Genomic DNA, 61,411 nt, shown 5'->3' with positions numbered 1-61,411 from the left:
TCTAGCCTCATTAAGATCTGTACAAGCAGAAGGAGCCACTGGCTGACCACAGAGCATCTACCTCAAGTCCAAAGAACACTTCAAACTGATCCTTAGTTAGTGGTCCCTGAACAATGAGCGGTTTCCTAAAGCTGGACCTCCGGGGACCTGCAATTACCACTTTATGCAGCAGCCACGTGGATGGCAAGAGAAAATGAAAGATTTTCAAACATTCTTTTATGCAGTGAGTGAGTGAAAGTCGCTCCGTCGTGTCCGCCTCTTTGTGACCCCATGGACTACACAGTCCATGGAATTCTTCAGGCCAGAATACTGGCGTGGGTAGCCTTTCCTTTTTCCAGGGGATCATCCCAACTCAGGGATGGAACCCAGATCTCCCGTATTGCAGGCGGATTCTTTAACCAGCTGAGCCACAAGGGAATTCCAAGAATACTGGAGTGGGTAGCTTATCCCTTCTCCAGTGGATCTTCCTGACCCAGGAATCAAACCAATGTTTCCTGCATTGCAGGCAGATTCTTTACCAACTGAACTATCAGGGTTTACCCAAGGGTCATGCCAATTAGGGGCTTCCTTGGTGGCTCAGATGGTAAAGCGTCAGCTTGCAGTTGGGGAGACTGGGTTCCATCCCTGGGTCGGGAAGATCCCCTGGAGAAAGGAAGGCTACCCACTCCAGTATTCTGGCCTGGAGAATTCCATGGACGGAGGAGCCTGGCGGGCTACAGACCATGGGGTCACAAAGAGTCGGACACGACTGAGAAACTTCACTGCTACTGCTGCTGCTAAGTCGCCTCAGTCGTGTCCAACTCTGTGCGACCCCATAGACAGCAGCTCACCAGGCTCCCCCATCCCTGGGATTCTCAAGGCAAGAACACTGGAGTGGCTTGCCATTTCCTTCTCCAATGGATGAAAGTGAAAGTGAAGTCGCTCAGTCGTGTCCCACTCTTCGCGACCCCATGAACTGCAGCCTAGCAGGCTCCTCCGTCCATGGGCAAAAGTACTGGAGTGGGGTGCCATCGCCTTGGGGTTCATGCCAATTACGAAGCTCTTTGCATAAATCTGTTCATAAACTACACTGCATTTGAACATTAAGTGAAACTGCATTAAACAGCCCGGGGGGTTCCCCGGTCCCCGACGGCCCTGGGGCAGCCCTTCCCTTCCAGCAGGACCCCTGCTCAGAAGCAGCCCACCGGGCAGCCTTCCCCTCCTCCCTCTCCGTCTCTCCGTCTGCTGCCCCCGCCTCCCCGCCGAGCACAGTCTCTCCCCTTGGATCAAACCGACCGGACGGGCCCCGCGCCCCGCGCCCGGCCGCGGCTCCAGGGCGCCCCCAGCTGAACCCCGACACGGCCCCGGGGCGGGCGGAGCAGGGCCGGGCGGAGGAGGGCGGGCGGGGCCGCGGGGCCTGGAGCCGGGCCGCCCTCCGCTGGCTCCGCCGCAAGGGGCCATGTCGGGGTTCAGCTGGGGCTACGGCGAGCGCGACGGTGAGCCCGGAGGGGGTGGACGGGGTTCCGCGCGCCGGGGGGCTTCTGGGGTCCTTCTTGGAGACAGCGGCGCTCCGCGGAGCCGAGCGCGGGGCCGCGGGGGGCTGAGCGCGGTGCAGACGCGGACAGCGCCGGGGACCGCGGGGGGCTGAGCGCCGTGCAGACGCGGACAGCGCGCGGGGGCGGGGGGGAGGGTGGGGGCGGGCGCTGCGGGAGTCTGGACGCCGTGCAGACGCGGACAGCGCCGGGGGTGACCCCGGTCCACACACCCCGGCCCCCCACTTTCAGACGCGTCCGCTCCCTGGCGTTCGACCAGCCGAGAGCTGCCCCCAGCAGTAACCAGCGACCCGTCAAAGGCTCGCAGTTCACAACAGATCTGACGGCAGACTTCTATGAGCTGAGGACAAGCTTGCTTTTTTGCTCCTTTAAACTCGTTATTCATTTAGGGGAGGCAAATCATGGCCAAGATGTGACAATATACTTAAGAAATTTTAATGACTTGAATCGCAGCACTGAGATTTAAGTCGTCTTCCTGGCCCCAACGCCCCGCAGGTTTCTTAATAGCTGTTACTATTAACTGTTTCCCCGGCAGCCTGCAGGTAGTTGTCTGGAACTGCTGATTTTAGCAAGATTTTAGGTTCTTTTTGAGAAGTGAAGTTATATTTTAAACTACTTTTCCACGCTTTTTCTTTCTCCTTCCACTCATTCTTGCAGAGACTGGCGGTTAGCAACGGATCATTGATATTTTAAAGCGTTGGTCAAAACATGTTTATTGGTGGGAGCAACAGTTAATAATATGTATACTTTTCTTCTTGTATATTCTAAGTTATCAAAAGTAAACTATTTTTTCTTATTTTTATATTAAACTGATTATTTCAAATGGCCATTATGTGCAAAGTGACACCAAGAAAGTCTTACTCTCAATATTAGATCTGTGAATAATAATAGTAATAATACTTTCCTTGGATCAACATGCATATTATTGAGCAGTAGTATACACTTAGTTTTATAGAAAGCTTACTTTCACAAAGAAACAGAAGAGTTTCATTTCTAATTGTAGCATTTTTGAGACTATGATAAACTTGCCAGTTGAAAAATGGCAGCAAGTGAGAGTTTTAATAATGAAAAATATATTTAGGTGGATTTCTCTTTGAGTGAGACTACAATTATAGTCTTACATTTTGCTAATCTTCAATTTATGTTTGGGAAAATTGAAATTTCTTTTAATTTCCCTCTGCTGGAATAATTTTTTCTTGTTATTTAATAGTTGGGTGGCTGCATGCTCAGTCCTGTCCAACTCTTTGCAACTCCAGGGACTGTAGCCCACCAGGCTCCTCTGTCCATGGGATTTTCCAGGCAACAATACTGGAGTGGGTTGCCATTTCCTACTTCAGGGGATCTTCCCTGTTTAATAGTTTCTAGGTGTTAACAATGCCCTCACTATGATTAGGAAGGGAAGGGTATTTTCAATCAATGAATATTGATTACTCTTTAATAGGTTAGAAAATATTGGTTCCAGTGAAGTGCATCTGAAGTTTTAAAAATCCATCTTAGAAATGTGTGAGGGAGATTAAGAGGTACAGAGTTCCAGTTACAAAATAAATGACTCATGAGGATGAGATGTACAGAGTGGGGAATGTGGTGAAACATCATGTCATGTTTTTGTGTGCTGAGAGATGGTAATTAGACTTATGGTGGTCATTTTGAAGTGTATAAAAATATCAAATCGCTATGTTGTGTACTAGGTACTAACATCGTGTTGTAGATAAATTATGCTTCAGAAACAAACAGGCGTATAGAGAAAGAGGCCAGATTTATGGTTGTTACCAGAGTGAGTGGGAGGGGGGAACTGGATGAAGGTGATCACTCCAGTTATAAAATAACTGAGTACTAAGGATTTAATGGACAACATGATACATATAGTTAACATTGCTGTATGTTATGTATAAAAGTTAAGAGAGTGAGTCTTAGTTCTCATCACAATGAAGACATATTTTGTCTGCTCTTTAATTCTGTATCCATATGAGGTGATTGATGTTCACTAAACTCGTGGTAATCATATCATGGGTTATGTATTGTAAGTCAAATTGTTATGCTGTACACCTTAAACTTACATAGTGCTGTATGTCAATAGCATCTCAATAAAACTGGAGGAAAAAATTAAAAATTGAAAGCATAAAAGAAAGATCCTTTGTAGAAAAGCCATTAACAAGGAATTATTTTATATTTCTGCTAAGAATTGTAGGGCTGTTCTCTGCTTTTGACTTCCCAGTGGCTTAGACAGTGAAGAATCCACCTGCAATGCAGGAGACCCAGGTTCCATCCCTGGGTCAGTAAGATCCTCTGGAGAAGGAAATGAAACTCCAGGATTCTTGCCTGGGAGATCCCACGGACAAACAAACCTGTTGGGCCACAGTCCCTGGATTTGCAAAGAGCTGGATACTACTAACACTCCCTGATTTTAAATTCAGTAGCTTTCTGAGGACCACGCCTTTAAGTAGATCAACTTTGGCAAAATCCCATTCATATATTGTTTCCTGACTGGGCAAGTTCTGTTGCTTGTTTTCAGTTTAGACTGGCAAAAGCAGTGAATGCAGAGATTAAAGGAAGCAAACTGGAAATAGTAGCATTGATAAATGGAACATCAGAAGGGGAGGCATCAGAAGGTGCCACCACCTTCACAGACGACTGAGAACTTCTTCCAGGAACCTTTGACAATTTTATTAGTTTGGTTTAGGAAACATGACAGTCATGGAAAACTACACATCTCCAAGGGTCTTCAAAAGTTCCTGAATCAATGAAAGAACTACCATGTATCTCTACACCTGTGTTTAGATGAGTTTCAAAGTTGCACGTTATGGAGAATTTATAAAAGAGGAAGGGGCGTTTTTAAGAGGCAGGGAAATGAACATACCATCGTGTTTAATAGATAATATTGACTGATGCAAAATGATATTATTTTTGTTTTATTTTGGTTTGCCTCTGTTTTAAAAAGTAGTTCTGGCTGTAAAGAACTGGAAATAGAAGCATAAAGGGATTAAGAGTAGAAAGAAACTCTTTCCTAATTAGAAAAATAGTTAACAACATACTATGACACACACGTATATTTGAAGTCTGATTCTCAATAGGTTAATGCATACTTGAGGGCAGTGAAATAGAACATTTTTTTTTTTTCACATTGGAAAAGGACTGGCTTGTTTATAAAAAGAGTGCTAGAAAGGTGAATGACAGTACCTAGTAAATAAGGAAATGTAGTACCTTTCCTCAGATAAGGCGATGGCACCCCACTCCAGTACTCTTGCCTGGAAAATCCATGGACGGAGGAGCCTGGTAGGCTGCAGTCCATGGGGTCGCTAAGAGTGGGACACGACTGGGAGACTTCACTTTCACTTTTTACTTTCATGCATTGGAGAAGGAAATGGCGACCCACTCCAGTGTTGTTGCCTGGAGAATCCCAGGGACAGAGGAGCCTGGTGGGCCGCCGTCTATGGGGTCGCACAGAGTCGGACACGATTGAAGTGACTTAGCAGCAGCAGCAGCACCTTCCTGTAATAAGAAGTAACCAAAGAATTTTGGTTTTCAAGTTGCTTCCAAGTCCAAAGCGTATGATTCATAAGAGAACAACGTCTAAGTTATGTGTGTGGTTCTGTATTTGTGTTCTGACTTTTTATACCTGATGCATGTATGAGGTAAAGAATTTATACTATCTCCTTTGCAAAGAAGATGAATAAGAAGGAACATTTGATTTAGACTGAAGCTGTTGATAACTCTGATATATTTGCACTTCTTGAAATTTCATTCTAAATCTTATCTTTAAAAAAATATTTCGTGTTGTCAGTAGCAAATGCTTAATTCATTGTCACGCTGTGTCATTTTAGTAAGTACTTGAGTTTTAGAAAAATCAAGTAAGTTGCTTAGTGAGCAGGGAAAAGCTTAGTCAGCAGCCTTTTCTACTGGCCTGGTAGAGGTTGTGCGAATTGCAGGCAGAGGAGAGAAGGTGAGAAGAACCTCTAACCTGTAAAGTCTGGAGGCTAGCTTGGAGCTTATTTGAAGTTGCATCTTGCTGTTGATTTTGGTTCACCTCAATTTACCAAACATGCTTAATTTGGGAACTTAATGCAATTTTGACTATAAATGCAGAACTGGGATGACAGTTGTTCCTTGGGTGGGAACTCAAATGTAGTATTGGCAAAACAACCGTGGAAGGACCTTCTGGAATATAGAAAGAGAAATAAATTGTTACTTGACTCTATTGCAGAAAACCAACCATATTATATTTCCTGATATGGTGGAGTCATTTTATATGGATTATACTATGTGAAAAATTTATATATTTCCTTAGTTTGTCTGTTGCACATTATTTACAGGAAATTAAATTGAGGCCTTGGTGATACCCAGGGATACAGTGAATGAAGAGAAGTGGGAAGAACATTTGAAAGAACGACACCCTTTCTTCACTAGACCGCTTTCTCCGCGACGTTAGTTCTTTTAGCTCATGAGCCTGGCCTGTGGCATGGTCACAGTTCGTTCCTGGAGCTGAGACTGAGTCTGGCTGTTTTCAGTGATGAACTGTGCTGTTGTTTTTAGTTTGATAGAAGGCATTTGCAAAGTACTTTATGAAACTTACATACTCTTTTGTCAACAAGGGTGAGTTTAACTCTGAAGATGAATTCAGGCAAACCAAGAGGTTTGCATACTTATAATAAAGTATGCAATAAAGTATGCAATAAAGTATGCAAGACCAAATACTTGATCTTGTAAAATGAAGCAAAACAGTTAGATGTTAAAGTCCTGAAGGTAAAGGTCGTTTTTTACTCATCTGTGTGTTTTCGTCAAAGTCAAGTACAGCATGTGGTACTCAACAAGCCTTTGGTTGAACGAAATAACTTACTGCTTCCTTTTTGCTTGGTCCTGTGTATTGAAGGTCCTGTTCATTGGAATGAATTTTTCCCTATTGCTGATGGGGATCAACAATCTCCGATTGAGATTAAAACCAAAGAAGTGAGATATGATTCTTCCCTCCGACCTCTTGGTATCAAGTACGACGCCAGCTCAGCTAAAATCATCAGTAACAGTGGCCACTCCTTCAACGTTGACTTTGACGACACGGATGACAAATCAGGTTGGCGTTACCTTTTCTTTTTTCTTGCTTGGGGGTGAGGAGTTTGAATGATTGGATGGTGCGTTCTTCTTCTCTTTTAAAAAATTTCTTTATTTTTAATTGAAGGATAATTGCTTTACAGGATTGTGTTGGTTTTTGCCAAACATCAGCATGAATCAGTGGATGGCTCATTCTTATCTTCCACATTTGAAACACTTGTGTGTTCCTTGTTAGTGTTCTGCTAGAACTTGTAATAAAGTTGTGTTTGATTAGTTCACAGGATAAGGTCTTATTTATTCACACTGTGAATAAATAATGGGCCAACCGGAAAAAAAAAACAAAAACTAGTATATTTGTTAACTGAATGAAGTAGAAAAGAGCATTTCCTGAAAACGAACATTTAATCCTCCTTCAAGTATACTTCTTGCCCAAAGAATAGATGATACCAAGTTTAAAAATAGATGAAAGAGAAAATTAGAGAGAATCATATTTTGGAATACCTTTAAAGGTTTCTGATAATTTTTTAATTTTATTTTTAGTCTAACGTTAGGATGATGCTGTATTTATTAATGAAAAATACAGTTAGATTATAAAAATCCTTATTTAGAAGTATTCATGCATTCGTTATTTTGGCCTTGCCACTTGACTTGAGGAATCTTAGTTCCCCAACCAGGGATCACACCCAGGCCCTCTTCAGTGGAAGCCTGGAGTCCTAACTACTGGACTACCGGGGAATCCCCCATTTAGTCATTAAGCTTAGATTTAGATAAGTAATAAGGTCTTCATGTGTTTATATAATGTTACGTTGTTAGCAAAAATGAAACGCCCATTCCATTTCTTCCTCATCTTTCTTAACTTCATAAAAGTGATTCATTTTCATCAGAACATTTTAGTAAATGTGTAAGGGAGGGGAGAAGCAATGTCACTTTTTACATTTATTAAATTGTATTTCAAGCCCTCAACTTTATGAACCCATATTAACAGACATGATTGATGTGGTAGGTACACTATAGTAGTCCAAGGTTTCTAAGTACAAAGTTTATACCCCCTATAGTAGTTTGATACTGTTTATGATATCTCAAGCAAAAAACTGAGGCTATCCATTCCAACTTTTAGAGTAAGAACTGATTAGCTTGTACTTCATCATAAAAACCTTAGTTATGAAAAATTCTTCCTCTAATTTGTGCAGTGATGATCTGGGTCTTCTCACTCCCTCTCTTCCCCTCTCTCTTCCTCTCTCATTTTCCCTCTACCTTGGGTTAATCAGTGGAATCAGTTTGTCTGTTTCCACCTTTGACACTGGGTCTGTGATGGGTAGCGCGTGCCTTCACCCATAAGCGAGGGTCTCACTGCTATCTAATGAGATTACCAGGGTTAATTGGAAATCCCCATAAGGGCCTTTGTATTCCTCTGATCCAGAAGCTGCATAAATATAGGTCATGATTCTCATTCTTTTTTTCTCACGATAAATGAGGGGGATGTTTCATGGTGATTTGAGGGGTTAAATTATTTAAAAGGTGGAGACCACCATAGCTAATACAAGCGATAAAAAACACAGATACTTCTGTAGCAGGTCACTTTAATTTGAATAAAGCAGTTTCCATTTTGTAAAGAAGCAGTTCTTCCCCAAGCTAACTCTGAATCCCACCAGTCACAGAACCACAGGCAGAAAGCTTTCTGCACAGTCCTGGCGGGGCTTCTTTGGTTGGGCTGCTGCACAACCAAGGTTAACCTGGGGGAGCTGCCTTTCAGAATTTTAATGGTCCTATAAAAGGGGGACAGGTGGACACGAAACTCACCCAGGAAGGAATTTCAGAGGAAGAACTCCTATCGGCCATAGTAAGGGAAATAGTAATCAGATGAGGAAAGACAAGAGTGCTCTCACCGGAGCGTCTGGTTTTTCTGAAACCAGACAGCATCCCGTCTCTCTGGGAATCTCACCTGGCTGGTTCCTCCAGTCAGGTCCTGGAACATCCCCGACCTCCTTCCTACAGAACTTCCCACACTGCATTGTGACTGCCAGCTGTTTCTTTCCACTCAGCTAAAATGAGCAACAGCTGTGTCTTACTCATCTACCTAGCATGGCACCTAGCACAGAAAGTAACCAATAAATGTATGTTTCAGTTAAATTGAAGTGAAATGAAGTTGCTCAGTCATGTCCGACTCTTTGTGACTCCGTGGACTATAGCCTACCAGGCTCCTCTGTCCATGGGATTTTCCAGGCAAGAGTACCGGAGTGGTTGCCATTTCCTTCTCCAGGGGATCTTCCCAACCCAGGGGATCAAACCCAGGTCTCCCGCATTGTAGGCAGATGCTTAACCATCTGAGCCACCAGGGAAGTTTCAGTTAAAACCATATTTTTGGGGGATGATTTTTTTGGAGGATATGGAAAATACCGTGATACGGCATTATGCTATATGTAGGCGAAGGTGGTGGGCTTAGTTGCTCAGTTGTGTCCGACTCTTTGTGACCCCATGGACTGTGGCCCGCCAGCTCCGCTGTCCGTGGGGATTCTCCAGGCAAGAAAACTGGAGTGGGTTGCCTTTTTCTTCTCCAGGGGAACTTCCCAACCCAGGGGTTGAACCCAGGTCTTCTTCATTGCAGGCGGATTCTTTACTGTCTGAGCTGCCAGAGAAGCCCTATATAGGCAAAATCTCAATAAAATTATAAACCACCAGCAATCAATTAATATTTACCATTTGATACATAAATAGCTTAAACATTGGTGGATTATTCATTGTTCAAACATTGAATTTTTTATAGGCTGTGATACTAATTTTGAAATTTTAAAAAGTGAAATAGCTCTTAGAATATAGTAAATAACAGCCCTGTCATGACAAAGGGGCTCATGTAACTCAGTGAAGCGGTGAGCTGTGCCGTGCAGGGCCACCTGGGACAGATGGCTCGTAGTGAAGAGTTCTGACAAAACGTGGTCCACTGGAGAAGGGAAGGGCAGCTCATTCTGGCATTCTTGCCACGAGAACCTTATGGACAGTCTGAAAAGGCAAAAAGATAGGACACCGAAGATGAGCCGCCCAGGTTGGGAAGTGTTCAGTATGCTACTGGGAAGAGTGGAGGGCAATTACTAACAGCTCCAGAAAGAATGAGGCGGCTGGCCCAAGGGGAAATGATGCTCAGTCATGGATGTGTCTGGGGGTGAAAGTAAAGTCTGATGCTGTAAAGGATAGTACTGCACTGGAACCTGGAATGTTAGATCTGTGAATCAGGGTAAACTGGAAGTGGTCAGGTAGGAGATGGCAAGAGTGAACATAGATATGTTAGGAATCAGTGAACTGAAATGAATGGGAAATGGAAAACTTAATTCAGATGGCCATTATATCTACTACTGAGGGCAAGAATCCCTTAGAAGAAATGGAGTAGCCATCATAGTCAACAGATGAATCTGAAAAGCAGTACTTGGGTGCAGTCTCAAAAACAACAGAATGATCTCGGTTAACTTCCAAGGCAAACCATTCAGAATCACAGTATCCAAGTCTATGCCCCAGTCACTGATGCTGAAGAAACTGAAGTTGACCAGTTTTATGTAGACTTACAAAACCTTCTAGATCTAACACCAAAAAAGATGTCTTCATCATAGGGGACTGGAATGCAAAAGTAGGAAGTCAAGAGATACCCAGCATAACAGGCAAGTTTGGCCTTGAAGCAGAGCAAAGGCTAACAGTTTTGTCAAGAGAACATGCTGGTCATAGCACATGCCAAATGCCCTTTTCCAACAACACATGAGATGACTCTACGCATGGATATCACCAGATGGTCAACACCAAACTTAGGTTGATTATATTCTTTGCAGCCGAAGATGGAGAAGCTCTATACAGTCAGCAAGAAAAAGAGACCTTGAGCTGACAGTGGCTGAGGTCATGAGCTCCTTATTGCCAAATACGACTTAAGTCGAAGAAAGTAAGGAAAACGACTAGGTCATTCAGGTATGACCTATATCAAGTCCCTTATGATTATACAACGGAGGTGATGGATAGATTCAAGGGATTAGATCTGTTAGAGTGCCTGAAGAACTATGGACAGAGGTTTGTAACATTGTACAGGAGGCAGCGACCAAAACCATCCCAAAGGAAGAGAGATACAAGACGGCCAAGAGGTTGTCTGAGGGGGCTTTACAAAAAGCTGAGGATAGAAGAGAAACAAAAAGCAAGGGGGAAAAGAAAAGATCGACCCAACTGAAGGCAGAGCTCCTGAGAATAGAAAGAGAGATATGAAGGCTTTCTTAAATGAACAACGCAAACAAATAGAGGAAAATGATACAATGGGAAAAATTAGTGATCTCTTAAAAATACCTGGAAACATCAAGGGAACATTTTGTGCAAAGATGGGCACGATAAAGAATAGAAATGGTAAACAGAAGAGATTAAAAAGAGGTGGCAAGAATACACAGAAGAACTATACAAAAAAGTCTTAATGACCCGGATAACCATGATGGTGTGGTCACTCACCTAGAGCAGGACATCCTGAAGTGTGAAGTCAAGTGGGCCTTAGGAAGCATTGCTATGAACAAAGCTAGTGGAGGTGATGGAATTCCAACTGAGCTATTTCAAATCCTAAAGATGATGCTGTGAAAGTGCTGCACTCAATATGTCAGCAAATTTGGAAAACTCAGCAGTGGCCACAGGACTGGAAAAGGTCAGTTTTCATTCCAGTCCGAAAGAAAGGCAATGCCAAAGAATGTTCAAACTACCATACAGTTGCACTTACTTCACATATTAGCAAAGTTATGCTCAAAATCTTTCAAGTTAGGCTTCAGCAGTATGTGAACTGTGAACTTCCAGATGTACAAAAGGATTTAGAAAAGGCAGAGGAACCAGAGATCAAATTGTCAGCATTCATTGGACCATCGAAAAAGCAAGGGAGTTCCAGAAAAACAGCTACTTCTGCTTCATTAACTATGCTAAAGACTTTGACTGTGTGGATCACAACAAACTGTGGAAAATTCTTAAAGAGATGGGAACACCAGACCATCTTGCTTATCTCCTCAGAAACCTGTGTGCAGGTCAAGAAGCAGCGGTTAGAACCAGACATGGAACAACAGACTGGTTCCAAACTGGGAAAGGAGTACGTCAAGGCTGTATATTGTTGCTCTGCTTATTTAACTTATATGCAAAGTGACTCAGTGCTGTGCTAAGTCGCTTCAGTCATGTCCAACTCTTTGCTACAGTATGGACTGTAGCCTGTGAAGCTCTTCTGCCCATGGACAGAGGGTTGCCATGCCCTCCTCCTGGGGATTTTCCTGAACCAGGGATCGAACCCACATCTCCTGTGCTGGCAGGTGGGTTCTTTACCACTAGCACCACCTGGGAAGCCCTATAGGTAAAGCACATCCTGCAAAACGCTGGGCTGGATGAATCACAGCTGGTATTACGATTGATGACTGACGTGAGAAATATCAACAACCTCAGAAACTCAGATGACACCACTCTAGTAGCAGAAAGGGAAGAGGAACTAAAGAGCCTCTTGATGAAGGTGAAAGAGGAAAGTGAAAAAGGAGACTTGAAACTCAAAAAACTAAGATCATGGCATCCAGTCCCATCACCTCATGGAAAATAGAAGGGGGAAAAGTGGAAGCAGTGACAGATTTTGTTTTCTTGGACTCCAAAATCACTGCAGTCAGTGACTGCAACCATGAAATTAAGAGACAGTCGTTCCTTGGGAGGAAAGCTATGACCAACCTAGACAGTATATTAAAAAGCAGAGACATTACTTCCTGACATAAGTCCATCTAGGCAAAGCTATGGTTTTCCAGTGGTCATGTATGGATGTGAGAGTTGGACTATAAAGAAAGCTGAGTGCCGAAGAGTTGATGTTTTTGAACTGTGGTGTTGGAGAAGACTCTTGAGAGTCCCTTGGACTGCAAGGAGATCCAACCAGTCCATCCTAAAGGAGGTCAGTCCTGAATACTCATTGGAGGGACTGATGCTGAAGCTGAAGCTCCAGTACTTTGGCCACCTGATGCGAAGAACTGACTCATTGGAAAAGACCCTGATGCTGGGAAAGATTGAAGGCAGGAGGAGAAAGGGATGACAGAGGATGAGATGGTTGGATGGCATCACCAACTCAATGGACATGAGTTTGAGTATGCTCCAGGAGTTGGTGATGGACAGGGAGGCCTGGTGTGCTGTGATTCATGGGGTTGCAAAGAGTCGGACACGACTGAGCGACTGAACAACAAAGGAACACCAGTCACTTGGTGGATTCAGTGGTTGTAGTTTGATTTTTCAACTCTAAAAATTGTCAGTGTCTCAGTTATAATCCTGTTATCTAGTTCTAGGTAACTGCCCAAAGTCAACCAAGTGTACAGGATCTCAAATTACACATTAAAAAGGAAGAAGAAGCAGGAGCAGTTATGGGGCGTGTGAGCACACCTTAGTCATGCTCTCCCACCCCTTCCCAGCCAAGATACAGAGATGGTGCTGCTCATGTGTTCCTACCCCAAACACAGTTGCTGGCCCACTGTAAGCTCTTAAGGGTTGCTGTATGAATGAGTGAGCGGAGAGTAAGTTGACGTGCATGTGCTCAGAGCAGAGGAAGCCAGACTTGTGAAGACTTCCTGGATCCAGAAAGAATTCAAGCCCCAGCAGCTGGGACCATTCCTGTCTCCTCTCTCTCTCTCTCTCTCTTGCTATAATCCTGGTGGATTTGTGCTCTCTGTTTCCTCTTTTCCTAGATTCCAACCAAAACATAAGCGTGCTGTTCATTTACTTTTACTTCAGGGGGCTGTTCGCCCCACCACGACCAGGCCACGACGTTCATTAGATTGTCCGGGTCCTAAGACTTTGCTCTTTAGCGGTGCCCCGGCTGATTCAGTAGCGTCCTTACGGACTGAAGGTTGTGAAGGAGTGCTTCTCTTTCTTACTTTATAAGGTTCACTGACCCGGGCACTGTCATCCACACTGGTTATCCAGGAGAAGGAGGTCAGTGCTGCCCTCAGGGGAGTTGTATTCTAGCGAGATAGACGGTAAATGCGTTAACAGATAAGTGTTTTGATTAAAAATTTTTTTTTTTAATTTTGTTTTGCCAGCCTTGCTTGTCATTTTGGGCAACTGACTACTGTGTGCTAACAATTTAAAAAAGTTAAGTTCAACTGAATAATGTGTACGTTTCTTGTTGGTCTTTGCAGCATATAGCAAATGACTGATTTCTATCTACTAAGTTATTACAATTTCCCAAACTTTAAAATTAACCCGGCTTTCTTAATCAGTATAGACCTCTTATATGAGTTTTACTTGAAATAGTTTTTTAAAATCTTATTGGAGGCATATATACATGTATAAGTCTTCCCTGGTAGCACAGATGGTAAAGAATCTGTAATGTGGGAGACCTGGGTTTGATCCCTGGGTCTGGAAGATCCCCTGGAGATCATATATATATGATTTGGGTGAAATAATTGCTAATTTTAAAATTTAAGATGGCAACAATACTATATTTATTCATCTAGGTTGAAAAGTAAGATGAATAATTTGACTTCTGCAAACACTAAATCAGCCTCATTAAAAATAATTTTTGTCACCATTATTTATCTTATAGCATTGTTTAGCTGTTTTCTTATAAACCATCTCAACACTTGTGATGAGCCTTGGTATTTGGACTCATTTTTTCCCACTCTGTGTTTCTTCGGTAGAGCACTGCTCCTCGAGCATGGTCTTCGTGATTAGACATTTGCTGACCATAGTCCCAGGTTGGACAATTTAATCGAAACAAAGTCCAGATACATATAGAGTAAGGCGGTCTCCATTGCGTAACTAAGCAGAGTTGTGCTAATCTGGCTTTTAGACCCTGGATTCAGAGCAAGCTTTCAAGAGATCACCCAGTGTTCTTGGACATTCCCTGATAGCGTGTGTGTGATTTTTATATCACTGTCGTTTCCTGAGCCAGCTTGTTTGCATCTTCTTCCAAAGTTAATTCTGCGTTGATCCCTCAGGCTCTCTCATCCGCTTTTTATATGTGAAGGAAAGACTTCATGGTTCGGCTCAGGTCTTATGCAACAGCAAGGGAAAAAGAGACAATAGGAGTGTTGATTTCTTTTTGTTTGAAATGCCGCTACATCCATGCTGTATGGAGCCACTTAGGGAAATGTGCCTTTTAAACTAATTTATCTGTGAATCATCCTTGAAACTGTTTGTCTACATACAAATAAAATATTTTATTCATTCCTTTGTCAAATATTTACCACTCATCTCCCCTGTGATGGTTACCCCGCTGGGTGATGGTGTGGCAGGGACCCCAGCAGACAGCCTCTGTCCTCCTGTCCAGTGGGAGGTGAAACTACAATTTGCTCTTTGTGTCAGAGTAACAGAAGAGTGAGCTCTAGAGTGTGGTGTAAGTGGTTCTCTCTTCCCTTCTGTTTTTCAGATGGCTCGAAACACAACGATCTTTATCTATCTTAAAGAAATCTGGACATAAATGAATCTAAAGGAAGTCCCAACCATTCAGTCTTACAAAAGATTTTATTACATATGCCCCCAATTCGTTTTTCCTTAGGCAGTTTTGGGGATCGTAGAAGTTAAAGAACATTCAGTCCAATCTCCTAATTAAAAATAGTCAAACAATTACAAACATAGACAAGAGCTGAAGCCCATAGACGCACGCTTAAGTGAGTTTTGAAAGATGGCACAGTTTAGTTGCTGCTGCTGCTGCTAAGTCGCTTTAGTCGTGTCCGACTCTGTGCGACCCCATAGACAGCAGCCCACCAGGCTCCCCCGTCCCTGGGATTCTCCAGGCAAGAACACTGGAGTGGGGTGCCATTTCCTTCTCCAATGCATGAAAGTGAAAAGTGAAAGTGAAGTCTCTCAGTTGTATCCGACTCTTGCGACCCCATGGACTGCAGCCCACCAGGCTCCTCCATCCATGGGATTTTCCAGGCAAGAGTACTGGAGTGGGGTGCCATCGCCGTCTCCGATGTATGTGTTAATATACAGTATTTGTCTTTCTCTTTCTGACTCACTTCACTCTGTATAATTGTTTTGTCTTTTATTTATTGTTGTTTGTAGAAAACTTCATGATGCTGCTTAACATCTTTTGCTGCTTATATGAGGTGGCTCATTCTTGATGAGTTTTGAGATATATATGTATATATATTTCTTCTGAAGAGGAGGGTCATTTAAATTAGCTACCGTTTAAGGCTGCACCTCACGGATCCACACTCAAGCCTATTGGTGTTGATGAAAGATTAGTTGTGCTTTTGATGTAATCAGCCTACCCTGCTTTCTTATCCCCACATATCCTTTGAAGATTTGCCCAATAAAGATTAATTGGGAGGAGACAGTTTAGGACTGTTTTCTACTAAGAAGCTTATACTTAAGATATGATTCTGTTGGCATGGTTTTAGAGATCATATGTGTTGAGGCAAAGGACTAAAATATACTCTGCCAAAGTGACAAAGATGTGATGGATTAATTTAAAAGAGTTAATTTTGTTTTGTATTTCATGTTTCTCCAAGAGGATGGGATTCGAGTATAGAAGATGTGTTTACTCTGCCAATTTCTGTAGTGATCGTAACCACAGTGAAAAAGCAGCCACAGCTAACGTGTCTGGCTTGCTGCCTCTCTGCCAGGCAGTGATAAGTGCTTTGCCTCCAGTTTTTGTTCTGTTTTCACAGCAGCATTAGGAGGAGGTATACTCTTCTTGAAGTTATAGACATAAAAGCTGAGGTTTCAAAACTAGAGGATGTGTGCAAGACGACCCAGTAAATAGAGTGTGAGCCCAGGTCTTCTAACACTGAGGCCTGTTCTCAGACTGGAATGCTGGGCTGGTCTACCGAGTTCAAGGTGGGCCTCTTTACACTTCACATTCTTATTTAAAGAGGCTGACAGCCTCCATTTCACAGAGCAATTCTTTACCTCGATGAAGGTAAAGAATTTTTACCTTTACCAGTTTTTCTACTTTCTAACCAGCATGTCTGTTTCCCAGATATTCTGTCTCCCAGGCATCTGATTTCCCAGATATTCTGTAAAAATCTATTGTGGATTCTCTAACCTTTTAAAACACTTGGTTTTATTCCTTGCATACCTAAAAGTTGTATTCTTGTCAGCAAACTGAATGACACATTTATAAAAAAATCCCTTGGAGGACATGGAGATGTTGAATGATCCAGGACGATGCTGTGGCTTGTGGACATTCACATGTTTTTCTTTCCTGCTAACAATTTGAACTGTATTGATGTGTAGTTCTTCGTGGGGGCCCCCTCACTGGAAGCTACAGGTTACGGCAGTTTCACCTTCACTGGGGGTCCACTGATGATCACGGCTCTGAACACGTGGTGGACGGCGTGAGGTACGCTGCAGAGGTGAGTCAGCAGCCCTGTATTCGTGGCCCAGAGTTGTTCCCTTCTGTTTTAGTTTGATTTTTATTTCCTATTGGAATATAGTTAATTCACAATGTCATGCAACTTTCAGGCATACAGCAAAGTGATTCAGTGATGCACGAGCATATATCTGTTCTTTCCCAGATTCTTTTCCCAAGTAGGTTATTGTGCACAGCATTGAGTAGAGTACCTTGTGCTGTACAGTAGGTCCTTATCATTTAAAAATTTGATTGGAGTACGGGAGTACAGTTGTTCCAGGATGCTGTTAGTTTCGGGTGGTTCAGTTATACATATTCACGGAGCTTGTCTATGTGATGGGATTTAAGGGACGCACGAGACAGCTCTCCTTACACCAGATTCGTTTATCTCAGTGGCTGAAATTGCTTTATTGTGTCAGCATGAGAGTTTATCAACATGAGAGCCACAAATTTGCCCCTTCTGAGCCTTAAAGCTTAGGGTTATTTTGCCCGTTTTAGAAATGAATAAACTGCAGACAGATTAAGTGGAAGGAAGGGAAAGAAACATTTGTTTCAGGCCCAACTGTGTACACACATGCAAAGTCCATATTATAGAGTTAATTGTAAATGGCAAAATTCCTTTAGGGACAAAAAGTAAAGTCACAAACTCTCCTGAACTCTACCTTACCTCTACAACCTCAAGTATTAAAATGCAGTCTCTGTTAATTCTTCAAGTCCTTGGTATGAAGTGTTCATTGACTTGTTTTTTTCCATTGGGGAGTTACTTCCTTTCCTTATACCTGATATTCATTAATTATATTCTGCTTTTTCTAATCCTCTGGTTAAAGGATAAAGCATAATATTCTTTAAGTTTTAATTAAATATTCTTCAAGTTTATAGTTAAATATTGCTAACACCTAGTTTTACCATGAGATGAAAGTGAATCATTGTATGATTCAACCAAAGCTACTTAAGTGAAAATATATAATGCATCAAGGAAAGTTATGACCAATCTAGATAGCATATTCAAAAGCAGAGACATTACTTTGCCAACAAAGGTTCGTGTAGTCAAGGCTATGGTTTTTCCTGTGGTCATGTATGGATGTGAGAGTTGGACTGTGAAGAAGGCTGAGCGCCGAAGAATTGATGCTTTTGAACTGTGGTGTTGGAGAAGACTCTTGAGAGTCCCTTGGACTGCAAGGAGATCCAACCAGTCCATTCTGAAGGAGATCAGCCCTTTCTTTGGAGGGAATGATGCTAAAGCTGAAACTCCAGTACTTTGGCCACCTCATGCGAAGAGTTGACTCACTGGAAAAGACTCTGATGCTGAGAGGGATTGGGGGCAAGAGGAGAAGGGGACGACAGAGGATGAGATGGCTGGATGGCATCACTGACTCGATGGACGTGAGTCTGAGTGAACTCTGGGAGTTGGTGATGGACAGGGAGGCCTGGCGTGCTGCGATTCATGGGGTCGCAAAGAGTCGGACACGACTGAGCGACTGATCTGATCTGATCTGATCTGATAATTCGTCTTGTAAGTAGTCTCAGCAAGACAGAGCAATGTTACCAGCCATGTTCAATTTTTCTTCATTTTTTCTCTTAATTACTGAGTTGTGGAGTTGAGGTATGCTTTCATAGCCCTGCTGATGACAGAGATTCAGATTCAGACTTCTTTCCAGTTTTCTTTTCCCACTGGCGTGCACAGCTGCTCTCTGAGACCATCAATCGAAGCTTCCTTTTTGCCTACTAAAGCACTTTTGTTTGAGGCTGAGTGCTTAGGGTATGTGACCTGCCCTGTCCCTGGGCTGGAGGAATAAAATCTACGTTTAAAATGGACAAAAAAAAAGCCTGGAATGTGGAAAGTGGGACTCCTGAATCTGTATGGCGTCTCAGTTTATATCACCTACTGAACAGTTTTCGTGTTTGCTTCCTAGAGTTTTGTGTTCTAAATTTGACATCTTCTTCTAAATCTCAGAAGCTTTGTGGGGATGGAGAGCTGGCTTTGCATCACTGTCGTAATTTTCCTAAGTCAGGCAAGTTGGTCGCATTGCTTTACGGTTAAGCCTTCTAGCCTCCTACACTTGAAAGCACACTCTGAGAGAGGCCGACTGTGAGCTGGCAAGTGGCCTCCTGAAAAGGGCTCTCAGATCCTGCAGTTCACCAGCGGCTCAGAGTCCTGACTTGTAGAGCAAGGACCATCTTGTTAGGTTTTCCTTCTTGACGTGGCTAAAGCTTTGACTGGAATTTCATGCTGTTCTTAGTGTGTATTTCAGGCTGTTTAGTTCATCTGCTCACGCATGCGCTCATTCATTCATTCTTTTGAGATCCTAGCGTGTCCCCAGTCAGGGCCCACTTACCCGCGCTCATCATGAAGGGAGTACTGGGAATGAGGAGGGGTGGTCAGGGAGCACTTCCTCACTGTAGAGGTTTCTAACCGCAGGCCTGAAGGAGGAGCGGGAGTGAGCCAGGCAACGCGGAGAGGGAGCTGCAGAGAATCGTGCGTGAGCACTCGGGGCGGGGAACAGTATCACCGATTATCACACATTTGAGGAACAGAATGGCCGGTGTGGTTGGAGCATGAAGAACAAAGCGGGGTTGTCAGGGCTGAAATCAGGGAGGCCGGAGGGGCCTGATCGTTCGCAGATGAATCGTGTACGGATCGCAAACACTTTCAGTGCAGCGGGAAGCCGCTGACTGTCTTTGAATCAAGAAGTGGTCATCTTTGTGCTTTAAAAATACCAGTTTGAGCTACAGTTTGAAAACGGATTGGGTTGAAGCAGAGGTGGGTCAAGGGAGTCAGTGAGGAGGTTCTGGGGGCAGTTCCAGGTAATAGAAGAGGGTGACCTTGGAGCGTTGGCCGGCGGAAGTGCTGCTTCCTTGGGGTTTGGTGATTGATCAGAGGCGAGAGGGAAGCGGGGGAGGACTCAGTGTTTCTGTCGAGAGACAGGAAGGCTGCTGGAGGGAGGGGCGGTCTGGGTCAGACCTCCGGGTCGGGGGTGTTCAGGGCTGACAGTAAACAAGTAGATAAGTCGTATGCGGTAAGGTCTTTAACAGGAACACCACATGATCTGGTGGAGTGACTGGGTGCTTACAGAGGGCCTCTTTGGGATGACATGTGATCATCTTTGAGGCTGAATGGCCGGAAGAAGCCACCTGGAGGAGATCCAGGGAGATCTTTCTAGTGACTAGGAACAGCCGGTACAAAGGCTCTCAGGCAAACGACGAGGTTGGCATGTTCAAGAAGAGAGACCTTGGCTTCCAGGATTGGAGCGAATGAGAGAAGTTGTAAGTCATGTCCCAGAGAGGCCACCGGGACCACACCGCATCAGGCTTGGGGGCTTAGCAGGCAGTTTGCAGTTTATCTCTGTGTAGCAGGACCAATCAGTGGAGGGTTTCGAGTAGGGCAATGGCATATTCTGGTCTATACTTTATAAACTATAACTAGCTGCTCTGTGGCAAAGAGGTTGGGCAAACGTGGAGGAAGCAGGGAGGCAGACTAGAAGGCTGTGAACGTGTTCACATGCGCAGTGATGGTGACTTGTGCCATGGGGTAGTGGAGGTGAAGAGAGTTAAACAGGTGCGGGATATGTTTGGGAGGTAAAATCCCTGCTACCTGTCCAGGAGAAGGGTGTCCAGACTGAAGGAAAGAAAAGAGAACTCAAGCCAAAAGACTATGGCTTGAGCAGCTGTGAGGATGGTTGTGCTTTTTGCTGAGACGGGAAAGCTCAGGGAGGAGCAGGCTGAGACAGGAATTAACTGCTGGGATGTGTTAATTTGGAGATGCCTCAGGCTTGGCTTCCCAGGTGGCTCAGTGGTAAAGAATCCGCCTGCCAGTGCAGGAGACGTAGGAGACTGAGGTTTGATCCCTGGGTGGGGAAGTTCCCTTGGAGAAGGAAATAGCAAGCCACTCCAGTATTCTTGCCTGGAGAATCCCGTGGATAGAGGAGCCTGGCAGGCTACAGTTCATGGGGTCACAAAGAGTCGGACGTGACTTAGCAGCTAAACAGCGACAACATAGATATTCCAGGCTTGCGTTCAAGTAGGGTGCTGGATACAAACCTGAGTCTAAAGAGGAGGTCAGAGCTGCCCACGGAGGCATTTGGGAGCCGTTTGCATTTGATTTCAGTTCAGAAGTATCCCTTTGTGCTTGGCTATAGAAGTGATTCCAAAGAATTTCCTTAGTTTCTCCAGCTACTTTTGTACCTAACTTCAGGATTATCGTCAAGTTGTATCCTCTTAAGAAATAAAAATATGAAGAAACAAATGAAAGGGAAAACCATTTAAAGCTGTGAGGGAAAGTCGCTCAGTTGGGTCCGACTCTTTGCGACCCCATGAACTATACAGTCCGTGGGATTCTCCAGGCCAGAATACTGGAGTGGGTAGACTTTCCCTTCTCCAGGGGATCTTCCCAACCCAGGGATCGAACCCAGGTGGATTCTTTGCCAGCTAAGTCACAAGGGAAGCCCTTTAAGGCTGTAACCTATATAAAAAGTTTAATTTGGAGCCTAATCTAATGATTTGTGACATTACAGAGATTAAAATAATCTAAATCATGGAAGACTTTATCTCGAGTTGCATATCTATTAATAAAAAAAAGTAGGCTAATAGTCCATTGCATATTTAGAACTTTATCTGATTATAATTTATACCAAATATATGATAAGCAGATTATGTAGTTGATAGTAAAATTATGATTTCAACATTAATGGGGACTTTCATCATCATGAGCTCATTTTATGTATCAGTATGCAATTTAAAAACACTAAAGTTGAATAATGCTGTTATTTAGAAACTGCTTTTCATTAGGGGAGAATCTTATTCCCATTTATACATCGGCTGCAATGACCTTTTGTCATTCAGTTCAAATCACTGTGGCTGTCACTGTTCGGAAATGTGCGTTTGTTATTTGTTTGAGGTTCAGTTCATCTATGAATGCTAGTAAAAGTTGTGTCAGTTCCCCTTAGGTGACACTTGCAGTTAAGAAGGTGTGTGGGAGCGAGAAGGACTCGTTTGAAAGAACAAAAGATTTCTCTTGCTTTAGTTTCCCATAGCACTTCAAACACTTGTTGCTTTTTAACCAGTGGAAAGATGATAGACGGATTCACGTCTCCTCAGCGGCACATTCCTTTTCTAGTCCTCTGGGGTTGTGAACCTCAAGAGGGCTTTTCACATCTGTCTGCCTCTGCTCTCATCTCTTACCAAGTGAACTGCTGTGCTGCCTTGGCGCCGGCTCAAACAGCTCCGGCGTGCCTGCCTGCCGCTCCCTCAGTGTGGCACAGCGCTGGTCGCCTGTGAGCCGATGGACTTTGCTTCATCATCCGATGCTTTGAGGCGCTTTGCGCTTCCCCCGACTACCTCAAGTCAGCGAGGAGCACGGCACGGCGAGAATCCGCGCTTGTGTTTTCTGTCTGGATATTCCAGTCTGCCTTGATGGTTTCTGGGCGGTGCACTATTTTAAGTTGCTATAGTTCACAGTTTAGGAGGATTCTTATTTATCTTACAATCCTCCCATATTAGTTGCCTGTAAGATGGGAAGTTATGGTTAAAAGAACGGATAAAACCATTCCCTTGAGGGTACTAAATCCTCTCTGTAACAGCTAGAAGGGTGATCTGTGCAAGAAACCCTTCACAGGCGTTTGCTCCCTGAGCGCCAGAAGGGCTCCTTTGACGGAGGTCTTACCTGAAGCCATGCTTCAGGGGGGGTCCCTGCTGAGCAGGGCCGAGCTGTGACCGTGGCCGAGTCAGGTGGGTGCCTCGCGGCCCTCTGGCTTCTGCCTCAGTTTGTCCTTCGCTTAGCCAGGAATGAAGATCCTCCAGGAAGGGTTTTCCACCTTGCTGTCACTCTACAACCCTTCACACTTGTTTGTGAGTTGGGGATTCTGCACTGCGCCCCACGGTGGGACACGGAGCACACCTCTGGAGTTTGCAGTCAGCCGCTGCTGCGGTGGAGCTGGAAGTGGGTGAAGCCTGTCTTCTAGAGTGCCAGGCCCTCCACCTGCTTGTCTCCCCAATTTTCCTTTTCCCCTTGTCAGTGGCAGCAGCTGCCTCTCATTTTCTTCCTGAGATGCCTCTGTTTGGAACACCCCGAGGCCTCTTTTTCCTGTTAAAACTTCCTCTCAGCAAAGAATTTGAACATTCATAGAAAGTAGAATATATGTAACTATTGCTGAAAACAATTATAAAGGTGAATTTACATTTTCAAGCCATAAATAGTCTTAAACTTTTAAGACTTAAAACTTTTCATGGACAACTGAGCACTGCCCTTAGTAGCAGGATTGTGCCCGATCACCTTCTTTACAGGGTTGACTTCCCCACCCATCTGTGAGTGTGAGCTTGTGTGCTGGACTCAGCCACCAGCGGGGGTCTGACGGAAGGCTGCACAATTGTAGTTCCATCTGTGGACGTGGGTGTTTTGAACTGTGGTGTTGGAGAAGACTCTTGAGAGTCCCTTGGACTGCAAGGAGATCCAACCAGTCCATCCTAAAGGAGATCAGCCCTGGGTGTTCATTGGAGGGACTGATGCTGAAGCTGAAACTCCAATACTTTGGCCACCTGATGTGAAGAACTGACTCTTTGGAAAAGACCCTGATGCTGGGAAAGATTGAGGGAAGGAGGAGAAGGGGATGACAGAGGATGAGATGGTCGGATGGCCTCATCGACTCGACGGACATGGGTTTGGGTGAACTCCAGGAGTTGGTGATGGACAGGGAGGCCTAGCGTGCTGCAATTCATGGGGTCGCAAAGAGTCGGACATGACTGAGCGACTGGACAGAACTGTGGACGTGGGGGAGCCCCAAGTCTTTTGGAAGCAATGGTTGGAGATTTTGGGGGCTAGAGAGGCTTGGCAGGATGCTCCAGAACCTTCTATGATGTAGACCTCAGCACAGGACACCACAGACCAGCTAAGCGACAGGGTCCTTCCCTTGTGTAGTTTTCAGACCAAAGTAAATAGGAGGATTCTGTCCAAGGTTCTCGTGCATAGGACAGGAAGATATATATAAATGTTTTATTTGCATTTATGTTTTTAAAGGTGTCTAAAAAATAATGTTTGAATTATATCCTGTTCCTCCCTTTCAGCTCCACGTTGTTCACTGGAATTCAGACAAATACCCCAGCTTTGTTGAGGCAGCTCATGAGCCAGATGGACTAGCTGTCTTGGGAATATTTTTACAGGTGAAAAAAATCCATTGATTTCGTTTTGAATAACTAGTCAGTCGTGTTGGATAAAGAGTTTCATTGTGGAGTAGATAGTCTACCACTTTTTATTCAATAATAGTAAACTTGTTCTAGGCTTACTGTTTTCCTTTTGAAGTGAATATTCACATTTTATGTTAGTTTATGGTCCATCTAAGGGCCCAGAACTACCCTAGGAGGGTTGTCTTATGATTCATCTTATTGTCCACGGATCAGTTTTATGTAGCTGCAATAACAATAATATCAGAAGTATTACCTAATAGCAGAAGTGTTACACTGATATCTTGAGAAGGCAATCTTTATGATAGGCTCTTCCTGATTGCTCAATATTCGGAGATACAGCTTAGGGTAAAGTTCAAGTTCCTGATTCTTGAAGCACTAGTTTGACCACTAGTTTATTATGGTTTATTATCCCAAACGCACTGATCGATTTTAAAGATTTCGTTGTGTTTTCCTTTGTCTGGTATTCATATGAGGCTAGACAAGTGTCAGTGTCCTGATACCTGTGCAAGGGCTGGGCGGCTCAACCCCCACTGTGCCAGATTCTTTAGGGTGTGCCCTTTCGTGATGCCAGCAGCTCTGTGTGTGGTATAACTCGTTGCACGGGGGCTGGGGGAAGCCGGGGGCAGAGAGGAGACCAGCGTGCACAGCAGCAGCTCCTTCTTTGGGTCCCCAGGTCTGGCGGTGGCTGTGAAGGCCAAGTGGGGAAAGGCATTATACTTGAACCCTGAATGACCTAAAACCGTCAGGTAATTCAGGACACCCCAAACAAAGGAAAATAAGTACGTATATATTTTCTGAAGGCTTCTCCTCATGATGACATAGTCTGTTGATTCAGAACCTCAAGTCATCTTAAAAGGAAAGTGGGAGATGTTTTCCTCTAATGTTTGATGTCACCAAGAATCAGGGTCTGAACGTCACATCTAGTTAAACAGTGCAGGTGTTATGGAGGAGTTTCCTAAGCAAAGTTTCTCTCGAGAGAACCTGTACCCTAAACGTTCATAAAGCTGGAAGAATATGAAGCCATTACTTCCAGCTTTGGAATCCAAGGTATAGTTCAGCCAAGGAGCCCTGTAATATTATCTTGTAGTTTAGATTTTTCTGGTGTGATACGGCTGGCAGGTGAAAGAGAGCCTCATTATAGAACAATCACTGCTTGTTCTGAGCTGACTTAGGGTTTAAAAAAAATAAAAAATAGGGACTGAAATGGAGTGAGTCAGACAGTAACCATTTCTTTTGCAATTTCATGTTTTCAGATTGGTGAACATAATCCCCAACTGCAAAAGATTACTGACATTTTGGATTCCATTAAAGAAAAGGTAAAGTTAATTACTGTTTACCAGTGACTAATATGTTCCCTGTTTTCTCCTGAATTCTCTTATCTTCTGTTAGACTTTGACGTAGCATATGCCGCTGGCTTGGAAATGGGTTTGAAACATCCTTGACCAATAGAGCGGAAGTAACATTGCCACTTATCTCTTGAAAATTATGACGGGATCTTAAATTATCTAAAACAATAATGTAAATTATTAAAATTTACATTAAATTTTATGTAAATTATCTAAAATTTCTAAAATTATCTAAAACAAATAATGTCAGGCCACTTACATTAAAAAGAAATCCAGTGCTGCTTAAATAAATCTAAGTGAGGTGCTACTTCATCTTCAATTTTTAGAGTAAGGCAGATAGTTTTTTAAAGACCTAACAGCAGATACTAAATCGTTCCGTGAATTACAGAATTCCAGTGAAATAGCATTTCACGGGTATTTATTTTTTTGAGGTCTGTGTAAAGCTTTCCCACTGTCATTTATGAGAATTCTCTTTTCTTCCTCAGGGTAAACAAACTCGGTTTACGAATTTCGACCCGGTATGTCTACTTCCTCCATGCCGGGATTATTGGACATATCCTGGCTCTCTTACGGTCCCACCTCTTCTGGAGAGCGTCACTTGGATCATTTTAAAGCAGCCCATAAACATCAGCTCTCAACAGGTACATCGCTTCCTCCACGTTGACCCTGATTCTCTAGAGGGGCTGAATCGTGTGTGTGTGTGTGTGTGTGTGTGTGTGTGTGTGTGTTTCAAACCCTGCCCTTCATTTCTGCTGTTATGAAGCCTGTGTTTTCCCTTCATTAGTCAGATGAGCGGTTGAACCCATCTCTTCTTTTCTTATTTGACCTTCTATGATTAGATTATTTCTTTCCCATTTCCTAGAAATGTAATGTGCAGACAGGCATGGATGGACGTGACGTGCCCCCCTTGTGGGCTCTGCTCTTTCTTCTCTTGTGTGGTCCGAGGTATTAAAGGTCTGCGATACAAAAGGGAAAATCAGGAGCGAGTCTTCCTTCAAAGGGCGACATTCTCCTTTTTGACCTCGGTGTCTGGACCTGCTCCTCCTGCAGATTTCACGTTCAGAAAGGGAACAGTGAGAACAGCCGTGGGCCCAGCACTCTGCCCTTGCTAGATTGAGGAAATCCATCTGATCTTTTGGCTTTTGTTGACAAAGCTATTGTGAAGCTGGCTGAGGGGCTTTAAAGCATTTGCCTAGAAGCTGTGGGTGGCCGCCTGTGCTCTTCATGGGAACACATTTCCTCTGATCAGGCTCCCGGGGTCGGTGGGCCCAACAGTCTGCAGGTTCAGTGTGTCTTTGATGCTTAAAGACTCCAGATAGAGCTGTGATCCCCCATCGTGGTGGTTTAGTCACTCAGTCGTGAACCACTCTTCGAGACCCCATGGACTGTAGCCTGCGGGTCTCCTCTGTCCCTGGGGTCCTCCAGGCAAGAATACTGGAGTGGATTGCCATGCCCTCCTCCAGAAGAGCACAGAGTCGGACACAACTCTGAGGATCTTCCCGACCCAAGGGTCAAATCTGCATCTTCCGGGGAAGCCCACCATGGGACTGACCAATCTGCTGGGTGATGCTGTTTGCCTAATGGATTTGGTTTTGGTTTTGTTATTGTTTTCTTTTTCGAATTATATGCTGCGAAATCTTGGCAAGAACACAGCCTGGTAATTTTTGCAGCTAATGATGTACTCCCGTTCTGGGCTGGCGCACACACCTAACTGATTCATCTTTCCCCTAAGCAAAGACTAGAGTTGGTTCACCTTTACGAAGGTTGCATCAGGTAACATTTCTCCTTGTGGTGTTGAATCATCCAACTGCTGTTGACCTCGTGTTTAGGATGAAAGCCAGATAATAATCTGGCTCATACTTATTAAAATATTTTATAAAAATCTGGGTAGATAGCCAGAGCTTGACTGACATGGAAATTCCTGTGGGTTTTTTCCATCATAAATTATAACGTGAGTTGCACCATGAGAAAAGTGGCCTTCATGGACTCAGCGGCCTTGTTAATGCAGCTCACTTTTCTCCCCTTCATGCACTAAGTGGTTTGCTTTTACTTTTCTTTATTAAATTTGAACAGGTTAATAGTAAGAGTTAACAAGGTAGTAATAATAAAGGAATCGTGTTTTTTCTCACATTTTAAGAATTAATTTATCCATTAAAACCATTTGGAAAATATATATTTTTAACCCACCTGTGATTTGGAAAAGAAAATATCAAAATATTATTTAGTCATATAAAATACATGCTATGCTATGCTAAGTCACTTCAGTCGTGTCCGACTCTGTGCGACCCCAGTGACTGCAGCCCACCAGGCTCCCCCGTCCCTACCTAATCAAAAATAACACCCTGCAAATGTAGGAATGACTGCCTAGATGTGAATTCACTATTGTATCTCACTTTAATCATTAACATTAATTATTAATGTAGTTCTTATGCAGTTTATAAAATAATAGCTGTATGTTAGAACTTTAGTGTGAGCAATAATTCATTTTGAGGTTCCATTTGTTAAGATTAATTATTAATGTGGTTTTTATGCCGTTAGAGTTTATAAACTAATAGCTGCACTTTAGAGGTTTAGTGTGAGTGATAACTTATTCTGAGGCATTCACTGAAATCTGCTGTGGCAGGAACACTGACAGACATTTTCAGTCAGATTGAAATGATTATTTGAGTAGTAATCACAATTATTATGATGACTATAATAGCTTAGTAATCCAAATTATTATGGTGATTTTAAGATTTAAAGAATGAAGTAAAAGATATTTTAAAAGTTCAGTACCATGTTAACCATGAGAAAAGCATCAGGCAGTGCCCAGTTCTCAAAATATCTGATCAATAATCCTCAAAACTGACAAGGTTGTGAAAAACACAAAAGACTGTCATAATCATGAAATACTCAAGCAGACGAGACAACAAGTATGAATGTATTTCCTGATAGGATCCTGGAACAGAAAATGATATTAGGTAAAAACAGAAGAAATTGAAATAAAGGGTGGATTTCAGTTAATAATATTTGTACTGGTTCACTAATTGTTAAAAATGTACCATAGTAATGCAGAATGTCAATGACAGGGGGCACTTCTGTGTGAATCCTTTAAGAGTGAAAGAAGGGAGAAAAAAACAAACAGGAAACTGAATTGTGGGATGTACAAGAATTATTCTATCTTTGAAGTAATTCGGTAAATCTAAATCGGTTCTAAAATAAAAAAGCAGATTTTAAAATATTCCAACACATGAGAGGGTTGATAAGATTATTTAGTTGCTCAGCTCTTTTGTATAAAGTAAAATGAAGGTCCTTTTTGTGTACACCACTGACTTGAAAGTTACTTTACTAAAGGTAATTTTTAATATCAATTTTAGCGGTCCTTATTTTAGAAGAATCTGGAAAATATTGTTTTTATTTCATTTCCAATTCCACCATATAATGTCACTAGTTGTGAAGATTAAATCCTCTTTTTAGTAAGTTGGTGCCGATTTTTTCAACGTTTTTTTCCTGATTCTATTTCTTGCCAAGTCAGTGTTTGACCTAAAGGGCAAATCAGATGGTTTCCATTTCCTTTTTCTTGATTCAAGTCCATTTTTCTCCCTAGAGTCATTACTGAAATGCTTGATTTAACTGCCAGGCCAGTAAAAAGATACACTGTTTTTGATACTTCTGATAACAGATCTGTCATCCTTTGGAAGGCTGACCTCTCTTGCCACATCTCTGTGGTTTATCCCAGATTATCTAAATTGGCTTCCTCATCTGCTGAAATTTGATGTGCAGAATTTAGTTCTGAGCTCCTTTTTTTGAAAAAAAATGATCTTTGTTGTTTATTATGATATTTGCATCCAGTAAGATTCATACATTTTACTATGCAGGTGGGGATTTTGATTATTGCAACAACTACAACTGCCATCCAAGTATGGAATAGATCCCTTGGCTGAAAAAGTTTGCTTGTGCTCCTTTATATTCCACCTTCTTCCTCACGCATGCCCCAGGCAATGGCTGAGATGTCACAAGAATTTTGTCTTTTTTAGAATTTTATTAAAATGGAATCACATAGTACACAGAGGTAAAGAATCCACGTGCCAGTGCAGGAGATGCGGATTCCATCCCTATGTCAGGAAGATCCTCTGGAGAAGGAAAGGACAACCCACTCCAGTATTCTTGCCTGGAACATCCCATGGACAGAGGAGCCTGGTGGGCTACAGTCCGTGGGGTCTCAAAGAGAGACGTGACAGAGGCTGAGCGTGCTCACACACACACAGTACACGGACTTTTGTGTTGGACTTCATTTCACAGATGGCACCCCACTCCAGTGCTCTTGCCTGGGGATGGACAGAGGAACCTGGCGGGCTACAGTCCACGGGGTCGCAAAGAGTTGGACATGACTGAGCGACTTCACATAATATTTTAAGATATATTGATTTCCCCTTTGTTATTGAGTAATATTTATGGGCCTTCCAGGTGGCGATCGTGGTAAAGAACCAGCCTGCCAAAGCAGGTTAGATAATAAAGAGATGCGGATTTGATCCCTGGGTTGGGAAGATCCCCTGGAGGAGGGCATGGCAGCCCACTCCAGTATTCTTTCCTGGAGAACCCCATGGACAGAGCAGCCTGATGGACCGCAGTCCATGGGGTCACAAAGAGTCAGATAGACTGAAGCAACTTAGCACGCATGCATGCAGTATTTATGGTATGGATACAGCATTCTTTTTTAATCTGTTCACTAACTAATTAGCCATTGGGTTGCTTCCAGTTTGGGACCATGATAAATAGCAACTACCCATATTTAGCTGTTAGGAATAATTGGCATATACACTTCCATGTGGACCCATATTTTCACTTCCTGTGGCGATTTCTAGCACTGGGTTACTGGGTCACGTCTACTTTTATAAGGGACTGCCTTGCTGTTTTCCAACGTGACTCTTCCGTCTTCCATTTGCACCAGCAATGCAAAAGATTTCTAGTTTTTCTACATCCTTGTTACACTTGGTTCTGTAAGTAATTTTAACTTTTAGCCATTCTAGTGGGTATGTATCACGTGTGTGATTTTTGATTTGTATTTATCTGCTGACTAATGATGGTGAGCACTTTTTCATATAATTATTGATTATGCTTATATCTTCTTTTGTGAAATATTTGTTCAGATAATTTGTCCACTTTAAAATTGGACTGTTTGTCTTCTCATTATGGAGTTGCAAGGGTTTTTTTTTTTTAATACAATCTGGATAAAAGCCCTGTTTTCAACATATGCTTTACAAAACTTGTCTTTTTTGCCCCCACCGTGTCTTTTGAAGAGCCAGAGTTAAAGAAAACCTCTTAATCTGGATGAAGTTCATTTTATCAAAATACCTTTTATAGTGTGTGCTTTGGTGTCCTATTTAAGAAATCTTTGCTGAGCTATATGCCACAAAATATTTTTCCTACTTTAAGTAATAGTTTTAGCTCTTACCTTTAAGTCTTGTATTATTTATGAGTCAATTTTTGTGTATGCTATGCTCCATTCTCTTTCCTTTCCTTCTGATATTCTTTTTTACATTGAAGTATAGTTTGCTTACAATATTGTGTCAGTTCCAGGTGTACAGTGTAATTATTTAATATTTGTTTGTGTTCTGTGTGAAGTTACTGTGAAGTGTTGGCTATATTCCCGGTGCTGTACCTTATACCCTTGTAACTTCTTTATTCTGTGCTACCTGATGGTTTGTACATCTGATCACCTTCACCAGTATCACCTCTCCCCCACCCTTCTACCTTCCATAACCACTAGTTTTTCCTCTGTATCTGTAAATTTGTTTCTGTTTTCTTATATTCATTCATTTATTTTGTAGATACAAATATGAGTGTAAACATACAATATTTGTCTTTCTCTGACTTATTTTTCTAAACATGATATTCTCCACGTCTATTCCTATTGCTGTAAATGGCATTTTCATTTTTAATGACCAAGTAATATACTATTGTGTATGTGTGTGTATACACACACACACACACACACACACACACACCATATGTATATATGTACCATATATAATATACCCCACACCTTTATCCATTCATCTCTTGATGGACTTATAGATTGCTTCCATATGTGATATTCTAATTATGCGTACATTTGACCTGTTCAAAACAGATCCTCCAAGACTCTATTAGTTTCAATTTTTTTTTTAAATTTCTGCTCTTCACAATGGATGCCGGGCTGGTTGAAGCACAAGCTGGAATCAAGATTGCCAGGAGAAATATTAATAACCTCAGATATTCAGATGACACCACCCTTATGGCAAAAAGTGAAGAGGAACTAAAGAACCTCTGATGAAACTGAAAGAGGAGAGTGAAAAAGTTGGCTTAAAGCTCAACATTCAGAAAACTAAGATCATGGCATCTGGTCCCATCACTTCATAGGAAATAGATGGGGAAACAGTGGAAACAGTGAGAGACTTTATTTTCTTGGGCCCCAAAATCACTGCAGATGGTGACTGCAGCCATGAAATTAAAAAATGCTTACTCCTTGGAAGGAAAGTTATGACCAACCTAGACAGCATATTCAAAAGCAGAGACATTACTTTGCCAACAAAGATCTGTCTAGTCAAAGCTATGGTTTTTCCAGTAGTCATGTATGGATGTGAGAGCTGGACCATAAAGAAAGCTGAGTACAGAAGAATTGATGCTTTTGAACTGTGGTGTTGGAGAAGACTCTTGAGAATCCCTTGGACCGCAAGGAGATCCAACCAGTCCATCCTAAAGGAAATCAGTCCTGAATATTCATTAGAAGGACTGATGTTGAAGCTGAAACTCCAATACTTTGGCCACCTGATGCGAACAACTGACTCACTAGAAAAGACCCTGATGCTGGGAAAGATTGAAGGCAGGAGGAGAAGGGGAGGACACAGGATGAGATGGATGGATAGCATCACCAACTTCATGGACGTGAGTCTGAGTGAACTCCGGGAGTTGGTGATGGACAGGGAGGCCTGGCATGCTGCAATTCATGGGGTCGCAAAGAGTCGGACACGACTGAGCCACTGAACTGAACTGAACTGAACTGAGTCTGACTTCACTGATTTTTCTTTCTTTGATCATGTTTACATTTTCTTGATTTTTTGTATGTTGAGTAACTTTGTATTGCAACCTAGATGTTACGAACATTAAGTTGTGGAGATTCTGGATCTGTTGTTTTTCTCTGATGACTACTGTTTCCTTTGGATTCAGTTCAGTTCAGTCACTCAGTCGTGTCCGACTCTTTGCGACCCCATGAATCACAGCACGCCAGGCCTCCCTGTCCATCACCAAATCCCAGAGTTCACTCAGACTCACGTCCATCGAGTCAGTGATGCCATCCAGCCATCTCATCCTCTGTCGTCCCCTTCTGTTCTTGCCCCCAATCCCTCCCAGCATCAGAGTCTTTTCCAATGAGTCAACTCTTCACATGAGGTGGCCAAAGTACTGGTGTTTCAGCTTTAGCATCATCCCTTCCAAAGAAATCTCAGGGCTGATCTCCTTCAGAATGGACTGGTTGGATCTCCTTGCAGTCCAAGGGACTCTTAAGAGTCTTCTCCAACACCACAGTTCAAAAGCATCAATTCTTTGGCACTCAGACTTCTTCACAGTCCAACTCTCACATTCCATACATGACCACAGGAAAAACCATAGCCTTGACTAGATGGACCTTTGTTGGCAAAGTAATGTCTCTGCTTTTGAATATGCTATCTAGGTTGGTCATAACTTTCCTTCCAAGGAGTAAGCGTCTTTTAATTTCATGGCTGCAGTCACCATCTGCAGTGATTTTGGAGCCCCAAAAAATAAAGTCTGACACTGTTTCCACTGTTTCCCCATCTATTTGCCATGAAGTGATGGGACTGGATGACATGATCTTCGTTTTCTGAATGTTGAGCTTTAAGCCAACTTTTTCACTCTCCTCTTTCACTTTCATCAAGAGGTTTTTGAGTTCCTCTTCACTTTCTGCCATAAGGGTGGTGTCATCTGCATATCTGAGGTTATTGATATTTGTCCTGGCAATCTTGATTCCAGCTTGTGTTTCTTCCAGTCCAGCGTTTCTCATGATGTACTCTGCATAGAAGTTAAATAAACAGGGTGACAATATACAGCCTTGATGAACTCCTTTTCCTATTTGGAACCAGTCTGTTGTTCCATGTCCAGTTCTAACTGTTGCTTCCTGACCTGCATACAGATTTCTCAAGAGGCAGATCAGGTGGTCTGGTGTTCCCATCTCTTGAAGAATTTGCCACAGTTTATTGTGATCCACACAGTCAAAGGCTTTGGCATAGTCAATAAAGCAGAAATAGATGCTTTTCAGGAACTCTCTTGCTTTTTCCATGATCCAGCAGATGTTGGCAATTTGGTCTCTGGTTTCTCTGCCTTTTCTAAAACCAGCTTGAACATCAGGAAGTTCACAGTTCACATACTGCTGAAGTCTGGCTTGGAGAATTTTGAGCATTACTTGACTAGCATGTGAGATGAGTGCAATTGTGTGGTAGTTTGAGCATTCTTTGGCATTGCCTTTCTTTGGGATTGAAATGAATACTGACCTTTTCCAGTCCTGGGGCCACTGCTGAGTTTTCCATATTTGCTGGCATATTGAGTGCAGCACTTTCACAGCATCATCTTTCAGGATTTGGAATTGCTCAACTGGAATTCCATCAGCCAAGAAGGAATGCAAAAACCATGTGGGTATCTTTGCACCTGTGGTTCTCAAAGTTTGGCGTATGCAAGAATCACCTGACAGGGCTTCCCTGGTGGCTCAGTGAAGAATCCGCCCACCAGCACAGGAGACACGGGCTCAGCCCTGATCCGGGAAGATCCCACATGCCTCGGAGCAGCTAAGTCCCTTTACCGCGACTACTGAGCCTGCGCTCTAGGGCCTGTGAGCTGCAACTGCGGAGCCTGCGCTCTAGGGCCTGCGAGCTGCAACTGTGGAGCCCGCGTGCCCCAGAGCCCTGCCCTGCCATGAGAGAGGCTGTGCAAAGAGAGGCCTGTGCACCGTAAGTGGAGAGCAGCCCGCTGGCCACTGCAATAGAGAAAGGGTCACAGCAACGAAGACCCAGCGCAGCCAAAACCAGATACATAAATAAAGTTATTTATATACGTAAAGAGTCACCTGAGAAAGCCATGTGGGTCCTTGAGCCTTATTAGAAAACTGATTTAGCGGTCTGAGATGAGGTCCGGGAATCTAAAGTTTTAAGAATAACCCCAAAGTCTTTTCATTCGGATTCTCTGGGTCCCCCTCCCCACCCTCTTCACAAGACTGCCTTAGACTGGGACCTGTGTGTGGAATAACAGGAGACGATTTAGAGAGATGATTTGGAACCAGGGGCCAAGAGGCTTAGCAGCCGTGCTCACAAGTTTGTTTTGGGGCCTGAATAAAGTTCAAAATGTCATATATGTTAGAGATATATTTTGAAATGTTTCTACCTGAAATGATAGTTGAAATTGGCTTCAAAATAATACAATGTGGGCAGGATTCAGAGATGGAGAGAGAGAGTGGGTGAGAGTCTGGATGAAGCAGAATCGGCCATGTGTTGATGACTGCTAAAGCTGGGTGATGGTTTATTATGTTGCCCTGTCCACCTTTGCGTATGTCCGAAAGTTTCCATAATAAAAAGTAAACAAGAAGAGATCAGAATAAAATGGTGAAAAAACACAAAAAAAACAAGAAAAGCACTTAGAGATGCAGAGTAGTGCTGTGCTTAGCGCATGTCTTATTTACCAGATGGTTCATTTGTAAGTTCCTCACCTTTAGAATAGGATAATAGTATATTATTGATAGGGTTGTTCAGGGGATTAAATGCAATCTGTAATGTGAAACACTTAGCATAGTACCTGGCCCATCATATTTTATAAGAGAGCTTATTTTTATTATTACTCAACTTTGGCAGGCAATGGACAGCTATTAAAAACATTTGAGCCCGAGAGTGACTAATCAAAACTGTTTCCAAAGCATTAGAAAAGCTGTTTCTGGTTACTGGGGTTACTACAGAAGAAATGTAAGCTTTCGGTATTAGAGCCCAAGAAAACAGTAAGACTGGTCAGACCTTCCTCAGCCTTCCGACTGAGCTGTGGAGGTTCTTGCAGGAGCTGTGAAGACGCTGTGTCAGCCTTAGGAACAGAGGACAGCTTTTCTGCTGGAATGAAGCCAGAGGCCTGAGGAGGGCAGGGGGCCGGTAGCGGCCAGTCAAGGGGCTGCATTTTGCAGCCAGTGCGGCGGTGGAGAACCCCACAGCCAAGAGAAACCAGTGTAAGCAGGGCCTGGGAGATGCAGGGTCTACCGAGCTGGACTAAGTGACTGGGAGGGCGAGCCAGAGCCAGAAACGGAAGGAGCTTGATGAGACATCAGGATGGGCTCAGAGACTTTCAGCAAAATGAGCAACTGGTCAGAGAAAGATCCAGAGTTAAGTTCCAGTTCTAAACTGATGAGGCTAAAACACTGCAGAGGTAGGGAGCCACTATCAGTGTGCAGAGGCATTGAAGAGGGCTAAGGGTATATATTGGGCTTCCCTGGCGGCTCAGCAGTAAAGAATACTCCTGCAATACAGGAGATGAGCGTTTGATCCCGGGGTCGGGAAGATCCCCTGGAAAAGGAAATGCAACCCACTCCAGTATTCTTGCCTGGGAAATCCCATGGGCAGAGGAGCCTGGTGGGCTACCGTCCATGGGGTTGCAAAGATTTAGATACAACATAGCAACTCAACAACAACTTGACTTTCAGTTCACTTCAGTTCATTCGCTCAGTCATGTCTGACTCTTTGCGACCCCATGAACTGTAGCACGCCAGGCCTCCCTGTCCATCACCAACTCCTGGAGTCCACCCAACTCATATCCACTGAGTTGGTGATGCCATCCAACCAGCTCATCCTCTGTGGTCCCCTTCTACTCCCACCTTCAATGTTTTGAAGCATCAGGGTCTTTTCAAATGAGTCAGCTCTTCACATCAGGTGGCCAAAGTATTGGAGTTTCAGCTTCAGCATTAGTCCTTCCAATGAACACCCAGGACTGACTTCCTTTAGGATGGACTGGTTGGATCTCCTTGCAGTGGGGACTCTCAAGAGTCTTCTCCAACACCATAGTTCAAAAGCATCAATTCTTGTGCGCTCAGCTTTCTTTATGGTCCAACTCTCACATCCATACATGACTACTGGAAAAACCATAGCCTCTGCTTTTTAATATGCTCTCTAGGTTGGTCATAACTTTCCATCCAAGGAATAAGCATCTTTTAATTTCACTGCAGTCACCATCTGCAGTGATTTTGGAGCCCCCCCCCCCCAAAATAAAGTCTGTCACTGTTTCCCCATCTATTTGCCATGAAGTGATGGGACCAAATGCCATGGTCTTAGTTTTCTAAGTATTGAGCTTTAAGCCAACTTTTTCAACTCTCCTCTTTCACTTTCATCAAGAGGCTCTTTAGTTCCTCTTCACTTTCTGCCATAAGGGTGGTGTCATCTGCATATCTGGGGTTATTGATATTTCTCCCAGCAATCTTGATTCCAGCTTGACTTTACCAGATAATTACTTATGTCTCATCTTGCTTTTGCCATAGTGATGTGGTCTAATGAAACATGAGTAATGCCAAGTTGTAAATACTCCTCATATCTCTACTCTTTGAAAAGACACCTCAAAATATCACTGTGGAAACACATGACTGCTTGTATATGATACTTGAACTTATCTCCATAGAGCATGGTTATAAACTGTTGCCTATTTATTATGAAGGACAGCTATCACCTCTGTCTCCTGTCCTGGCTAGTATTGTAAGAGAACTATTTTAGGCTTTAGATAAATGGTAAGGATGGAAACCTAAGTGACGTGTCCTGGTCTGAATTTCTGTGACTCTTTGATTAGATGACTATCAAAGCTTAGAGAATAGAAGCTGTTTTCAACAGTTTAATAAAGCTGTGCACACACAAACAGCAAAACAGCAAAATCTTGCTCATGTGGCAATATGTTTTTAGTGAATGTTTTTGAGACAGCAGAATTATTCAGATACTTTACCCAACTTTCATTTTACTACTATAAACCTGTCCTTAATCTTAGTAGTGTTAAATCACCAAGGAATTGCTGAATAACTCATAAACATGCTTATAACATAAACTTTTCAACAATTAAAAAAAGTGACATAGAATAATATCTATTGACATGCAAAGGATATATATTAAGTGAAAAACTAAGGTTTCAGACGAGTAAATATATTGAGCTTATTTTGCACGAAAACTTTCAAATGCGAACACCAATGCATAGTGTTTATACACAGAGAAACTTCTGGAAGGGTATACTCCATAATGTGAACAGTGGTTAAATTTTGTGACGTGATTACTAGTAATTTCTATTTTCTTCTTGACACTTGTGTACTATATGAAATTTATAAGGTAAGTAAGCATTTTGTTGCGTGTGTGATAAGAAAAAGTAAACCTTTTTCTTATGAGAAATATGCCTGTATCACTTAAATTGTATTGAAATATTGTCAGCAGTTGAAGGACTGGGCTTTTCCCCTAGTTAGTGGCTTATAAGGCGCAGTTATGGTGAGGGATAGATCACTTTTATAAAGTCCATAAAAGGTGAACATTCTATAGGATGAACAGCACGTGGTTCCCATTATATTGGAGTGTTTTAAATGTTGAGTGTAAATTCTAAGAACCGATGGCCCCTGTTGAGGTAATCTAATCCAATGCTTCACTTTATAGCGGAGGAAACTGAAGACTAAAGACAGTAAGTGAATTTCCGAGGTCACACAGCTCGCGCTCGTGGCAGAACTAGGAGTGGGACCCCTCCTGGAAAACTCTTCCCACTCTCATTCTGCCACTGGAGGTCAGATTTTCTGATTTCTACATATGTTGTCTTTAAACCACATCCTGACTGTTTTTTCTCCCTTATTTGATCTTCAAATGAAGAATGCTTCTATACTTATTTTTGAAGCCATAGGAATTTGTATGATGGACATGTTTGGGTGAACTCCTGGAGTTGGTGATGGACAGGGAGGCCTGGCGTGCTGCAATTCATGGGGTCACAAAGAGTCAGACATGACTGAGCGACTGAACTGAACTGAACTGAAGACTCTAGCAGAAGAGTTGCTTTATGATATAGGAGCCATAACTTAGAAAATTTTCATTGAAATACATTTAATTCCTAGTAGAAGAAAGCTTATAAGCTTCTTAACTTTCCAGTCAGGGCAGTTCATTAACGCTGGTGTGACTTTCTCTGCTAATAATTCTCCTCTTTTCTTCAACAGCTGGCCGCATTCCGCACCCTCCTGTGCAGCAGGGAGGGTGAAACGGCGGCTTTTCTGTTGAGCAATCACCGTCCACCACAGCCTTTGAAGGGCCGAAAAGTGAGAGCCTCTTTCCGTTAAAAGTCGTGGCCAAGAGACCACCCCAGACACGCCTGTGGAGAGAAAAGAAAACAAACACAAAACTCCCGACTTTCCTAGAATTGTAATTTATGGGGTGATGTTTATGGGGTGACATAGCCGTTTTGCTATCAGCTTGTGCCCAAAGAAAATCAGATCTTTTGAATCAAACTGACTTAAGTCACCTGTCTCAGATTCGCACTCTTAGGTTTATAAGCAGCAGACACTGTTTGATGTGTATTAAAGCCTGTGGAATACATGTTTCCATCTGTGTGACCGCATGGCGGGCATCGTAAACCTCAGAATGTGTTAGGAATCGTCTCTTGCCCTAGAGGCTGATCAGTCACATCTCTCAGTGGTGTTGGTGATATACCTAAATTCATTCCCAGAATAATAGGATTGTGGTACCTTTTTCTAAACAAGTGATTCTGCTGGATATCTTGATATCATTCCAATTCGTAAAAGTAGATACTATTTCCTTTTCAAGTGAATTTTCATTTGGATTATGTTGCTGGTTTTCATTGCAGAGTACTTCTAATAAAACAAACAGAATGAGAGCTATGGAGACATGGGATATAGTGAATTAAAGCATCTATTCCACAGCTCAAGAAGAGCCCATCCAATTTTGGAGAGGACTTCCCCGGGATATAAGTAGCTTTTAAACTTTAATGCCTTACACCACCTATCTCATTCACTTGGTGATGCTAATAATAAACTGGCTAATAATTGATCAGACACAGTGATTGTCAGTATATGGCATAAGCGGTGTTTATGGCGTGGTTTGAAACTGATGAGGTGCCACTGATAAGGGCAGGCAGAGCTGCCCATGGGCTCGAGGGACAGACTGCCTAATTTTGACCTGTGTTTTGGCAGCAGAGCAGACAGCAGTCCTGTGAAGATCATTGTTTTATCAACTAATGGGGAAAGTTACTTGAGTCTCAAATATTTGCTCAGTCCACAGTCCCATCGACCCATTTCCATAGCAACACCTGTCTCCCCTGACACACGTGTCCCTCCATCTCTTAAGCAGTTTTGTAAGCTGGCTCTTGACATTCACTTTAACCTGTTATCTCACATATCTTTGCCTGGTTTTGGTGAAGAAGAAACGGAGAGGTCCTTCTGCTCTTTCTGGTTCAAACAGAGTGACTCTCAGCATTAACTTAATAATCAAATTTAAAACGAACACATACTCCACTCTGCCACCTTCTGAAAGGAGTTAATTGAGTTTCCTTAATTGTGATGATTTGTTTCAGACACCCATCTTCCTCTGGATATAGATTTTCATAATTGAAAGTATCCAGTAAATTGTGTAATAAAGACATATATATTTACATTAAGATGAGTTCCTAAGACGAAAGCTCCATTGATTTTCTTTTTCACTTTACATTTTCTAGCTTGAGGCCTTGTAGGAGATTGACATATAATAAATACATAATTAATTGAATATTTTAAAACTTTTATTTTGTATGTTTGGTAATTATCTTGCTGCTTGCAACCAAATGCACTGTTAATTCATGTAACAAGTAAAGTGCAATTTATCTCTTGAAAATTATTTTCTTTTTAAAGGAATACTTATTAAATCTACCTGTGTATCCAGAAGTTCTAATGGCTTTAGAAAGACCGGTGTTGAATGAATTTCTTTAGTTTGGAAAGACATGCTGTCTCCCTCACTAGTACTCTAGTGAGTCAAAGAAGTCTGTTTTCTCAGAGAAAGTAACTAGCATGCAAGACAGGGATTCTAATTACTGTGTATGAGCGTTACCACTTTGTAAGTCACGGTTCCTGCCACAGTATTCCACCAGTTCTATGCTACAAATTGGACTTTAGTAGACTGAAAAAGTCTGCACAGCACTGATTTCCTTGAAGATTGTCTGATAATTTATCTCTCAGAGGCAAAAGGTCTAAGTGTTATCCAAAATTGTTATCTTGTGGAAAGATTAAAGAGTTGTAAATACTAATATTTTGTTTCCCACCTAGATTGGATTTATATTTGTTAAGCATTTTGTATTTTAACTTAAATTGGATTCAATCGTAATAAAGATAATGAGACAAACTTTGAACTTGTTTGTGCAAGATACAGAATGAAATTACACTTTTACACTCTGTATTTAGAAGGCAATTTCAAATCCACAGAAAAATTGTAAACACCTTTGTTTTTCCCTCTGGATTTGAGAGGAAACTTACCAACAGGTTACTGCATCATCTCAGAAACTGTAGTGTATATTTTCACAAGTTAGGACATTATCCTACAGAACTGTGTGTGTGTGTGTGTGTGTGTGTGCGTGTGTGTGCTCAGTCACTCAGTCATGCCCAGCTCTTTACAATCCTATGGAATATAGCCTGCCAGGTTCCTCTGTCCATGGGATTCTCCAGGCAAGAATACTGGAGTGGGTTGCCATGCCCTCCTCCAGGGAATCTTCCCAACCCAGGGATGAAACCTGTGTGTCTTATGTCTCCTGTATTGGCAAGCAGAATCTTAGCATTGCACCACCTGGGAAACCCTACACAACCATCAGTTCAGTTCAGTCAGTTCAGTCGTGTCCGACTCTTTGCGACCCCATGAATCGCAGCACGACAGGCCTCCCTGTCCATCACCAACTCCCGGAGTTCACTCAGACTCACATCCATCGAGTCAGTGATGCCATCCAGCCATCTCATCCTCTGGCGTCCCTTTCTCCTCTTGCCCCCAATCCCTCCCAGCATCAGAGTCTTTTCCAATGAGTCAACTCTTCGCATGAGGTGGCCAAAGTACTGGAGTTTCAGCTTCAGCATCATTCCTTCCAAAGAAATCCCAGGGCTGATCTCCTTCAGAATGGACTGGTTGGATCTCCTTGCAGTCCAAGGGACTCTCAAGAGTCTTCTCCAACACCACAGTTCAAAAGCATCAATTCTTCAGTGCTCAGCCTTCTTCACAGTCCAACTCTCACATCCATACATGACCACAGGAAAAGCGATAGCCTTGACTAGACGGACATTTGTTGGCAAAGTAATGTCTCTGCTTTTGAATATGCTATCTAGGTTGGTCATAACTTTCCTTCCAAAGAGTAAGCATCTTTTAATTTCATGGCTGCAGTCACCATCTGCAGTGATTTTGGAGCCCCAAAAATAAAGCCTGACACTGTTTCCACTGTTTCCCCATCTATTTCCCATGAAGTGATGGGACCAGATGCCACGATCTTCGTTTTCTGAATGTTGACCTTTAAGCCAACTTTTTCACTCTCCACTTTCACTTTCATCAAGAGGCTTTTGAGTTCCTCTTCACTTTCTGCCATAGGGGTGGTGTCATGTGCATATCTGAGGTTATTGATATTTGTCCTGGCAATCTTGATTCCAGCTTGTGTTTCTTCCAGTCCAGCGTTTCTCATGATGTACTCTGCATAGAAGTTAAATAAACAGGGTGACAATATACAGCCTTGACGTACTCCTTTTCCTATTTGGAACCAGTCTGTTGTTCCATGTCCAGTTAAAACTGTTGCTTCCTGACCTGCATACAGATTTCTCAAGAGGCAGGTCAGGTGGTCTGGTATTCCCATCTCTCTAAGAATTTTCCAGAGTTTATTGTGATCCACACAGTCAAAGGCTTTGGCATAGTCAATAAAGCAGAAATAGATGTTTTTCTGGAACTCTCTTGCTTTTTCCATGATCCAGCGGATGTTGGCAATGTGATCTCTGGTTCCTCTGCCTTTTCTAAAACCAGCTTGAACATCAGGAAGTTCACAGTTCACATACTGCTGAAGTCTGGCTTGGAGAATTTTGAGCATTACTTGACTAGCGTGTGAGATGAGTGCAATTGTGTGGTAATTTGAGCATTCTTTGGCATTGCCTTTCTTTGGGATTGGAATGAAAACTGACCTTTTCCAGTCCTGTGGCCACTGCTGAGTTTTCCAAATTTGCTGGCATATTGAGTGCAGCACTTTCACAGCATCATCTTCCAGGATTTGAAATAGCTCAACTGGCATTCCATCACGTCCACTTGCTTTGTTCGTAGTGATGCTTTCTAAGGCCCACTTAACTTTACATTCAAGGATGTCTGGCTCTAGGTCAGTGATCACACCATCATGATTATCTGGGTCGTGAACCATAGTATGGCTAAAATAGCTATGAGATTCAGTTCAGTTCAGTTGCTCAGTTGTGTCCGGCTCTGTGCAACCTCATGGACTGTATCATACCAGGCTTCCCTGTCTATTGCTAACTCCTGGAGCTTGCTCAAACTCGTGTCCATTGAGTTGGTAATGCCATCCAACCATCCAACCATCTCATCCTCTGTTGTCCCCTTCTCCTCCTGCCTTCAATCTTTCCTACCATTAGAGTCTTTTCCAATGAGTCAGTTCCATGAGGTTAACCTTGCTTTTTTATCACTGCCTATGCCATTTGAAAGTAACTCAATCATTTCAGTTCAGTTCAGTCACTCAGTCATGTCTGACTCTTTGCGACCCCATGGACTGCAGCACGCCAGGCCTCCCTGTCCATCACCAACTCCCGGAGTTCACCCAAACTCATGTCCATGGAGTTGGTGATGCCATCCAACCATCTCATCCTCTGCAGTCCCCTTATCCTCCCACCTTCAATCTTTCCCAGCATCAGGGTCTTTTCCAATGAGTCAGCTCTTCACATCAGGTGGCCAAAGGATTGCAGTTTCAGCTTCAACATCAGTCCTTCCAATGAACACTCAGGACTGATTTCCTTTAGAATGGACTGGTTGGATCTCCTTGCAGTCCAAAGGACTCTCAAGAGTCTTCTCCAACACCACAGTTCAAAAACATCAATTCTTCTGCAGTTAGCTTTCTTTATAGTCCAACTCTCATGAAGTGATAAATGGGTCCTTTCCCCCAGGGAGAAGGAAGAACAGAGGTCGGCAGATGTGGTACCCAAAGTGGAGCCAGGAAACCTGGCCTGTGCAGGACAGAGACGCTTGTCCACCGGATCAGCGGGTCTTCCGTGTGTAGACATCGGCTTCTGACCACTGTGCTCTGTCTCCTGTTGAGCTCTCAGGTTCCCGGGAAGCAAGGTGTCTCGGTTAGATCTTGTCCTCACCTCTTTCAGCCTCCTTCGGATTTGTCCATCAACCAGTGTGGAGTGATGATGCCTACTGGTCACAGGGCCATGTATTTATGGATGGCTCAAGAAGCATTTGTTGAAAGAATTAACCAGTCAACACACGAATGAATAACTGCTCTGACTCTGTGTAAACTTCGCACATCCTGAAGTGTGTCCTTCCTCAATAAACTGGCAAGTGCCCGTAAGTTACTGATCTGTACTCTGTGTGTGAGTTGCTCAGTCATGTCCAACCCTTTGTGACCTCATGGACTGTAGCCCGCCAGGCTCCTCTGTCTGTGGAATCCTCCAGGCAAGGATACTGGAGGGGGTTGCCATGCCCTCCTCCAGGGGATCTTCCTGACCCAGGGATAGAACCCGGGTCTCCCCTATTGCAGGAAGATTCTTTACTGTCTGAACCACCAGAAAAGCTAAAAATCCAAGCAATTTGTTCTGTAAAGGGAATGTTACTTCACCAGTTGTGAAATTAAGCCAAGATAAATGTGTAGGGGCTATAGGTTATATCGTTGTGTTGTAACTAAACGGGACACCCTCTCCCCAGGATGTGCTGTGCCTTGTCGCTCAGTCGTGTCCAACTCTTTGTATCCAGGTCTTTCACACCGCAGGCGGATTCTTTACCATCTGAGCCACCAGCGTCCCCAGGACGGTCTCCAGACAGGTTCTTGCCAAAGCCAAGGTTCTCACCAAAGCCAAGGTTCGCATACCTCTCCTCCAAGTAAAACCTTCTACTGCCCTCAGCTGGACAACTAGAGAATTGCCTTCCATAGCACATGCTGCAGACCAACGGCACTCAGTCTGGTCTGAAGACCCCTGAGGGTTCTGAGACAGTTTCAAGGGGTCAATGAAGTCAAATCTATTTTCTGGATTTCCCTGGTGGTCCAGTGACTAGGACTCTAGGCTCCCCACATCAGGATCCTGGCTTCAGTCCTTGGTCAGGGGACTAAATCCCACATGCCACAACGGAAGATCCCATGTACCACCAAAAATATGGAAGATCCTAGCACAGCCAAATAAACCAAACAAAACAAGGACTTCCCTGGAGACCAGTGGTTAAGACGTCACCTTCCAAGGCAGAGGGTTTGATCCCTGGCCAGGGAACTAAGATCCCATGTGCTTCACAGCCAAAAAACCAAAGCATTAAAGAAAAAAAAAAGGAAGCAATATTGTAACAAATTCAATAAACAACAAACAAACAAATGAACAACAACAACAAAAAGCCAAAGAAAAAGAAAACTATTGCCTAATTGTCCCAGGAAGCTATCTGCTTTTTTCACTTCTGGACACTTGCAACGCTAATGCAAAAGCAATGACATTTAAAACTGCTGGTTTCTTAGCATCAGGGTTGTGACTGTAAATAGTATGTAAATAGTATTAGTAGTCATACACGTGCATGCGTGGGTGCTAAGTCGCTTCAGTTATGTCCGATGGACTGTGTGTGGCCCACCAGGCTCCTCTGTCCATGGGATTCTCTAGGCAAAAATACTGGAGTAGGGTGCCATGCCCTCCTCCAGAGGATCTTCTTGACCTGGGGATCGAACCCACGGCTCTTGTCTCCTGCATTGGCGGGCGGGTTCTTTACCACTAGCACCGCCTGGGAAGCGCATGTATGCACGTATATATGCATTACTCACATAGAAAAGGTAAATGGTAGTCACATAGTCTCACATTTGACATAGGATTAGTCACTTAATTTCAGGTACTTCTAGATTTATTCTTCCTGACATCAAGTTCAAGGTCAAGAAATTTGCCTCAATTTCTGTTTAGGTGCTGAAGGAACAATATAATTGTTTCTGAATTTAGGTTAACTCCTTGAATTCAAGCCCACACTGCTTACTGTAGTCACTCAAGTTATATAGTAGTTCCCTGGGTTCTGCTAACAGAAATTTTCCTAAGACTTTTTCCTCCTGGTAAACTTCTCTTCCTTCTGTTCTAAGTACTCGGTTTGGAAAAATTCTTTCCAGCCCTTTCTCTTTTTCTGATAGGATGTTTCTGAATGCTTTTGACCATGACCTTCAAGTTTCCTTACCACATCCTTTCCTAACCCCGTCTTTTACATTTAACAATCCCCTTTCCATATCTCCTTCACTTCCACCCTTAGGGAATTATCTCTCCAGGGCTTCTATCTTCCAGTTCTTGCTTCTCCTCTTGGAAAAGAGTAGCTGCCTTGGCAGGTTAGGTACGATTCTACTTTCTTGCTGGGTCATAGCAATATAAGGGAGAAGGCAATGGCAACCCACTCCAGTACTCCTGGCTGGAAAATCCCATGGATGGAGGAGCCTGGTAGGCTGCAGTCCATGGGGTCGCTAAGAGTTGGACAGGACTGAGCGACTTCACTTTCACTTTTCACTTTCATGCATTGGAGAAGGAAATGGCAACCCACTCCAGTGTTCTTGCCTGGAGAATCCCAGGGATGGGGGAGCCTGGTGGGCTGCCGTCTATGGGGTCGAACAGAGTCGAACACGACTGAAGCGACTTAGCAGTGGCAGCAGCAATACAAGAGGGCGATGTGCGACCAGGTGTTGGCCATCACAATACTTTCCTAAGAAGTCTCCGGAGCTTATCTGCCTTGACGGAACTCTCCAGGTCTAGTCACAGGGCTCAGCTCTGCAAGGTCTGAAACCCAGTTCTTCACAGTAATGAATGCTTTTTTCAAGTGCACACCCACAATAAGTGAGTTTGCAAGGCTCTCATATAAAACAAAACTCAAGTTATTAATTTAGGAAGAGTGACACGAGCCTTGCCTTAGCTTGGGATATTCAATCAAGCTGGACCTTGAGTACGGTCCTGAGCTGGGTCATTCATTCAAGGGACGTTTACCGAGTTCCACTAGGAAGGCTACCACACACAGAAAACTGAATCAAACGTTTGCTTGGTGAGTATGGAACTCAGAACAAAGAGTAAGTAGAAGCAGGAAGTGTTTCATATGACTACACCTGGAAAGGCATGAAACATCCAAGTCCCTAAAAGGGTGCTTTTAAAAATGAGATCATAATGATAGAATTTTGTTGGTTGTGTCTACACAGCACTGCCTCTAAAATACGGATAGTTTTGGCAGAAGGACTTTGGTCTGCTGGCTAATATTTTCTCAACATTGGGTCATGCTTGGATAAACTTTATTAATATGCGCCTCCGCAGTTTTCCTTTTTTCTGTTCTTTTCTGACTAATCAACCTTTTCCCCAGTTGGCACATTTTTTTCTGGACAAGTCACATTCACTCAAGTTAGAGTTTAAAATCTGAAGGCCACTCTGCCCTTTAAGGAGAGTTTTCAAATGTCTGCTCTTATTCATAACATATAGCTTATAAAACCAAACTCGTAGAGCTATTTAGCTGATACGTAAACTTTTAAACTTATTTTTCTTATTCTCAAGGATTTTTCTTTTCCCTTGGAAAGTCTCAGTAAATCTTTCAAGACTAACAATGGTATTATTTAAATCTATTTACTGAATAGATATAAAAGAAAACAAAAAATGAGACAGCATACTAAAAAGAATTCAATATATCCTGTTTCTTCATTTTATTCTGTTTTATTTTTATGGTGATTTTCTCCTAGGGAAACAGCATTTTATTTCAGTTCAGTTCAGTCTCTCAGTCGTGTCCTACTCTTTGCGACCCCATGAATCGCAGCACACCAGGCCTCCCTGTCCATCACCAACTCCCGGAGTTCACTCAGACTCACGTCCATCGAGTCAGTGATGCCATCCAGCTATCTCATCCTCTGTCATCCCCTTCTCCTCCTGCCCCCAATCCCTCCCAGCATCAGAGTCTTTTCCAATGAGTCAACTCTTCCCATGAGGTGGCCAAAGTACTGGAGTTTCAGCTTTAGCATCATTCCTTCCAAAGAAATCCCAGGGCTGATTTCCTTCAGAATGGACTGGTTGGATGTCCTTGCAGTCCAAGGGACTCTCAAGAGTCTTCTCCAACACCACAGTTTAAAAGCATCAATTCTTCAGTGCTCAGGTTTCTTGATAGTCCAGCTCTCACACCCATACATGACTACTGGAAAAACCATAGCTTTGACTAGATGGATAATTTGTTGGCAAATTATTTTATTGAAGTGTAGTTAATTTGCAATGTTGTGTTAATTTCTACTGTACATTAAAATGATATGTGTATATTCTTTTTCATATTCTTTTCCATGATGGTTTATCACAGGGCTTTGCTGTTATTCATTCTGTATACCATTGCTTTCATCTCCTAATCCCAAATTCTCAATCCACCCCTCTGTCCCCACCTTGGCAAAAGCAGTTCTGTTCTCTGTGTCTGGGAGTCTTCTGTTTTGTAGATAAATTAATTTGTGTCATATTTTAGATCTCACATAAAAGCAGTACCGTATGGTATTTGTCTTTCTGACTTAAGTCACTTAGTACGCTGATCTCTAGTTCCATCCATGTTGCTGCAAGTGGCATTGTTCCATTATTTTCAATGGCTGCATAGGATTCCGTTGTGTATCCATGTACCACATCTTTTGGCATTCACCTGTGGATGGACATTTAAGTTGGGCAAACTTAATATGTGATACAGACAGATGCACTGTTTACTCAGTCGGCCAAGATGAGAAACCAAAGGGTGAAATCAGGGATATAGATGGGAGGCATCGACTGTGGTAAATACAAATCAGACTATTCACAATTCTGTGACTAAAGATTTCACATGTATAAAGACTTTTAAAGACAATTTTCAGGTATGCTATACAATAAAGTATAGAAAGTCAAGTCAAGAAACACCTGGGGTAACAGGCAAATTTGGCCTTGGAATACGGAATGAAGCAGGGCAAAGACTAATAGAGTTTTGCAAAGAGAACACACTGGTCATAGAAAACACCCCCTTCCAACAACACGAGAGAAGACTCTATACATGAACATCACCAGAGGGCCAACACTGAAATCAGATTGATTATATTCTTTACAGCCAAAGATGGAGAAGCTCTATACAGTCAGCAAAAAAAAGACCAGGAGCTGACTGTGGCTCAGATCATGAACTCCTTATTGCCAAATTCAGACTTAATTTGAAGAAAGTAGGGAAAACCACTAGACCATTCAGGTATGACCTAAACCAAATCCCTTATGATTATACAGTGGAAGTGAGAAATAGATTTAAGGGACTAGATCTGATAGACAGAGTGCCTGATGAACTATGGACGGAGGTTCGTGACATTGTACAGGAAACAGGGATCAAGACCATCCCCATGGAAAAGAAATGCAAAAAGCAAAATGGCTGTCTGGGGAGGGCTTACAAATAGCTGTGAAAAGAAGAGAAGCGAAAAGCAAAGGAGAAAAGGAAAGATATAAGCATCTGAATGCAGAGTTCCAAAGAATAGCAAGAAGAGATAAGAAAGCCTTCCTCAGTGATCAATGTAAAGAAATAGAGGAAAAAACAGAATGGGAAAGACTAGAGATCTCTTCAAGAAAATTAGAGATACCAAGGGAACATTTCATGCAAAGATGGGCACAATAAAGGACAGAAATGGTATGGACCTAACAGAAGCAGAAGATATTAAGAAGAGATGGCAAGAATACACAGAAGAACTGTACAAAAAAGATCTTCATGACCGAGATAATCACGATGGTGTGATCACTCACCTAGAGCCAGACATCCTGGAATGTGAAGTCAAGTGGGTTTTAGAAAGCATCGCTATGAACAAAGCTAGTGGAGGTGATGGAATTCCAGCTGAGCTATTCCAAATCCTGAAAGATGATGCTGTGAAAGTGCTGCACTCAATATGCCAGAAAATTTGGAAAACTCAGCAGTGGCCACAGGACTGGAAAAGGTCAGTTTTCATTCCAATCCCAAAGAAAGGCAATGCCAAAGAATGCTCAAACTACCACACAATTGCACTCATCTCACATGCTAGTCAAGTAATGCTCAAAATTCTCCAAGCCAGGCTTCAGCAATACGTGAACCGTGAACTTCCAGATGTTCAAGCTGGTTTTAGAAAAGGCAGAGGAACCAGAGACCAAATTGCCAACATCCGCTGGATCATGGAAAAAGCAAGAGAGTTTCAGAAAAACATCTATTTCTGCTTTATTGACTATACCAAAGCCTTTGACTGTGTGGATCACAATAAACTGTGGAAAATTCTGAAAGAGATGGGAATACCAGACCACCTGACCTGCCTCTTGAGAAACCTGTATGCAAGTCAGGAAGCAACAGTTAGAACTGGACATGGAACAACAGACTGGTTCCAAATAGGAAAAGGAGTTCGTCAAGGCTGTATACTGTCACCCTGTTTATTTAACTTCTATGCAGAGTACATCATGAGAAACGCTGGACTGGAAGAAACACAAGCTGGAATCAAGATTGCTGGGAGAAATATCAATAACCTCAGATATGCAGATGACACCACCCTTATGGCAGAAAGTGAAGAGGAACTAAAAAGTCTTTTGATGAAAGTGAAAGTGGAGAGTGAAAAAGTTGGCTTAAAGCTCAACATTCAGAAAACTAAGATCATGGCATCTGATCCCATCACTTCATGGGAAATAGATGGGGAAACAGTGGAAACAGTGTCAGACTTTATTTTTCTGGGCTCCAAAATCACTGCAGATGGTGACTGCAGCCATGAAATTAAAATACGCTTACTCCTTGGAAGGAAAGTTATGACCAACCTAGATAGCATATTCAAAAGCAGAGACATTACTTTGCCAACAAAGGTTCGTCTAGTCAAGGCTATGGTTTTTCCAGTGGTCATGTATGGATGTGAGAGTTGGACTATCAGGAAAGCTGAGTGCCAAAGAATTGATGCTTTTGAGCTGTGGTGTTGGAGAAGATTCTTGAGAGTCCCTTGGACTGCAAGGAGATCCAACCAGTCCATTCTGAAGGAGATCAGTCCTGAGTATTCTTTGGAAGGACTGATGCTAAAGCTGAATGAACCTCCAATACTTTGGCCACCTCATGGGAAGAGTTTTCTCATTGGAAAAGACCCTTATGCTGGGAGGGATTGGGGGCAGGAGGAGAAGGGGACGACAGAGGATGTGATGGCTGGATGGCATCAGAGACTCGATGGATGAGAGTTTGAGTAAGCTCCGGGAGTTGGTGATGGATAGGGAGGCCTGGCGTGCTGTGATTCATGGGATCGCAAAAAGTTGGACGTGACTGAGCGACTGAAATGAACTGAATTGAACTGATACAATAAACATCTTTGGGATCCAGGAGACTCCTGCAGCCCTGATCCCAAGGGGTCTCTCGAATAACATTTACCTCACCGTGCCTTTTCCTCTTGTCATAGGAACTCTGCTATGGGGGTGTGGGGTTTTCCAGCTGCCACTCAATTCTGAAACAGAGCACGGAAACAATAATTCCTAAAGCTCCTTTTATTTGCTGTGTGGTCAATATACTTTCTGGGTTTTTCTTTTAGAAATGGGAACCTGGACAAATGAAGCTTGAAGTGCTGCTTCCTCAAACAATGGAAGGTTCTGTCGTGCTTTGGAGCTACCCAGAAGCATGCTCTTTGGCTGAGTATACTCACTTATCACTAGAATTTGAGATTTGAGCCCCAAGTATTCTTTTACATTATAGAAAAAGAAAATCCAAATCTGGCTTTGCAACCAATACTAAAGAAAGGAGGAAGCAGGGAGCTCTACTTACTGTCTTCATTATGAGGATACACTACATTTCTATCCAAGCAAAGAAATCTCTGTCGCATTTAATGAAGATGATTCCTTTTAAAAAATTAGGAAGATTGACAAGGTTATGAGACATATTCTTTTAAAAATATTTTTAATAAAAGAATTATTTCATATACATCTCCAAACTGCTAATGTTCAATAACAGTTCATTCTTGAATTAGTCCCCATAACTGATGATGTGTAGATGTGTCAATTAATCACCAGGTCAGACAGTATGCTACAAATGACTTGGTAAAACTTAGTCACCTTCTATTGTTGTGTAATTATTTCTTATGTGTGGGCTTAGATGTGAATGTTCTGCAATGAAGTCATAAATCAAAGCCCCAAATTGTCTGTGCTCCTTCTCTCCAACCTTCCTTTAATCTCCTGTAGTCTTGGGACAGAATCAGAGAAACACTATGTTCCTAATTATGAAATTAATTATTTACTAATTAATAACTAATTAAAAACTAGACATGGATATACATACACACATACATGGATATACATACACAGGCACACACATATACATCTATACACACACACACACACACACACATACACAGTCCTGAAAGTGAAAGTGTGGGTTGCTCAGTCGTGTCAGACTCCATGTGACCCCATGGAGTGTTGACTGCTGGGCTCCTCTGTCCTTAGAATTCTCCAGGCAAGAATACTGGAGTAGTTTGACATTCCATGCTCCAGGGGATCTTCCCTACCCAGGGATTGAACTGGGTCTCCTGAACTGCAGGCAGATTCTTTACTTCCTGAGCCATCAGGGAAGCCCTACATGGACCCCTATACACATGCACACACACACACACACGTGTGCAGGCATCTCTTCACTTTTTTGAGACACACCTCCTGCTTTCCTCTGTCCTTTCCAGCTGTATCTTTCTCATCTGGTCTTCTCTCTACTTCACTCCCTCTGTGGGTGAGTTGTTTTCTTGTTCCATGACTTTAAGCAACATTTAAATATACTAATGATACACAGGCCTGGCGTGCTGCGATTCATGGGGTCACGAAGAGTCGGACACGACTGAGCGACTGAACTGAACTGAACTGAATGATACACATATGTGTATTCCAGCCCCAACCTTTCCTCTGCACTTCTAGTTCATATATCAGCTGCCTGCAGGGCAGCTTCACGGGGTTTCTGCTGGACACCCACAACTGACACGTCCAGACAGACCCCTGCGCTTCCCTGCACCTTGCGCTCTCCCGGGACCTTTGTCCCAGGGAGGAGCACCACCAGCTGCTGCAAACCCACAGTCGTCTCTCAACCCTCTCTCTCAGACCACATCGGTCTCTCAGAAGCCCTGTGGACTCTCCAGTTAACACTCCTAACTGGCTCCCTGCTGCACTGCTGCCACCTCCTCCCTGCTCCACAAAGCACCAGAGGAAACCTTAAAACAGAAACCAACAGGTCAAAGTGCTTCGTTCCATCGAGCTCCATGCTGCAGGGACTCCCTGTCACTCGGAACAAAAGCCCGAGTCCTCGCAGGGCTGGGGGCCCCGTGGCACCGGGTGCTGGCTGCCTCTCTCTCCACTGCCCCTTCCTGCTACCTATGGTCCCCGCTGCCCGCACGCCCCGTGCTTCCTCCAACAGGCCTTTCAAGTCCTGACATCTCACGGTCTCTTCACCTTTAAGGCCCTCCTCTGGATCTTCTCACGGATCACCCCTTCATTCATCCACAGGTCACCCCCTCAGAGAGGCTTTCCCTGATCACACTGACGTAGCACCCATCAGTCTCTTTCGCCTTACTCTGCCTATTTTCTCATAGCACTTAATATAACAAAATATTGTTCAATTCTAATGTCATCTTCTCCTACAAGAAGGTTAACCTTCTTAGGGACAGGGGTTTTACTTTGTTAACTAGTGTTTTGAGCCCTGAAATAGTCGTTGGTACGTGATAGACATAATAAATATGTATTTGATGACCAAATGAATATTTTTTCACCCAGATTTAAAATAAACATAGTCAAAGGGTGCCAACTTGCAACTCGAAAAAGAAAATTCTGACGATCTGACGCACAGCACTGTGCTACATATGATACGTTTCAAAGTTGCTGAGGGACTAGACCTTAAATGTTCTCACCATGTAAAAGAAGTGATGATTACATGGCGTGAGAGAGGTGTTAGCTAATGCAATATATGAGTATATCAAATCAACACATTGCACATCTTAAAATTATACAGTGTTGTATGTTAACTATATCTCAATAAAAACAAGTAAAATAACACCATGATTCACAATATAATCTTTAATTTTCTGGAGCAGTTTTGTGCTTCTGTAGAAGACTGAGTGTAGACTTACAACTATATGTCAGCTTGGGATTCATATACAGTGTGCAGTATTCTTTAAAACACATTTCTCAAGATTTAGCAGTCTTACGTCATGAGAAATGCTGGACTTGAAGAAACACAAGCTGGAATCAAGATTGCCGGGAGAAATATCAATAACCTCAGATATGCAGATGACACCACCCTTATGGTAGAAAGTGAAGAGGAACTCAAAAGCCTCTTGATGAAAGTGAAAGTGGAGAGTGAAAAAGTTGGCTTAAAGCTCAACATTCAGAAAACGAAGATCATGGCATCCAGTCCCATCACTTCATGGGAAATAGATGGGGAAACAGTGGAAACAGTGTCAGACTTTATTTTTCTGGGGCTCCAAAATCACTACTGATGGTGACTGCAGCCATGAAATTAAAAGACGCTTATTCCTTGGAAGGAAAGTTATGACCAACCTAGATAGCATATTCAAAAGCAGAGACATTCCTTTGCCAACAAAGGTTCGTCTAGTCAAGGCTATGGTTTTTCCTGTGGTCATGTATGGATGTGAGAGCTGGACTGTGAAGAAGGCTGAGCGCCGAAGAATTGATGCCTTTGAACTGTGGTGTTGGAGAAGACTCTTGAGAGTCCCTTGGACTGCAAGGAGATCCAACCAGTCCATTCTGAAGGAGATCAGCCCTGGGATTTCTTTGGAAGGAATGATGCTGAAGCTGAAACTCCAGTACTTTGGCCACCTCATGCGAAGAGTTGACTCATTGGAAAAGACTCTGATGCTGGGAGGGATTGGGGGCAGGAGGAGAAGGGAACGACAGAGGATGAGATGGCTGGATGGCATCACTGACTCGATGGATGTGAGTCTGAGTGAACTCCGGGAGTTGGTGATGGACAGGGAGGCCTGTCGTGCTGCGATTCATGGGGTCACAAAGAGTCGGACACGACTGAGTGACTGATCTGATCTGAAGGTGTGAGTTAATACAGTAATGCATATACATATATGTGCACACACTATTTGCAATAGTGCTTCTAGTACTTTGAATGGCTTTTGCAAGTTTTTATGCAATGTATGAGTGTATAAATCTTACTGTCAAGTCGCTGATTCCCTCCAAGATCCTCCATTATAGTTGAATGGATGATGTATTTCCAACTCAGGTGGTCACTTTACCCTGGACACCAGACCTTCCAGAACAATGTGGCTAGTGTGAGAGACACACTGAGAGACGACCTTCCGGAATAACACTGCTTGAGTGAGAGGCACACTGAGAGAAAGGAGAGAAAGGACACGGAAGAGGATGCGATGCAGGGAAACATGTTCTTGCAGTAAACCGTCCATATCTGAAAGGGAGAACATTTGGTGAAAGAAAAAGAGTATTTTATCAGGAATTAAAAAAAAAAATCTTTTGGAGGAAAAATTTGTGTGAGGAAAATCTCCCTAAAAAAGGAGGAAGGCACCAGACCTGTTCCTTTTTTAGCCCCCAGATGGTGCTGTTGGAGAAGGAGAGCGATAGGATCCCCTGGGAGTGGAGAGGCTGCAGGGAGACCGCCCATCCTGGGCCTCCTTCCCATCCCATACCACCCATCCTGGGCCTCCTTCCACCTCCTGGTGCAGGATTCCAGTCCCTGCCACAGGCGCCCCATCCTTTAGTTTTTAGTATGAGACTGAGTGTCTCCTTTTGTACTCGTGTTTAAGTCAGCTCATACTTGGTGTCCTTAATTCCCTCTCTTTTGTTCTTACCTCCTCTTCTCCCTTCTCCCACAGGTACATCTCCAGGCTACCGTGCCCTCTGGGTGCAGCCCTGCCAGCTGCTCTGGGTGTCTCTTAATCCTCTGAGGACTGTACAGATTCCACTGCGCTGCCTCTCTGCCCCTGCCAAGGAAGAGAAAGCTGAGGAAGCACGTTAACAGTAAACATTGGATGTCCCCGCCCTCTGCAGCCTACCTTTACTAGCCCAAAACCAGGGAAGCGGCCTCAGTGTGCATGACATTTTCCTGGAGTCAGGCCTGCTCTAATGCTGAGCTGCAGCTCTTCACTTCTGTAAATATGTCATCCTTTATTCCTGTTTTTTTTTTTTTTTTTTTTTTAAATGAATGGCATAAGAACAGCACTCACAGTGCAAAGAGAACAGCACTCTTCCTGTGCAAAAGGGACGGACTAGGTCAGGGATCTGTAAGCAGTGTTCAGGACGCATCAGCAGATATCAGAAATTTACTTATTAAAAGTGTTCTTATCAGACGCCCACTTATGAAGGCATTTGTCTCATTTTTACCATGTTGTCCTTCTCTTTGCACCACCTCAGATAGCTCAGTCAGTAGAGAATCCGCCTGCAATGCAGGAGACACGCATTGTATTCCTGGGTCGGAAAGATCCCCTGGAGAAGGAAACGGCTCCCCACTCCAGGATTCTGGCCTGGAGAACTCCAAGGACTGTATAGTCCAAGGGGTCACAAAGAGTCAGACACCACTGAGCAACTTTCACTTTCACTTCACAGTCTTGTTGAGATTCTTGGAGATAGGCAAGTTAGGAGTTAGGAGACCAGCTGGTATTCTTTCTTCAGTCCACATTCTCTTCTGTATCAAAGCATCATCCCTGCCTTCAAGGCTCAGAGATCTTTCAAGGCAGTCTACCACCTTGCTCAGCCTGGCTTTCCTCCCGCAGATCCCCATATATCCATCCACAGCACACACACCTCCTCTCCTCCCAGCCATTCTTATAATTCAGTTCAATTCAGTTCAGTCATTCAGTCGTGTCCGACTCTTTGCGACCCCATGGACTGCAGCATGCCAGGCCTCTCTGTCCATCACCAACTCCCAGAGTTTACTCAAACTCATGTCCATTGAGTCAGTGATGCCATCCAACCATCTCATCCTCTGTCATCCCCTGCTCCTCCTGCCTTCAATCTTTCCCAGCATCAGGGTCTTTCCCAATGAGTCAACTCTTCGCATTAGGTGGCCAAAGTATTGGATTTTCAGCTTCAGAATCAGTGCTTCTAATGAATCAGTTCAGTTCAGTGGCTCAGTCGTGTCCAACTCTTTGTGACTCCATGAACCGCAGCACACCAGGCCTCCCTGTCCATCACCAACTCCCGGAGTTCACCCAAACCCATGTCTATTGAGTCGGTGATGCCATCCAACCATCTCATCCTCTGTCGTTCCCTTCTCCTCCTGCCCCCAATCCCTCGCAGTATCAGGGTCTTTTCAAATGAGTCAGCTCTTCCCATCAGATGGCCAAAGTATTGGAGTTTCAGCTTCAGCATCAGTCCTTCCAATGAATATTCAGGACTGATTTCCTTTAGGATGGACTGGTTGGATCTCCTTGCAGTCCAAGGGACTCTCAAGAGTCTTCTCCAACACCACAGTTCAAAAGCATCAATTCTTCTGCGCTCAGCTTTCTTTATGGTCCAACTCTCACATCCATACATGACCACTGGAAAAACCATAGCCTTGACTAGATGGACCTTTGTTGACAAAGTAATGTCTCTGCTTTTCAATATGCTGTCTAGGTTGGTCCTAACTTTTCTCAAGAATCTTCTCCAACACTACAGTTCAAAAGCACCAATTCTTACAATCAGGGGAATTAAAAAACAACAACAACAAAAATTCACAAAAAATGTCTACAAAAAGGGAGCATAAGTAGGATTTTTCTAGTCATAAAATTCTAGAGATATCAGATCACTACTTTCTCATATAAGAGAAAAGTGTTTTTCAAAAAAAATTTTTTTTACCAAAAAGATAAATGCTTTTGAAAAGCCTTCAGGGTTTCTGGCCCTACCTTCCCACACTGTATCACCTGGGGTTAATCTGAGCTTAAGTGCATTTTTAGATCTGAGGTTAAGACTGTGGCTGCCCAGGGGCATGACTCCTCATCAGAAGGGAGGGGAGTTTAATGGCTTGTGAGCACCAGCAAGTGTCTCAACTTCTTCGGGTCTCATTTTGCTAACCCCCAAAAAAGGAAGAAAAAGGGATTCGACCCAATGAGTTGGTTATGCAATGTAGACAAGAAGAGGCACTTAAGGGAGTCATCACAGGGAGACTCAAGAATGAACCCAGTCTGTCAGCCAAGGAGATGCAACAGCAATCTCGGAGTTCCAGATTCCTTTTAGACTCAGACACTAGATGTCACTGCTGATGTTTGCTACTTTCCAAGCGGAGGTTAAAAAAAAAAAACAAAAAAAAACGGTCTAAAGGAAAAAGAGGGATGGGGGCAGGGATTGCTTTCTTAAGAACATAAGCCCGGAAGCATTTATTTAAATACCATAATAAAAGTGAGTCAGCTTTAAAAAAATCATGACTTTAATCAACATATTTAGACATCAAGTAAGCCACTTATGGTTTGCTGATTAACCAATTCAAGTTGGTACAAGAATAAATACTGATACTATATTTAAGATGCCACTGCTTCTGATGTAAGCTTAAAGCAAGGGAATCAGCCTCAGAAATTAGAGGCTTGGATGAGACGACGGAGGGGGAATGTTAGCAAACAGATGAAAAACAGAAGTTAGAAAAACAACAAGACATAAAACATCCTACTGATTGTATTTATATAACAGATGTCATATAAATATAGATCTTCCTCTTCCCACTAAAAATGTAGTCAATGTACTTAAATATCGAAGCCTTGTTTCGAGTACCTTCTCTGGTCTGTATGTGTGTAGAACATCAGATTAAATGAAAATAATCTAAAGCAAAAATTCCGTGATTCAGTATACACCCAAGAAGAAAGAAGTTTCTGTTGTGCTGATTTTGTTAATTGCATTAGAGGTTTGAGAGGGAAATACAATTTTAATCGAGTATTAAAAAGAGAGGTGCTTGGAAATCTAGAAGCCTCTGCAGTGGTGGAGAGTCTTAGATCAGCGGTGGCCTTCCATAGAGAGCGTGGCTGACATTTACTGCATTTAGTGAAAGAGAAGGGAGATGGGCAGCTGGCTAAATCTGAACGCTTCTCTTTTGCTATCACTTTACCTCAAAAGTTTTACACCTGAATGTTGTTCAGTCGCCAAGTCATGTCCAGCTCTTTAAGGCCCCACTGGAGTGTGCTGTGCTTGACTCTCCCGGCCAGAGTACTGGAGTGGGTTGCCATGCCTTGCTCCAGGGGATCTTCCCCACCCAGGGGTCGAACCCAGGGCTCCCGCATGGCAGGCGGATTCTTTACCAGCTGAGCCATCAGTCCCTTACACCACTTGCATGTAAGGGACTGATGATATCACTAATGGTGGTTAATATCTATCAAGCCATTGCTTTATGCTCTGTACACAAATCAACCCATCTGAGGCTCACAGTAACCCCATGATTGTCATTGTACAGATGAGAATGCTGAGGGAAACCACGTTAATTGCCTAAAGCATTAGGGCTCCTCAGTGACATTGATAGAATACATTTCCATTAAGTCTAAAACAACCGTGTAAGAGTAGACCCGGAGAAGGGAATGGCAACCACTCCAGTATTCTTGCCTGGAGAATCCCATGGACAGAGGAGCCTGGGGGCTACAGTCCATGCGGTCGCAAAGAGTAGGACACGACTGAGTGACTAAGCACAAGATAAGACCAGTTATGTTCCCCACCTACCATCTTTCCAATTGTCTTAATTGCATGCATTTTATGCAGCTGCGTATATCTGCGTGTGCATCGTGTGGCTGAGCTCCTCTCTACTCATTTATCATTACTTTGTAGCGTTATCTCAGACACGTTTTGCTTGTGTGGCTGTACACTTATTTTAGTGACAACAGGTACGGTGCAGTGGTGGTTTTGCCCCAGCTCCATGGTGCTCTGTGGCTGCCTCAGAGGTGGTCTGGGGCCCCGTGCAGAGTGGAGGGTGGGTGGGGGCACCAGCAGGAAGGCCTTGGGTTCTCCCCTTCCTCCTGCTTCACTCAGAGCAGTTGGTATTCAAAAATATCTTCCATCAACTTGCCTATTTAGCTTACGTATAATGTTTCAATGAAGATATCCAACCAAGTTTAAACTAACTATATCATAGCTTATAATTCCTCTAGTGAGCATTCAGATTAGCTGTTTTTTTATTGTTATGAACGATACTCCTAAGAACATCTTCTTTTTCTATTTCATTTTTCCCTTTTGTTTTAATTTTTTCTTTTAAAATACATAATTTATAATTCCTCGAGTGAGCATTTAGTTTAGCTCCATTTTTTATTGTTATAAATAATACTCCTAAGGGCATCTATTTTGCCTTCAATTCTTTTCCTGTGTACAAGCATTTTAGGTAGCAAACTTCTATCTGAGGCAATTTACAATTTACCCTGCCAAACACCATGTGAGCACAAAGCCAGCCACCTCGCCACCCAAAGGCAACAGCTTTAAAACCAACACAACAGCAACAGGCAAAAGCAAGCAAAACCCCAAACAGGCAAACCAAAAATCGGCAATGTGAGTTAGTGTATTCAAACTAACCTAATTGAAAAGGCAAGCTGTGCCTCAAATGGGAGGCTGACTCTGGCTCAGTTGGGTTGGCCGAAAAGAATTTTAGCTTGCTGAGAAGCCGTGGGAGGTGGCCAGAGAGTCAGTGGGAAAGCAGCCTGACCCTGAATAAAGGGTCTATTGAAGTAGAAGACGGTCAGGAGCCACTCACAAAGGGCTATTCAGGGACGGCAGAAAAGGTGAGAGACCCTGGCCTCCTGGAACTGTGAGGGGCCATCCTAGAGGGGAGTGCGAATTGGAGAACTGGGCTTTTCCAGAAGATATCTTGCCTCTGAAGTTTAGACCAGCAGGATTTAATTGGTGCAGCCCATTCACAGGCTCTACTGGGAAAATGTTAACGCATTTAACAATGCAGACAGTGGCTTTAAAATATCATTTATCGAAGACAAGGGGAAAAAAAGAGAAAAAAATCACTCATTTTCTTACTTCCACACCAATAACACTCTGACCATTTTGCCTTTTTTAGTATTGAGACAATGACCCTCTAGTGCATCTTGCTTTTATCAAGTTTTGATAGTTTGTTTTACTTTTTATAGATCGGATAATGCAGTGGAAAATTGAAGGGATCAGATAAATTGATTGTGACTCCATGCTTGTAAGTTCCAGATTTGCAGAAACTTACAATGTATTTTATAATGTGAAGGATAAAGGCTATTTTTTTTTTTTTAATCCAAAAGCTCTGGTTTACTTTCCTCAGTGAAACAGAAACCCTCCAGCTGGCATCTCTGCCTGCTAGCTCAGCAGAGAGGAAGGGAGGAAAAATTGTACTATTTCCTCACCTCCACATGACATCATCCATGGCAGGATAGTGGCAAATGGTTGAAGCATGTTGCACAGTGCCCTGTGGTGCTAATCTCTCTTCTCATAAAGCAGAGATATGCAGTCTATGGTGTCACACAGAGGCAGGATTAAGGGTGGAGCAAACAAGGAAAGAACATGCCTTTTTTGTTACATAGGTGTGCAAAGAGTCACCAGGACTTAGGCAAAAGTCATGCGTTTGCCGTTTTGCACAGAGAACTCCGTTTTAAGTTTGGCTCTGTGGGATGCAGTGGGGAGTGGGGCAGTGGGGCTGTTGAGTGCCTGCCATTCACAACTTCACCCAGAGCCGCAGGCTGGGACACGTGTGTGCTTCAGGTCAGCACTTGATGGTCCTCACCGCCCCTTCTCTTGCCCTCGGCCCAAGAGCTTCCCCTCTGTACTGATCGCTTCTCTGCCACGCAGACCTGCTGGTTCTTCCCCAGCTGCACACCTCTGATGGGGCGACACAGCTAACAGAGTGAAGTCTTAGCATCAAGGGTTTTCG

At 43.1% G+C, this 61,411-nt stretch overlaps 1 protein-coding gene across 2 annotated transcripts; it reads left to right on the top strand.

Annotated features, from left to right (window-relative positions):
* The first annotated feature begins 1,368 nt into the window (after nt 1-1,368).
* CA13 (carbonic anhydrase 13) lies at nt 1,369-40,789 on the top strand. 2 transcript variants are annotated; one of them, XM_061439458.1, is made up of 7 exons: nt 1,369-1,475; nt 6,400-6,597; nt 16,767-16,885; nt 23,938-24,033; nt 25,311-25,373; nt 25,889-26,044; nt 38,620-40,789. In XM_061439458.1, exons 1-7 carry the CDS (start codon nt 1,439-1,441, stop codon nt 38,737-38,739), a joined length of 789 nt encoding a protein of 262 aa, XP_061295442.1. In that variant the 5' UTR covers nt 1,369-1,438; the 3' UTR covers nt 38,740-40,789. The 2 variants fall into 2 exon arrangements, with proteins under 2 accessions (XP_061295442.1, XP_061295443.1); XM_061439459.1 differs by lacking the exons at nt 1,369-1,475; nt 16,767-16,885 and having other exon boundaries at nt 6,515-6,597.
* Nucleotides 40,790-61,411: the final 20,622 nt, after the last annotated feature.

Source organism: Bos javanicus, chromosome 14 (assembly GCF_032452875.1).
Source record: "Bos javanicus breed banteng chromosome 14, ARS-OSU_banteng_1.0, whole genome shotgun sequence".
Classification (NCBI taxonomy): Eukaryota; Metazoa; Chordata; class Mammalia; order Artiodactyla; family Bovidae; genus Bos; species Bos javanicus.
Note: the sequence above shows the minus strand (reverse complement) of the source record. Positions and strands in the feature narration are given on the sequence as shown.

Bases quoted from the DNA above. Each gene is read 5' to 3' on its own strand.
- CA13 (XM_061439458.1), top strand. From the start codon at position 1,439: ATGTCGGGGTTCAGCTGGGGCTACGGCGAGCGCGACG. The intron at 1,476-6,399 runs GTGAGCCCGGAG...TGTGTATTGAAG, and splicing joins GGGCTACGGCGAGCGCGACG to GTCCTGTTCATTGGAATGAA. The intron at 26,045-38,619 runs GTACATCGCTTC...TTTCTTCAACAG, and splicing joins TAAACATCAGCTCTCAACAG to CTGGCCGCATTCCGCACCCT.